Genomic DNA, 71,317 nt, shown 5'->3' with positions numbered 1-71,317 from the left:
CAGCAGAAAAATACACCAAAATGCCACGGCAGAAATAAATGGGCTGGCTGTGTGGTAGAGCGGGGACAAAATGGTGGCTGGCTTTTGTTTCAGGGAAGGGAGAAACAAGAGTTTGTGCAGCAGCTCAGGCAAAACAGATGGGAACCTGTTGAATTTCTGGCATTGGTCTCCTCCTCACAGCAGATGAAGCTGGTGGATTTTGGTGTCCTTTCTCTTGATGGTTCATCTTTTCCTGAGCTCTTGGGCTGGCTGGGGCAGCTCCTGCAGGCTCTCAGCTGATGGTCTAGGCAATTGTTTGATTGCAGACCAAAAGTAAGCCCAACAGTTCAAGAGAAAAATAAAACAGAAGCCACCAAAGGATTGATACTGCAGCCTCTGCAGGCCAGGGGAAGGAAAAAATTAAAAACTTCTTGCTAACAATAAACCAAGCTAGCTAAGCCACAAGATAATGTCCGATCCACAGCACACTGCACCCCGCACTCTCCAGAGGCAGGCTTTGAACAAAGCCAGTGCAGGAGCTCCCAGGCTCCCATCCCTCTCTCAGACCCACTTTAAACCTCCAGCAGCCACTGCTGGGCATAAAGCAGGTGATCAGGAATAGGCCATCATCATAAAATCACCCCAAGACATACCGCTATGCTCCCAGTGGCTCCCCACTGCTCCTCCCAATGCCAGGAAGGCACAGAACCCATTCAATTGGCCCAAGATGCAGCTTTTGGGTTAAACTGGCAGAAATGGGGTTTTTTGTTCAGCTGTAACAGGCTTTAGGAATGGGATTCTCCAATTCTGAGCTGCCACTAAAAACCAGGGGCCGCTGCCCCTCCCCCTCCCAGTGGAGGCACAGAAAGTGAAGATCTCAAAGGGCTGAGAGAAGAACAATTTCCTGCAAACACCAAAAAGAGAGCAAAACCAACAACAACAGCAACCAGATTCAGAATCCCAAGGGTCAGAAAAGTAACTGTCCAGGGAATGCCCCCAACAAGAGTCCCACATGGCCAGAGTGTGAGTCCAGTGGAGAGTGGACACTGACAGGGACCATAGGGGCCAGAACCAAGTGCCAGTGCCACTGAGAGATGCTGTGCAGGACATGCCAGAACTCCAGGACAAGCTGGAGTGCAAGTCAAGCAAGTGGTGCCCCCATGGAAATTGCCAACGCCTTTGTCCCCATTCCTGTGGCAGCAGAGAGCAGGACACAGCTTGCCTTGACCTGGAAGGTTGTCCAGAGCTCCTGGAACCAACTGGAAACTGAGCCCCACCCTGTGCCATGGCCTGATCCCAACTGCCCTGGAAAGGGGAAGGCTCTGGAAAACACACAGGGCCTTTGTGACAACATCATGTGGGGAACATGGCAGAGGAGGTGTTTGGGACAGGGGACCAGAGAATCCAGAGCCTCCTGAAGGCCGCTTTGGCCATCAGAGCAAGGAAGGTCCAGGGCCTGCCAGATCCTTCCTGGTGAAGGAAATGTGCTGGGCGCAACTTCTGGGGTTTGTTCCTTTGTGGGGGCCTTCCCTGGAAATTGTTCCTTTTGGGACCCTTTGAATTCTGAATCTTGAGAATTTTTAAGAAGGATTGGTTCAACAACCTGACTGGAGCCCTCCTCCTTCCTGAGCCAAACAGGGCAGAGCTGAACAAATAAAAATCATTCCTCCCAGTTTAATCAAAAAGCTGCATTTTGGGTCCAGTAAGAGGGACAAGGGAGCTGTGCCTCCTGGCACTGGGGGAGGGAATGGGGAGCCGGTGGGGGTACTGGGAGCACTGGAACTGGGAGCTCTGGGCAACCCCACAAGGAAACCCCCCACTCGTGGCCACGCCTCCAGGCCCCAGGGCCCCCAAACTCCCCCAAAAAAACCCTGACAGAACCCCCAACATCTCTGTATGATCGTGCTGGACATCCCCAAATCCCCCAGGACCCCCAGCCAAGGTCTCTGGGGGCTCAGCTTCACCCAAGTCAGGAGCTGTTGGTGCCACCCTATGGCCCCTGTACTCTGGGGGAGGGGCTTCACCCCAATTCCTGGAATCCCCATCCCCACCCATTGTCACCCACCCTGGTGGCGCCACCGGTGCCAGCCCCCGATGATACCTACAAGCAGGACCAAGAACAGCAGGGACCCGCTGAGCCCTGCAGCCACTGCTGGGGACAGAGTGGGACACATCAGGGTCACCCAGATTCCTGGGTGTCCTGCAGCCCCCGTGTGATCTCGTGTGACCCCACCTATACCCCAGTGTCGTCGTGGTGTCACAGTCAGGACCAGCTCTGGGCTGAGTGCCCAGAACACACGGTGCCCGTCCAGCTGGTTGGTGGCCGTACACTGGTAGGTGCCCGAATGTCCCACATCGATAGCTCCAAGCTCCAGGAGGGGACCCTGGGACACCTCCTGCCCGTTGTGTAGCCAGGTGAAGGTTACAGGGGCTGAGCCCACCTGCACCAAGCAGTGCAGTGTCACGGGGTCACCTGCATGCACCTGGTGTGACTGGGGATTGATGGTGATGGTGACATTGGCCACGGGCACTGCGGGGACACAGACAGGGCTGGCACTGGCTGAGCAGGATAGGGGTGCTGTGGTGGGGTCACCCCCAGCCTGAGGGTCCTGCTCACCCAGGACGGTGACATTCAGGGGGTCACTCTCGGCCACGCTCTCCCTGTTGCTGACCCAGCACTGGTACCGGTCCCTGTCATTGTCCCAAGCGTGGGGCAGCTCCAGGTGGGGGCTGGTGCCCAGTGGTGCCCCCAAGCCACCTCGGTGCAAGGAGAAGGACAGGGAACCTGTCCCCATGGCCACCCCACAGCTCAGCTCCAGGCAGTCCCCCAGTGCCACCTGTGCCCTGGGGGTTGCGCCGCCAGGGACAACCTGAGGGTGGGACCCCTGTGGGAGGGGATGACACCAGGGGACAGTTAGGTGGAGGGATGGGAGAGGGGAAGTGGGACCTCAGTGAGGAAAAGGGGGCACAGAGATAGGAGGGGGGCTTGGAATGGGACCCCAAGAAAGGATGGAATTTTTCAGAGAGGGAACATGCGGGGGTCAGGGGGGAGAAAGCTATCTCAGGAATGCCCTGGGAAAGCACCATTGTCTAAGTCAGGGAAAATTTATTCCTTTCCCAAGGTTCGAATGCTGTACTCCATTTCACATCCCACTTATCTTGTACCCTTTGTATCTTTCACTAGTTACTGCTGTGAAAACTTTTCCCCCTCCATGTAGCTGTGCACAAAATCTGTAACTTTCCCCAGAGATCTTGCACTCGCCCTGGTGTCCTGCTGGTTGTTACCCTCAGCCTACCCTCCGCCCTTTGGACCCTGCAATAAATCAGTTGAAATTATCCAGGATTCGAGCGGCCCTCCTTCTATCTGGTGAAGAAAAACGTCTAGCTGGGGTCCAGTGGGTGAAAATCCTGACCCCGGCTACAACACCTGGAGAAGAAGATAGGGCAACTCCAGGAAATGTATGTAGAGCCAGGGAGGGAACGGTGGACTGTGGGGGGGGATCAGAGAGGGCTGTGGTTGAACCAGGGACAGATGAAAGAACCCCAGTGAAGAATAGGGGGACATGGAGTGTGACCCCAGCAATAATGGGAGGGTGTAGAAAAAGATTACAGGGAATATGGGGGTACCTACATAGGGCTGGGGGATCCGGTGAGGTACCCAGGAAAGGATGGGGAACCTGGGCAGTAATGCGGATCCCCAGGCAAGGCAGGGGAACCCGAGGGGTCTCTGGGGGCTCCCCATGCCCAACCCCACACTCACTGCGCACCGTGACGCAGAGCTGAGACCTGCTCTTCTGCACGACTCCCCCCTCAGAGCACACCTCGCAGCTGTAATTCCCCAAGTGGGAGACCCTCATGGAGGGCACCAACAGCTGTGGGGACTCCTGTGGGCTCAACACCACCTGCCCATCCCGGTAGAAAATCTGCATGAGAGGGGCTCGGGGCCGCAGGGGGCTGGGGATGCCGAGACAGCTGAGAGTCAGGGGGGACCCCACAGTGCTGAAGGGACCCTCGGGAGGACCCTTCAGCACCGGCGCTGTGAAGAGTTCTGGGAAGGAGAGTGGAGGGAGATTTCTGACCCCAAGCCCCTGGGGAGAGGCTGTGGGATTGTCAGGGTTGCAGCTGTGGGGTGCTCACTGTGCACTGTCACTGGTGCCATAGCATCCACGGTGCCACCTTGGAGTGCCCCCAGCCCCTGCAGCTGCAGACACCGCTGGGAGGCAGCTGCAGAGGGTACAGGGATGGCTCGGTTTCATCGAGGGACATCCTTACCTCCTTGTCCCCATGGTAGAATCGCACCCCAGTGACAGACATGTTCTCCTGGCCCTGGCAGCGCAGTGTCACCGTATCCCCCTCCAGCAGCTCCCCTGCCGGCACCTGCAGCACCAGTCGGGCTGCAGGACACAGAACACATGGGGCATTCCATTTTCTCAAGGACCCCCAAACTAGAATGTATCCAGTGCACCACGTTTCCCCGAATCCAGAACTGGGATCCCTCCACTTTAAAATGCTCTGGGATGTCCCCGTGTGCAAGGCATGGGCTCTGGTCACACAGGAGGTGACCCATGGAGTGGAGCCCACCCAGAGCCTCCGGGGTCCCTGCAGGTGCCAGGCTGGAGATAACCAAACCCCCCTCACCATTTAAGACTCTGAAGGGGAGCCTGAGCCCAGTGCCGAGTCTGTCACAGGTGTAGGTGCCACTCTCAGCAACAGTGAAGCGGTCCTGTCTCTCCTGCCCCAGCACTGTCTGTCCTTGTACCAGGTGGTGGCACCGGTGGCCCCTGAGCCCAGGCAGGTCAGTGTCACCCGGTCCCACAGCACCGCCGGCATCCAGGGGGGCTCCATGAGGAGATGGGTGGTCTGGGTGCCTGTGGGTGGCAGGGGACACCATCCTGCCAGGGGACACCAACCTGCCAGGGCCAGAGTAGGGCTAGGGACAGGGGGTTGGGGGCATGGCATCCCCTGAGGACTCACCAGTGAGGCTGAGGGTCTGGGCTGGGAGGGAGAAGGGACAGGGTTGGATGGGGGTGACACTGCAATGACCGAGACACCTGGAGTAAAGGGTGTGGATGCTGTCCCCAAACTGCCCCCATGGGGACAGCAGTTCTTGTGAGAAAGTGTGTCTGGGTGCTCCCCAAAAGATTTGGTGAGGTGGGGAGACACGTCTGTGTCACAGCCACCCATGCACCATATCCATGTGGCAGAGACACCTTGGGAACAGGGACATCAAGGCCACCATGGGCTGAGGTGGAACACAGGGACACTGTGGACATCCCAGGCAAGAGGACACCATGGACACACTTCATGCTGGCACAGGTCACCCCCACCAGCTCATGATCCCATCCCCATGGCCACATCCTCATGGTTCTTGTCCCCTTCTGCCCCAGCATCCCAGTTCCCTCGTCTCTATCCCCAGAGCTACCTGAGCTCAAAGGTGCCAGTCCCCACACTCCTGTCCCCACATCCTCATCCCCAAATTCCTACCCCTGTGCCTGTCCCCAAAGCCTAGCTACATCCCTAGTCCCACCAAGGTCCAGTGTGGGTAACATGGACTGGCACTGCTGGCACTGGGGACAGCAGGGGACCCCGCAGCCCCCCTGTGCCCCCTCCTCACCCGTCTTTGCCTTACTAGGGCCCATTCCCAGGGTGTCAGGCCCATGCCCGGGGCACTCATCCCACAGGAGCAGCGCCACCTTCCCGGCCATCCCGGTGTCCCCAGCCATGTTCACTGGCTGTCACTCACTGCTGTGGCCACTGCTCCCCTGGCTGGCGGCTCATTGGATGAAGGGGAAGGAAGCGAGGTCACATCTCATCCCCACATATAGGTGGCCCTTGGTTGGGGCAGGGTGGCCACAGGCTGGATACAGGATGAGGACGAGGGTGGGTGGGACAAAGTGGGGCATGGTGTTCCAATGAGTGAGGGCTCAGTGGGTTTGGAGTGCCAGGGATGGGTGTCCAGGGAATGGGGATTCTGAGGAGGGGGAGTCTCTGGGAATGGGGATGCCCAGGGCTGGGGGGACTCGGGGATGGGAATCCCAGGGGAATGTTGGCTCCCGGGATTTGGGGTCAGAGGATGGGGGTCCTCAAAATGAGGTTGCCAAGGGAAAGGGGGTCCTGGAAGAATCAAGGTCCTGAGGGAAAGGGGATTTCAGGGGATGGAATGAAGAGGAGAGGGTTCCTTGGGAATGGGGTACTGGGCCATGGAGATCCTGGGGAATGTCAGTACTGGGATGGGAGTTCAGGGATGAGTGGATATAAGGAATGGGGCTCCCATGGTTGGGTTTCCAGTCAAATGGGGGTGCCGGGGATGCACAGTTGCTGGATGGACCCATGGGTCACAGCTCCTTCCCAGGGTGCCTCAGATTTGGAGGTGACCCAGGGCCCAGCATTGCCCCTCTGGGGTGCTCATTTCCTGTGCAGGCATCACATGGGGGTCACATGGGAAGCTCTGCTTCTGTGCCCTCCCCTGCCCTTGATATTTTTTTCAATTAATTTCTCTTTTTTCTTTATTTTCCTCACTTTTGTGCCTTGTCCCCTTAACCCTTGCTCCTGGCTCAGAAATCCCAGGGAGCACCTGAGCAGGGGATGGGTTGGGGGGAGCCAGGGGAGAGGGAAATGGGGAGTGGGGGTGCAGGGAAGGGTAGGGTGCGTTTGGGGGATGAAGGTGTTAGGCTGTGCCCCTTCGACACTTACATTTTCTTTTTCATGGAAAAGAAAGAAGAGGCCATTTGTAGTGAGAGTCAGATGGGAAAGTGGGGGTTCTGTCCAGGGGGACCACATCCAGGAGGTCCTGTCTAGAGGGGATCAAGTCCCAGGGGGTGACAAATGCTGGCATGGGGTGAAAAAAGCTGGCATGGGGTGTCCAGTGCCAGGTGTGGCAGTTCTGGAAATATCCCTGCACATTCCTGGTTGTGTGCCTGTCCCAGGGGTGGCACATCCTGAGGACCCCTGTCAATCCAAGTGTGAGGCCCAGCCATGGCCCAGCCCCACTGCACAGGGATGGCCATTGGCCAGCCCTGTTCTGGCCAGCCCCAGGGGGCAGCCAGGACCTGAGGGTGCCCCCCCATCCCCCTTGGCTTTGATTCTGGCAGCTTTAGAGCTGCTGCAGAGGTGAGAATTCTGGGGGGGAAAAAATGCCTGTCTGTGGTTTGCTCAGCCCTGCAAGAAGCACAAAACCCCAAAGGGAGCCCAAGCAGTGGCTCTGTGAGGGCCTTGGATGATTTTCAGAGCAGGGCTGGCTGGAAACACACCCTGCAGGGGCAGCTGTGTGGGAACCAGTCCAGAAATGCAACAACTGATCATTTGTCCCTTTGCCCAAGGGACAGAGAAAACCACAAAACTACTGCAAAGACAACAACAATCTGCTCAACAAACTGACCAGGACCTTCCTTCTTGAACAAAACGTGCAGCCTTTGGAACCTCCCGCAAAGGATGTTTGGGTTCTGGATGTACACAGCAGAAGAGAGGGAAAAGTGAGGGAATATTTAGCAGGGGATGCACACGAGGGGCTGGGGAACAAGGGTGTCACAGCAGGAGTAGGGAGTTCCCAGGTAGGGGAATTCAGGGCAGGCTGGAGTGGATTTACCAGGGAATCACACCCTGGGAGGCACACATGGGCATTTCCACAGATTCCTGTGCACTGTCCCAAGGATGGACAGAACTGCTCCCCTTCTTCCATGGGAAGCCAATCAACCTTCAGTGTGGGAATGAGAAACATGGGAAGAGTTCCTAAATATGGCCCAACAAAAGGCTTCTTTATGGGCTGGGTTGTGCCCAGCAGGCAGGGAACAATCCCATGGAGCTGCTGGACACTCAGGGAGATTCCACACTCGGTGTTATCCACAAGAAAACCCTGCTGTGGGAAGCACAAACAGGCTGCTAAAGGAAACCAAAAAGTCTCATTTCTTTGGGATTTGTTTGTGTTTTTCTTGTGAGTGACTTGTTGGGAGAGCAATGGATTCTAAAAACCAGAGCATTTTATGCCTCATCACTTTGATTTTTGATGAGTTTGTCCTTTATTAGGAAAAAAATATTTGGGAAAGATTTTTGCTTTTATTGTATGGAGGTATAATTTTGTCTGAACCCATTGGGCATCAAATGTTGCCTGGAATGGCAGAGCCAGGAAATTAGGGGGAACCTGACCCAGGGGTGTGTGGGGCAGGGACACAGAGCCTCCCAGAACAACCCTGGGGTGCCCCAGCGTTGGGGGTTGTGCTGAGGTCTGAGTCACTCAAAATGTGAGGCACCCCGAGAAGGACCTGTGACCCCCGTGCCTACCCAGCCACTGCCCATCCCTGGCACACCCATTCCCCTGGGAGCCCAACCTTAGTACCCCCATTGCCTTGGTCTCTCCTCCCTGGGGACCCCCATCCCCGGCATTCCCCATTCCCCTGGACACCCATCCCTGCTTCCCAAAACCCCCTGAGCCCCCCACGCCTGGGAACCCCAAATCTCACCTTGTCCCACCCAGCCTCATCCCCATCTGGTCCCCAGCCTGTGGCCACCCTGCCCCCACCAAGGGTCACCAACATGTGAGGGCAAGATGTGACCTTGCTTCGTTCCCCTTCATCCAAAGAGCTGCCAGCCAGGGGAGCGGTGGCCACAGCAGTGAGTGACAGCCAGTCCACATGGCTGGGGACACCGGGATGGCTGGGAAGGTGGCACTGCTCCTGTGGGGTGAGTGCCCTGGGCACGGGTCTGACACCTTGTGGATGGGGAGGGGAGGGGACACAGGGGGGCTGTGGGGTTCCCTGAGGTCCCCAAGGCCAGCAGAGGCTTTCCATGTTACTCACACTAGACCTTGGTGGGACTGTGACTGATGTTGTGTGGCTTTGGGGGTGGGAACAGGGGGCAGGAATTTGGGGATGAGGATGATGGGACAAGAATGTGGGGACTGGCACCTTTGGGCTCAGGTAGCTCTGGGGATAGGGACAAGGGAACTGGGATGCTGGGACAGAAGGGGACAAGAACCGTGATGATGTAGCTGTGGGGATGGGACCATGGGGATGGGATCATGAGCTGGTGGGAGTGACCTGGGCCAGCATGGGCTGTGTCTGTGGTGTCCTTGTGCCCGGGGTGTCCACAGTGTTCCCATGTTCTGCCTCAGCCCAGGATGACCTTGGTTTCCCTGTTCCTAAGGTGTCCGTGCAACACGGATTTGGTGCATGGGTGTCTGTGACACAGACATGTCCCCTGGCCTCTCCAAAACTTTTGGGGACCACCCCCACGCACTTTGTCACAAGAACTATGACTCCCCACAGAGACAATTTGGGGAAGACCCTCACACCCTGTAACCGGGGTGCCGCTGTCCCTGCAAGGCCACCCCCACTGAGCCCTGTCCCTTCTCCCTTCCAGCCCAGACCCTTGGCCTCACTGGCAAGCCCTTGGGGGATGCCATTGCCCCACCCCGCTGTCCCCAGCCCCGTGCTGGCCCTGACAGGCTGGTGTCCCCTGTCACCCGCAGGTGCTCAGACCACCCAGCTCCTCGTGGAGCCCCCTGGAGGCCGGCGGTGCTGTGGGACCGGGTGACACTGACCTGCCAGGGCTCGAGGAGTGCCAGTGCAACCACCTGGTACAGGGACGGGCAGCCCTGGGTCCTCCACCTCTCCTGGGTCCCCATTCCCTCCTGTGTTGCCCCGCAGGGGATCTGCCCTTGTGGGTGTCCCTGTGCGCAGAACCCGCTTGGGGGAGAGGTGGCGCTTGGGGACTGCCTGGTGCTGAGCTGTGCAGTGGCTGCAGGGACAGGTCCCCTGTCCTTCCTCTGGCGCCAGGAGGGCTCTGGGGCACTGCTGGGCACCAACCACCAGCTGGAACTGCAGGACACTGGGGACAATATCAGCGGCCAGTACCGGTGCCAGGTCAGTGACAGGGAGAGTGTAGCTGAGAGTGACCCCCTGAATGTCACCATCCTGGGTGAGTGGGAACCTTGGGCTGGGAGTGACCCCACCCACAGCACCCCCATCCCACCTTGGCAGGTGCCAACCCTGTATGTGTCCCCGCAGTGCCCGTGGACAATGCCACCATCACCCCCAGTCCCCTGGCACACCAGGTGCACACAGGTGATCCCGTGACCCTGCGCTGCTCGGTGCAGGTGGGCTCAGCCCCTGTCACATTCACCTGGCTGCACAAGGGGCAGGAGGTGGCCCGGGGTCCCCTCCTGGAGCTGGGGAACATCGATGTGGGACATTCGGGCACCTACCAATGCGTAGCCACCAACCAGCTGGGACAGGACAGGCACCGCATGTTCCAGGCACTCAGCCCAGAGCTGGCCCTGGAGGTGACACCTGGCCCACCCTGGGTCACAGGTGGGGTCACACGGGGTGACCAGGGAGTGCAAGACCCCTGGGGTGATGGGTGATCCTGATGTGTCCCCCCTGTTTCTTGCAGTGGCCGCAGGGTTCAGAGGGGCCCTTTTGTTCCTCCTCGTGCTCGTGGGTGTAATTGTGGCCTGGCACCGGTGGCATCGTGTAGGTGGGTGACAATGGGGGGACAGGGGTTCCAGGGAGTTGTTGAGGCCCCCCAAGTGGGGGATCAATAGGGTGGCACTCACAGCCCCAGAATTGTGACCTTGTCTGGGGTCCTGTAGGGATTGGGAAGGTGCTGGGCGGTGATGCAGGGAAGTTGGGGGCGCTTTCAGGGGTACTAGGAGTGTTTGGGGAGTCTCTATCCCTGCCGGGCTTTGGGTTCTTGAGGCTGAGTTGGTTGGGAGGTACTGGGGATGTTCATTAATTCTGGGATGTTTCAATGCTGCTTGGGGATTTTGAAGGGAATTGAGGGTCCTGTGGGGGTTCAGGAAATCTGAGAGAGGTCAGGGCCTTGGGACCTCACAGTCACCCCTCCCCTCTTTCCTCTGCAGCTGCCAGAAAGCACCAGGAAAGGTGAGTAGGGGACTCAAACCACACTCTCCCCTTTTACCCCAACCCCCAAGGCCTCCCATTCCCTCCCCCACATCCCCTTTATTCTCTCAGGGCCCCCCTGGATCCCCCAGACACCCCAGAGAAGGGGCAAGTGCTGTACACACGTGTTGCAGTCATCAAGAGGGCAGGGGGTGAGTACAGGGGGGACACACGCAGAGGGATACATCACCTACAGGTGTCAACCCACCCAGATCTTACAGCCCGTGTCTCTCGCCATGTTCCCCCATGCCACCACACTCCAGGAACCCCAGATGACCTACGCGGAGCTGCAGGAACACCAGGGGCGAGTATGAGAAGTCGGTGACATCGATGAGAATGTGCTGTGACAATGGGGGGAACTGGGGGGCATTAGGCATCCCCCCCACCATGGGCAGCCACACGTATATGTGCTGCCACTCAAAACTGCCCCTCTCCCTCCCCGTGGAGGCATAATGATCCCAAAGGGCTGAGAGAAGAACAATTTCTTGGAACAGCAAAAAGAGAGAATAAAACTAACAGCAACAGCAACAAGGTTCTGAGTCCAAATGGTCACAAATAAAACACTGATTTCCAGGGAAATCCCTCTAAAAGTAACAAACCCCAGACATTTCCCTCAGCACCCCCATCCCAGTACTGACATTCCCCACCAGAGGAACCTGTCAGAGACCTTCACTGCCCTGATGGCTAAAGTGGCCTTCAGGAGGCTCTGGATTCTCTTGTCCCCTGTCCCCAGCCCCTCCTCTGCCATGTTCCTCACATAGACCATGTGGAGGTTCCAGAGCCTCCCCCTTTTCCAGGGCAGTCAGGATCAGAACATGGCACAGGGTGGGGTGTCAGAGACAGGAAAAGTTTGATGTCTGGTGACATTTTGGAACACCCATGTGTGTGGCAGGGCTGAGTCAGGCCCTGCTTTTGATGAGACAGGGCCCTGTCTGTCTATCAGTGTGTCAGCCATGACACACTGGGGACAGTGTGACACTCTGCCAAAGCCAGCTCTGGAGTGGCTGGGTGACCAGAAGTGCCAGGCTGGTGGCCCAACTGCCTTAAAAGGCATAGCATGACGTGGCCAAGACCCTCACCTTGTCTTCTCTTAGGGTGTCTGTCCCATCCCCACTGGAACCCAGGAGTTGACAACTTGTTTAAAAGGGAAATATCTGCCAAGGAATGTTCCTGGAAGGGAAAGAAGACACATGCCTAAAACTTTTTTAATTTCAAAAATGTTGGGGCTTCCAGGCCAAAGTGTAGGAAAAGGACTAACAGCTCGTTACGAGGCAATTTATAAACCAGAAGAGAACAAACAACACAAACCCAGAACTTTCCCTCCCGCTCAGCGCTGTTGGTTTTTGTGGCAGTTATAACCGCGGCCAGCAGGGGGCGCTTCAGGGAGCACTCCCAGCCAGCAGGGGGCGCCCCGGTCGAGCTCGATCCCCTCAGGGGCCATGGCGGCCTCGGGCGGGAGCCAGGAGGGGAAATTGCTCCTTCTGCAAACTCACAGCCACCAATCGGTCCCGGCACCACCACTGGCAGCAGACAGAAGCAAACAAGGCAGCAGGTTGGATCCTAGTGCTCACTGGCTGTGTAGAGGTGTCCCAGTGTCAGGCACACACCTTGCACAACACCCGTGACCGCTCTCCATGACTCCGAATGGAAGGAAGGCAGCACCTGACCCCAGGCAGGTCTTAGGTCCACAACAGCACCTCTGGTGGCTTTATGCCACAATCCCTGCAAACCCTCAGCCTTTCACTCAGGTGTGGAGAGCAGGGATGGAGCAGCTTTGGGGACACTTGGAATCTACACAGGGTCACTCCCTACAGCCCCACTACGGCCATGGGGAAGAGACATTGCTCAATATTTCCACACTTTTCCCTCTTGTCTGGCAGCTGAACTAGAACACCAATATTCTTCCCATGCCATACCAAAGGGCTGCAGGCTTGAGACAGAAAGTAGAAGAGACCCAGGCAGGTTGTTGAGAAGATTGTTGTTGCCTTTCCAGGGTTTTGAGTCTCTCCCAGAACCTTGCTGCAAGGGACAAAATGATCAATTGCTGCTTTTCTGGACTGCTTCCCTCACAGCCTGCAGGAGGAGTTTCCAGCCAGCCCTGCTCTAAAAACCATCAAAGGGCCTCGCAGAGCCACTACTTGTGCACACTTTGGGTTTTGTGCTTCTTGCAGGGTTGAGCAAACCACAGGCAGGCATTTTCCCCCCACAGTAATTCTCACCTCTGCAGCAGCTCCACAGACCCAGAGCCCCTCGGAATCTGTCTGGGGTGAGCCCAGGCTGCTGGCACCATGTGGAGGCCATGTTGGGCTCCGGGTAACCCCAAAATCTGAGGCATTCAGGGAAGGAGCTGTGAACCACATGCACACCCAACCACTGCCTTCCATTCCTTGGAAATCACGCCATGGGAATCCTATTCCTTTTGTCCCGCTTTGCCTGGGACCCCCATCCCAGTACTGACATTCCCCAGGATCCCCATGGCCCAGCACCCCCATTCCCAAGAAACCCTCTCCTGTTCATTCCATCCTCTGAAATCTCCTTTCCCCAGGATCTTGATTCTCCCAGGACTCCCCATTCCCAATGGACCCCCCATTCCCCCTGCACCCCATCCTTGGCACACCCATGCCATGACCCCAAATCCCTGGAGCCCGTGCTCCCCTGGCACTCCCATCCCCCAGCCCTGGTGTCTGCCATTCCCATGGCCCCCCATCGCCAATGACTCCCCCTCCTCAGGTCCCCACATTCTCCTGGATACTCATCTCTGCCTTCCCAACCCACCAAGCCCCCCACTCCTGGGAACCCCAAATCTCACCTTGTCCCACACACCTCATCCTCATCCGGTCCCCAGCTTGTGGCCACCCTGCCCCCATCAAGGGCCACCTTCACATGAGAATGAGACCTGTCCTCACTTCCTTCCCCTTCATCCGAGAAGCCGTCGGCCAGGGCAGCAGTGGCCACAGCAGCAAGTGACAGCCAGTCCACATGGCTGGGGACACCTGGATGGCTGGGAAGGTGGTGCTGCTCTTGTGGGGTGAGTGCCCTGGGCATAATCCTGACAACCCAGGGGATGGGGAGGGGAGGGGGCACAGGGGGGCTGCTGAGCCAATTGTGACACCTGCGGTGTTTTGCACCCCAGAGATGCTCTTGTTAGCTATGTGCATGTGGGGACAAGTCCGGGCACGTCCCCAGTGCTTACGGCTGGAGCTTGCTGTTGAAGAGAGTCACTCCTCAGGCATCCCTGAGGTGGAGAAACCTTTAAGACGATGGTAAAGGAAGGAGTGAGCCCTGATGGAGAGTTTTTAATCCAGAGTTTTTATTTTGAGCTGCATGACCCCTGAGTCTTGCAACAACTCCAACAAAACTCCCCACCGCATAGTGTGCTTGCCCTTTTACTTGGGGAGAGGGGAAGGGGAGGGAACACAGGGACCACCAACCAGGTATGGGGGGAGGGGGTCTCAGGGGAGAGGGACACCTGGATAAGCCAATGGCCCCCCACGGGGCAGAGAGCATCCTTTGAACCTGTCAATCACACAACACTCCCCTTGGAATTTCTGGGTTGATAGACACTACTCATCAGGGGTCAAGGGTGGGGAAAGGAGAGGTAATTGACACATGACATGGGGAAGGAATACTCAGGGGAAGAACTGGGGAAACTGAGGCACACCATGACAACACACTGCAACAGGGACTGGCACCTTTGGGCTCAGGTCGCTCTGGGGATAGAGACAAGGGAACTGGGATGCAGGGACAAAAGGGGATGAGAAGCGTGAGGAATTGGACATAGGCATGTGATCATGAGGATAGGATCATGACCTGGTGGGGGTGACCTGGGCCAGCATGGGCTGTGTCCATGGTGTCCTTGTGCCAGAGGTGTTCACAGTGTCCCCATGTTCTCCCTCAGTGCAGGGTGGCCTCGGTGTCCCTGCTCCCAAGATGTCCGTGCCACACAGATTTGGTGCATGGGTGGCTGTGACACAGACATGTCCCCTGGCCATGCAAATCTTTTGGGGAGCACTCAGACACACTTTCCCTCAAAAGCTGCTGTCCCCACAGAGACAATTTGGGGACAGCACTCACACCCTGCCCCCATGCTGCTGTCCCCACAGTGCCACCCCCACTGAGCCCTGTCCCTTCTCCTTTCCAGCCCAGACCCTCAGCCTCGCTGGTGAGTCTTCAGGGAATGCCATGGCCCCACCCCGCTGTCCCCAACCTCAAGTGGGCCCTGACAGGCTGGTGTCCCCTGTCACCCGCAGGTGCCCAGACCACCCAGCTCCTCGTGGAGCCCCCCTGGAGGCCAGCGGTGTGGTGGGACTCGGTGACATTGACCTGCCAGGGCTCAGGGACAGCCGGTGCCACCACCTGGTACAAGGATGGGGAGCGATGGAGGCAGCAGGGACACGACAATATCACTGTCACCGAGAGTGGCACCTACACTTGTGACAGACCCGACACTGGGCGCAGCCCCCCTGTGAAAGTTTCACACGGTGAGGGGGGTTTGGGTATCCCCAACCTGGCACCCGCGAGGACCCCACAGGCTCTGACTGGGCTCCACTCCATGGGTCACCTCCTGTGTGACCAGAGCCCCTCCCCTGCTCTGGGGACATCCCAGAGCACCCAGTGTGCGGAACCCCGTGTTGGAATTGGGGACCCTTGGTGCGCTGGGTGTGACCCAGTGGGGGCATCCCAGTGCCATCAGGTGTGACAGGACCCCTCTGTCTCCCAGACCTGCTGGTGCTGCAGGTGCCAGCGCGGGCGCTGCTGGAGGGGGACACGGTGACACTGCGCTGCCGGGGCTGGGGGAACAGCCCTGTCACCTCGGTTTCCTTCTACCACGAGGAGATGGAACTGGGGGTGTTGCCCAATGGCACCGAGCTGTCTCTGTCCCCTCTGCAGCTGAGCCACAGCGGCCACTATAGCTGCGGAGGCCAGGTGGGATCCTGGGGGTGGCAGGAGTCAGTGCCGGTGACAGTGACAGTGCATGGTGAGCATCTCACTGCTGCCACCTCGACACCCCCATTGCCCCTCCCCAGGGACTGGGGCCCACAAATCCCCCTCCCCACTCCTTCCCAGAGCCCTTCTCAGTGCCAGTGGTGCAGGGTTCCCCCGAGCCCACCAAGGGGTCCCCCTTACTCTCAGTTACCTCAGCACCCCCAGACCCTGCAGCCCCGAGACCGCCTCCTGCCCATGTTCTACCAGGACAGGCAGGTGGTGGGGGACTTGCAGGGGTCCCCACAGCTGCTGGTGCCCACCGTGGAGGTCTCCCACTTGGGGAATTACAGCTGCGAGGTGTGCTTCAAGGGGGGTGCCGTGCGGAAGAGTAGCACCTAGCTCTGCGTCACGGTGTGCAGTGAGTGTGGAGTTGGGCATGGGGAGCCCCCAGAGACCCCTCTGGTCCCCTGCCTGGGTATGTCCATGTGCTTCAGACACCTCTGCTGGGTCCCCCGCATCTGCCCTGTGTCCCCTCCCCTGTACATGGTGTGACCCCGCCCCCAAAATCCCCGATCATACCCATCCCCTTGTGCCTATCCCCCCTCCCCTGGTCGGCTGCCAGCCCCTCCCTGTGGCCTCAGCCCTGTCTGTGTCCCCACAGTGCCCGTGGCCAATGCCACCATCACCCTCAGTCCCCTGTCACACCAGGTGCACACAGGTGACCCCATGACCCTGAGCTGCTCGGTGCAGGTGGGCTCAGCCCCTGTCACCTTCACCTGGCTTCACAACGGGCAGGAGGTTGCCCAGGGCCCCCTCCTGGAGCTCGGGGACATCGATGTGGGACATTCAGGCACCTACCAGTGTGTGGCCACCAACCAGCTGGGACAGGAGGGGCACCGCATGTTCCGGGCACTCAGCCCAGAGCTGGTCCTGGCTGTGACAGTGAGGGGACAGTGCAACAAAGGTATGGTCACACAGGGTCTCTGGGAGGTGCAAGGCACCTGAGGTGAGTGGTGACCCTGATGTGTCCCCCTCGGTTTCTTGCAGTGGCAGCAGGGGTCGCTGGGGCCCTTTTGTTCCTTCTGTTCGTGGGTGTCATTGTGGCCTGGAAAAGGTGGCACCATGTGGGTAAGTGACAATGAAGAGACAAGGGTCCCAGGGAGCTGTAGAGGCCCCCAGAGCCAGGGAGCAATAGGGCCACACCCACAGCCCCATGCATGCAGAGCTTGGCTGGGGGTCCCTTTAAGGTTTGGTGGAGGGTCCTGCGGGGATGCTGTGAGTTCTTTCAGGGTCCCTGGGGGTGTTTGGATGGGTCTCTGTCCCTGATAAGATTTGGTTCTTGAGGCTGAGTTGGTTGGAGGGCACTGAGGAGGTTCATGAATTCTGGGAGTCTTCAGGGATACTTGGGGGTCCTGTGGGGAATTGAGAGTTCTGAGGAGCTTCAGGAATCCTGAGAGGGGTCAGGGCCTTGGGACCAACAGTCACCCAGTCACCCCTTCCCTCTTTCCACTGCAGCTGCCAGGAAGCACCAGGAAAGGTGAGTGGGAGGCACAAACCACACTCTCCCCTTTTACCCCAACACCCAAGGCCTCCCATTCCCTCCCCCACATCCCCTTTTGTTCCCTCAGGCCCCTCCCGGAACCCCCAGCCCCCCCAGAGGAGGGGGAGGTGCTGTACACCCACGTCGTGGTCACCAAGAGGGCAGAGGGTGAGTACAGGGAGAACACACGCAGAGTGACACGTCATCCACAGGTGTCACCCCACCCAGACCCCACAGCCTGTGTCTCTTGCAGCATCCCCCCATGCCACCACACTCCAGGAACCACAGGTGACCTACGCGGAGCTGCAGGGACCCCACCAGCGACCATGTGAACCCGGTGACATCGACGGGAATGTGCTGTGACACTGGGGGAACTGGGACCACGGGGGGTCCCCACCCATGGGCACCGACTCCTGTGTGGGTGCTGTCACTAAAAACTGCCCTTCTCTCTCCCTATGGAGGAAAAAATCCCAAAGGGCTAATGGGAGAACAATTTCCTGAAACAGCAATGAGAGACAATAAAACAAATAGCAACAGCAATAAGGTCCAGAGTAAAAAGGGGCACAAAAGGAACCCCGATATCCAGAGAAATCCCCCAAAAAGTAACAAACCCCAGATATTTCCCCCAGCACCTTGCCTCTGCCAGAGGAACCTGGCAGGGCCCTGGACCTTCACTGGTTTGATGGATAAAGCGGCCTTCAGGAGGCTCTGGATTCTCTTGTCCTTTGTCCCAAACCCCTCCTCTGCCATGTTCCCCACACAAGGATGGCACAAAGGCTCTGTGGGGGTTCTGGAGCCTCCCCCTTTCCCAGGGCAGTCGGGATCAGGCCATGGCACAGGGTGGGGTGATGAAGACAGGAAACCTTTGATGTCTGGTGACATTTTGGAACACCCATGTGTGGCAGGGCTGGGTCAGGCCTTGCTTTTGGTGAGACAGGGCCCTGTCTGTCAGTCAGTCTGTCAGCCATGGAACACTGGGGACAGTGTGACACTCTGCCAAAGCCAGCAGCTCCTGAGTGGCTGTGTGACCAGAAGTGCCACCTGGGGAGAGAGCCCTTGGTGGCCCAACTGGCTTAAAAGGCATAGCATGACGTGGCCATGTCCCTGACCCCATCTTCTCTTGGTGTGTCTGTCCCATCCACACTGGAACCCAGGAGTTGGCAACTCGTTTAAATGAGAAATACCTGTCAAGGGAAATGGGAACTTTCCCGGAATGGAAAGAAGACCCATCTCTAAAACTTTCTCTAATTTCAAAAATTATGAGGCTTCCAGGCCAAAGTGTAGGAAAAGGAATAACAGCTCTTTTAGGGGAAATATATAAACCAGAAGAGAACAAACAACACAAACCCAGAACTTTCCCTCCCGCTCAGCGCTGTTGGTTTTTGTGGCAGTTATAACCGCGGCCAGCAGGGGGCGCTTCAGGGAGCACTCCCGGCCAGCAGGGGGCGCTGCAGAGAGCACTCCCGGCCAGCAGGGGGCGCCCGGTCGAGCTCGATCCCCTCAGGGGCCATGGCGGCCTCGGGCGGGAGCCAGGAGGGGAAATCGCTCCTTTTGCAAACTCACAGCCACCAATCGCTCCCGGCACCACCACTGCCAGTGGGCAGCAGCCACAAAGGCAGCAGGTTGGATCCTAGTGCCCAGTGGCAGCGTAGCAGTGTCCCAGGGTCAGGCACATGCCTTACGCAACACCCACGACCGCTCTCCATGACCCCAAATGGAAGGAAGGCAGCGCCTGACCCCAGGCAGGTCTCAGGTCCAAAACAGCACCTCTGGTGGCTTTATGCCACAATTTCTGCAAGCCCTCACTCAGGTGTGGAGGGCAGGGATGGAGCAGCTTTGGGGACACCTGGAATCCACACAGGGTCACTCTCGACAGCCCCACCATGGCCACGGGGCAGGGCCACTGCTCAGTATTTCCACACTTTTCCCTCTTGTCTGGCAGCTGAACTAGAACACCAATATTCTTCCTGGGCCATTTCAAAGGGCTGCACGTTTGAGACAGAAAGTAGGAGGGACCCAGGCAGGTTGTTGAGAAGATTGTTGTTTTCTTTGCAGGGATTTTGGGGCTCTCCCAGAACCTTGCTGCAAGGGACAAAGTGATCAGTTGTTGCATTTCTGGACTGGTTCCCTCACAGCTGACCCTGCAGGAGGGGTTTCCAGCCAACCCTGCTCTAAAAACCATCAAAGGCCCTTGCAGAGCCACTGCTTTGTGCTCCCTTTGGGTTTTGTGCTTCTTGCAGGGTTGAGCAAACCACAGACAGGCCTTTTTCCTACCACAGAATTCTCACCTCTGCAGCAGCTCCACAGACCCAGAGTCCCTCGGAATCTGTCTGGGGTGACCCCCAGGCCATTGGCACCTAGTGGGGGCTGTGCTGGGCCCTGGGTTTCCCCAAAATCTGAGGCACTCAGGGAAGGAGCTGTGACCCTTGTGCCCACTCTGCCACTGCCCATCCCTGGGACCCCCCATTCCCATGGAAATCAAATCATGGGACACCCATTCCTTTTGTTCCAATTTGCCTGGGACCCCCATCCCAGTACTGACATTTCCCAGGATTTCCATGGCCCAGCTCCCCATTCCCAAGAAACCCTCTCCTGTTCATTCCATCTCCTGCAATCTCCCTTCCCCCAGGACATTGATTCTACCATGACCCTCATGCACATGGGACCCCTCATACCCCCTGCACTCCATCCTTGGCACACGCATGCCATGACCCCAAATCCCTGGAGCCCTTGTTCCATTGGCACTCTCATCCCTGGGTCTCCCCAGCCCTGTGGTCCCCTATTCCCATGGCATCCCCATCCCGAATGACTCCCACTTCTCAGGACACCCTTTCCCAAGGACCCCATCACTTGAGACCCCCCATTTCCTTGGACACCCATCCCTGACTCTAAAAACCCCCTGAGCTCCCCACTTTTGGGAACCCCACATCTCACCTTGTCGCAGCCAACCTTGTCCCCATCTGGTCCCCAGCTTGTGGCCACCCTGCCCCCACCAACGGCCACCTCCACATGAGGGCAAGACGTGACCTCGCTTTCTTGCTCTTTGGCCAAAGAGCTGCCACCTAGGGGACAGCCACCCCTGGAAAAGAGTGACAGCCACTCCTCATGGCTGGGGACACCGGGATGGCTGGGAAGGTGGCGCTGCTCCTATGGGGTGAGTGCCCCAGCCATGGGCCTGACAGCCTGGGGATGGGGATGGGAGGGGGCACAGGGGGGCTGCGGGATTCCCTGAGGTCCCCAAGGCCAGCAGGGCATGGAGCCCAGTGTGAGCAGAGTTGTGGGGTGGCTTTGGGGACAGGAACTGGGGACAGGGAGGGGAGCTGGCACGTGGGGCAGGAACAGGTGGATGGAGATGTGGAGACAAGGATGTGACAGAAGGAACCTTGGGGCTGGGGCAGCTGTGGGGACAGTGACACAGGGATTCAGGGAGAGGGAGAAGGGGATAAGCACCCTGTGCTTGGGCCATGGGGACAGGTGCCAAAGGAATGGAATCATGGGCACAAGGTCATGGGGATGTGGCTGTGCGGCTGGCAGGGGTCACCTGAGCCAGCACAGGGTCCCCATGCCTGAGCATGGCTTGGCTGCTGTGCCCCTGTCCTCAAGAACTCTGTGCCACACACGTGTTCCCAAAGAGACCTTTCAGGAACAGCCCCCACATCCCGTGTCCCTGTGCTACTATCCCCGAAGTGCCACCCCCACTGAGTCCTGTCCCTTCTCCCTTCCAGCCCAGACCCTTGGCCGTGCTGGTAAGTCCTTGGCGGATGCCATGGCTCCACCCCACTGTCTCCAGCCCCGCGCTGGCCCTGGCAGCCTGGTGTCCCCTGTCACCCACAGGTTCCCAGACCACCCAGCTCCTCGTGGAGCCCCCCTGGAGGCCGGCGGTGCTGTGGGACTGGGTGACACTGACCCGCCAGGGCTTGGGGCCACCTGGTGCCACCACCTGGTACAAGGACGGGAGGCACTGGGGGCCAGAAGGACACAAGCCCTGGATCATTAGTAAGAGTGGCACCTACACCTACACGTGTGGCAGACCCAGCACCTGGCTCAGTCCTCCCATCCACCTTGTGAATGTTGAGAGCTCGTTGTGCCCCCACCCTGGCACCTCTGTGAATGCCACAAGCTCTGGGTGAGCTCAACTTCATGGCTCACACCCCTTGTGTGGCCAGAGCCCATCCCCTGCACATGGGAACACCCCAGAGCATCACTGGAGCGTCCCCTGTACACACCAGTCCGTCCCAGTGTGACAAAAGCACCCTATTGCAATGGGGGATCCCTGGTTCCTTCTCTTGCCATCGGGACCCTCCTGTCCCACAGCCATCCCAATGCTGCAGGTGCCAGCACAGCCGCTGCTGGAGGGGGACATGGTGACATTGCACTACCAGTTCAGGCAGAAGGAATCAGTCCTTGAAGTGCACTTCTACCACAATGGGAAGGACCTGGGGAGATACCTCCGCAGGACCGAGCTGCTAGTGCCGCCCCTGCAGCTCAGCACAGCAGCCGCCATCACTGCAATGTCCAGGGAGGCTCCTGGCTGGAATGGTGGGCACAGTCAGCACTAGTGGCAGTGACAGTGCACAGTGAGCACCTCACACCTCAGCGCCCCCACAGCCCCTTCACAGTGAACTCAAGGTCATGTGCCGTATACCCCCCATCCCCTTCCCAGAGCTCTTCATGGTGCCAGTGCTGGAGGGTCCCCTTAAGCCCACCAAGGGGTCCCCCCTGAATCTCAGCTGCCTCAGAACCCACAAGCCCCCTGTAGCCCTGAGCCCACCTCCTGCACGTGTTCTACCAGGACGGGCAGGTGGTGGAGGGCCCACAGGTGAAATAGAGATCTTTGGAGTTCACTTGAGTTAGCAAAATGAATTAAGCATTTAAATTTTAGCTTGCACAGTTATGTGTTGAAGTTTAATCTTTTACTTAAGAAACCTCTGCCATGGTACAAAGGGCATAGGAAAATGCAAACTTCTGAAGCTTCTTGCATAAAGAACAATACCGAAGGAGACCAAGAGATGCAAAGAACCCAGATAAAGCGGCTCCTCTGTCTCCAAGCTTACTCAGATAAGTACCAACGGACCAAAAGTGCACGTGCAAAGGAGAAAAGTTCAAAAGTTTGCTGCTTGTCCTGGCTAGATGGTGACCGGGAAGGCAACAAACCCCCTCTTTGAGCCCCGTTGAATCCCAGCTACCAGTGATGGTGCAGATGTGAGTGTCTGTCCAAAACTTCCCTCATTTTTTGCCTCTTGATCATCATGAAAAGCCAAGACCACTGGGGAAAGGAGAAGATCCTGTTCTGAAAATCCAGGTCTGACTGGTCCACCAAGCCAGATTATTGCCTACGCGTGTGTTTGCTTAACTCATGGAACACTGCACTCAAGAAGGGGCAGTGTGCTCTCCTTTGCCTGCATCACCTAGCAACGTTAGTGATGGAATTTCTCCACCCTTCTGACTTGGCTGGACTTTCTCTCTGGAATGACTTTCCCGGAGGTCACCACTAAAAGACCCTCCATTCACCGTACGTCAACCACCGTGACAGATGGACTGAGATGGGAGAAAGTTCTCCCATCAGGGACTGAGACATGCGACCCCTACATGGAAAAGCTCCCCTCTTCTTCCCAAAAGGACTGAGACTGAAATCTCTACCATAGGGTGAGGGAAGGTGTGCATAGGGACCAAAGCAAGTTTTGCAAGTGACCACTGGACCAAGAAGACAACGGTTCTTGCCTATGACGTCTGCTGCTGACGACGCCTGCTGCTGATGGACTACTGATGGACTCTTTGTACCCTTTATCAATAGACTATTTTGAAATGTGTCCCCTTCCCCCATTCAAAAGGACTGTAAAAGAGGCTAGAGCTGACTGATGCCCTGGAGGTCTCCCCTGATGTGAAGACAACAGGCTCTTCGTCGACCAGACTTCGAGGGACTTTGTCATCCGCACGTGTGGTAGCTATACACCTCCTTGCCTTTCCCCTCTTCTTTTTCTTTTCCTTATTCTTTCCCTTTTCTTCATTCCCCTTCTCTCTAACACATCTTTGCTGTGGCTATTCAATAAAAGTATATCTGTTTTGATTTTACTGCAAAATCCCCTTGTCGTGTCAGTTTTTGCACCCTGAGATCACTGAAAAAGAACCTTCACGAATCACGTCTTTAGGACGGATAGTGTCAGCAGCATAAACAAAAGAGCAGCACCATGGGTCCCGGGGTAACTTTATTTGATGGTCAAATTTCCCCTCTTCAGCGTCCCAGGACCCCGAACTGGGGGCAGACAGTAACTTATATACGGGGAAAGGTCCCTAGGGGAGGATACAATCTTTAACAAAAATCAGGAGAATTGGGAGTAAAAAACAAGGTGGGGAATACAATGTATAAACCAATAAAGAATTTCAAGGGAGGAGAACAGCCCCAGTGAACTAATGAAGTTTGGAGAAATACAAAACTGACAGGCAAGTTTCTTGAAAGAAGTCTGGCATTTAATGAAGGGAGGAGTACAGAAAGTTCTGGGAAAAGGGCAGAGACAAAAAAGACAGCATACAGAAATTACAAAATGACAAATCAAACAGCGAGCATAATAATAAAATAAAAAACACACTACAACAAAGTTCAGTTGTGAGGAAGACCACAATCTACAGCCCCAGAGACCACCCAAAGAAACCCATGCGACCACCACAGCAAACAATGCATGGCCAGGAGGGTGTGGACATATTTAGCATGGGATGTGAGGACAGGCAGGGCCAGTGGTTGAATATGCATGGAAAGGTTGTGTAATGTATTGCATATGGAACACCTTTGTGAATAAAGATGTGGGTCAGACCGAGGCTCTGACAACATCTTTCAAGACAAGCTTTCATGAGACCTATCTCGCTTGTCCGGCACGCTGACATATATACCCACTTCATAACTACATCAGGTTGTGGAGTCTATTCCACATATCGCTTCCCAGGGGTCCTGGCAGCTGCTGGTGCCTGCCCTGGGGGTCTCCCACTCGGGGAATTACAGCAGTCAGGTGCACTCCATGGGGGGTACCATAGGGAAGAGTAATGCCGAGCTCCACGTCACAGTGTGCTGTGAGTGTGGGGATGGGCACGGGGAGCCTCCACATCCCTCCCAGTTCCCCCATCCTTGCTCAACCCTCTGCGCGCCACCCTGCTTCCCAGGTCTCTCCCTAGCTCTTCCCATCACCTTCCCCGGACTCCACATCCCTCATCAGGTCCCACAATGCCTCCCTACGTGCACCTCTCCCTCTCTGAAGTCCCTCCATTTTCCACAGGTCCCAGCATCCCTGTCTGGGTCCCCAGAATCTTCCCTGTTGTTCCCGTCAACACTCTCCATGTGTTCCCATGCTGAAACTTCCATCCTTCTCTGGGGTCCCCTCCACCCCTTTCTGAGCGTTCCCCCCATCTCTGGACCCCCTTCTGCCTCACAAGGGATCCCCCCACCCCTCTCTGCTCCTCCCTGAGTCCTTCATTGCTCCCTGGTGTCTCCCACTCCTCCCATGTCCCCACTCCCTCTTGTGTTCCCCTACAGGGGTCCTGCCCTCGGGGGTGTCCCTGTCGGTGCAGCTCCCCAGGGAACAGGTGACACAGGGGGGACCACCTGGTGTTGAGCTCCACGGTGGCCACGGGGACAGGTCCCCTGTCCTTCTCCTGGCACCAGGAGGGCTCGGGGGCACCACTGGGCACCAACCCCCATCTGGAGAGGCACCACATTAGGGATGAAGACAGCAGCCAGTACCAGAGCTGGGTCATTCATGGGGACAGCATGGCCAAGAGCCCCACAGTGAATGTCACTGCCCTGGGCAAGCAAAACCCTTGGGCTGAGAGTGATCCCACCCACCGCATCCCCAATTCCACACATTCCCATTCCACCTCATCCCCCCCAAACCATCGCAACCCAGCCCAGGTCACAGCCCCCACCCCTGGGTGTCACAGACCAGGGTGACTGGGACCATCTGGGTCCAGGTCTTAGCGTTCAGGAACACATAATCACGGAATGATTATATGCTTTTATTGAAGAGCTCTGGGTGTCAGGGATACAGACCTAAATATGACTCCACCATGGGTTTGGGATGAACATCTTTTTATATTCTATCGTTATATAACTCACATATTAATTATTAAACTTTGTTCTATTGTATACATTGATTTCATCCAAGCATAGGTTTTTCATGATCCCCCTCAAACCCTTGAACATAGTTTCTCATTATTCTTCTTATGATTAAACAATAATTACATCTAAACAATCATCACATCTAACAATTATATCATTTATCATATACTGGTTACGCAGGTGCAATTTCACATGATCTGGCAAACACAAGGCCTAATGTTTCCCAGGGCCTATTTTCAATATGTTCCCAGGTCTTACTAAGCCTAACTTTCTTTCTAACTCCCTGAATATTCTCTGATTTTAAAATCTTTTACTATCACAGGGTTCCCCACCCAGGACATCCAAGCCATGCATCCCTAATCCCAGCTGTCACATCCCACACTCCACATCAGGTCACATTCACCAGCTGGATGGGCACCTCATGTTCCGGGCACTCAGCCCAGAGCTGGTCCTGGCTGTGACACCATAGGGTCAAAGGAACATAGCGGGGGGTCACATGGGGTCCCTTGGGGGCTGCAGCACCCCTGGGCTTCTGGGTGACCCCAGTGTGTCCCCCTCTGTCTCCAGCAGTGGCCACATGGTCAGTGGGTCTCTCTTGTTCCTGGTCCTGCTCGTAGGTGACATCGGGGGCTGGCACCAATGTCACCACCTGGGTGGGTGACAATGGATATGGATGGGGATCCTCTGGTCAAAGGGAGGTCCCCAGATTGGGGGCAGACAGTGGGACAGCATCGAGTGACTTTGGCTCAGGATTCCGGAGGGTCTTCCGGTGCTCCTGTATCATTCCAGGGGGGCGTTGAGGAATATTATGGTGGTACTGGGAGCTCCTGGTTGGGCTCAGGAGGTATTGGAGGGCCCTGCAGAGATGTTGAGGGGGCTTTGGGAATCCTGGGACAGTTTATGGGGTGCCCCTCCCTGTCTGGGAGACTCAGGTTTCTGGCGATTCAGCGGTAAAAGGGGGTTGGTGGTGCAGGGATGATTCAGGGCTTCTGTGCGGCTTCAGGGTGCTCAGGAGTGCTGGGGACAGTCAAGGGTCTGGTGGAGATTCAGGAGTCCCAGGATGGTTTGGAGGTCCTGAGGACCCTCAGGGGTTCAAGGGCTCTGGGGACTCCATTGTCACCTTCTCCACCCTTTCCTTGGCAGCTGCCAGGAAGCCCCAGGAGAGGTGAATGAGATACTCCTGCCAGGACCCTTTTTTCTCCCTCTACAGACTCCTCCCAACACCCCCTTTTCCCCACAGGGCCCCCCAGTCACTGTGGAGGAGAGGGAGGTGCTGGACACAAAAGATCTCATCACCAAGAGGGCAGGGAGTGAGTATAGGGGATGGGGAGAGGGACACATCACCCACAGGTGTCACCCCACCCTCATCCCCCAAATGGTGTCCCTTGCAGGGCCCCCCCACATCTCCCTACTCCAGCACCCCCTGGTGACCTACCCCAGGCTGCTGTGACCCCATGAGCAACCACAGGACAACAGTGACATCTATGAGAATGTGCCACGACACTGAGGCGAAGGGGGCACTGGGGGCACTGGAGGCACTGGGTTTCCTCCTCCACAGCTCCTGTGCTTTCCCATCCTGTTTGGGAGCAGATCACAACTTCTGGGGGGGATTGCACAAGCACCAAGTGCTCCCCATTCCCCACCCCAAGTACCTCGAGGGGTTCCCCTGTCCCACTCCCAGTACCCCCAGGTGCTCCCCACTCCCCCTCCCAGTGCTCCCAATATCTCCAGGGGCTCCTTACTCCTCTTCCCACTACTTCTCTATTTCTCCCAGAGAATCCAGGGGCTCCCCATTCCCCCCCTCAGTACCCCTATGATCCCAGGGGCTCCCCCATTCCTCCTCCCAGTACCCCATCTTGGTTTACAGAAAACTTTAGGAGAAAATGCTGTGGAATGAGTGTTTCCTTTAAAGAGAAGGGCTTCAGTAATCCCTTTTGCCAATGAGAAAATGAATGCCAGTGAGTGAAAGTGAAAAAAAACCCTCTTTATTTACAAACAAAGTGCCCACATAGCACAGGAAAAGAATTGAATAAATGCTAGATATTGAACTATCACAACTTTACACATGCCAACAGCAGCACAAAAATACACCAAAATCCCAGGACAAGAAATAAATGGGCTGGCTGTGTGGTAAGGATGGGACAAAATGGGGGCTGGCTTTTGTCTCAGGGAAGGGAGAAACAAGAGTTTGTGCAGCAGCTTGGGCAAAACAGGTGGGAACCTGTTCAACTTCTGGCATTGGTCTCCTCCTCACAGCAGATGAAGCTGGTGGATTTTGGTGTCCTTTCTCTTGATGGTTCATCTTTTCCTGAGCTCTTGGGCTGGCTGGGGCAGCTCCTGCAGGCTCTCAGCTGATGGTCTAGGCAATTGTTTGATCGCAGACCAAAACTAAGCCAAACAGTTCAAGAGAAAAATAAAACAGAAGCCACCAAAGGATTGATACTGCAGCCTCTGCAGGCCAGGGGAAGGAAAAAATTAAAAACTTCTTGCTAACAATAAACCAAGCTAGCTAAGCCACAAAATAATGTCTGATCCACACCACCCTGCACCCAGCACTCTCCAGAGGGAGGCTTTGAACAAAGCCAGTGCAGGAGCTCCCAGGCTCCCATCCCTCTCCCAGACCCACTTTAAACCTCCAGCAGCCATTGCTGGGCATAAAGCAGGTGATCAGGAATAGGCCATCATCATAAAATCACCCCAAGACACACCCCTATGCTCCCAGTGGCTCCCCATTCCTCCTCCCAATGCCAGGAAGGCACAGAACGCATTCTATTGGCCCAAGATGCAGCTTTTGGGTTAAACTGGCAGAAATGGGGTTTCTTTGTTCAGCTGTAACAGGCTTTAGGAATGGGATTCTCCAATTCTGAGCTGCCACTAAAAACCAGGGGCCGCTGCCCCTCCCCCTCCCAGTGGAGGCACAGAAAGTGAAACTCTCAAAGGACTGAGAGAAGAACAATTTCCTGCAAACACCAACAAGAGAACCAAACCAACAACAACAGCAACCAGATTCAGAATCCCAAGGGTCAGAAAAGGAACTGTCCAGGGAATGCCCTGACAAGAGCCCCACATGGCCAGAGTGTGAGTCCAGTGGAGAGTGGACCCTGACAGGGACCATAGGGGCCAGAACCAAGTGCCAGCGCCACTGAGAAAGGCTGTACAGGACATGCCAGAACTCCAGGACAAGCTGGAGTGCGAGGCAAGCAAGTGGTGGCCCCATGGACATCGCCAAAGCCTTTGTCTCCATTCCTGTGGCAGCAGAGGGCAGGACACAGCTTGCCTTGACCTGGAGGGTTGTCCAGAGCTCCTGGAACCAACTGGAAACTGAGCCCCACCCTGTGCCATGGTCTCATCCCCACTGCCCTGGAAAGGGGGAGGCTCTGGAAAACCCACAGGGCCTTTGTGACAACATCATGTGGGGAACACAGCAGAGGAGGTGTTTGGACAGGGGACCAGAGAATCCAGAGCCTCCTGAAGGCCGCTTTGGCCATCAGAGCAAGGAAGGTCCAGGGCCTGCCAGATCCTTCCTGGCGGAGGAAATGTGCTGGGGGAAGCTTCTGGGGTTTGTTCCTTTGTGGGGGCCTTCCCTAGAAGTCATTCCTTTTGTGACCCTTTGAATTCTGAATCTTGAGAATTAAGAAGGATTGGTTCAACAACCTGACTGGAACCCTCCTCCTTCCTGAGCCAAACAGGGCAGAGCTGAACAAACAAAAATCATTCCTCCCAGTTTAATCAAAAAGCTGCATTTTGGGTCCAGTAAGAGGGGCGAGGGTGCTGGGCCCCCTGGCACTGAGGGAGAGAATGGGGAGCCCATGGGGGTACTGGGAGCACTGGAACTGGGAGCTCTGGGAAGCCCCACATGGGAGCCCCCACTTGTGGCCTCCGCCCTGGCATGGTGGGTACCCATGGGAGCTGGGGGATGCCCTCAGGCAGGGACCCCATTGTACCCCCAGTGTCACAGCACGTTCTTGCATATGTCACTGGGGTCCCGCTGTCTCCTGTGGGGTCCTGGCAGCTCTGCGTAGGTCACTTGGGAGGATGTGGCACAGGGGGGGCCCTGTGAGAAACACCAGTTGTGGGAACCTGAGTGGCAGGGTGACACTCATGAGTGATGCGCCCCTATGTACCCCTTGAATTCACCACCTGCCTTCTTGGTGCTCACGACATCACTGTACAGCACCTCCCCCACCTCTGGGACGGCCGAGGGCTCTGGGGGGGCCCTGCAGGGATAAGGGGTGTCTGTGGGCATGGGGGTGGTTGTGGTGGGGGTAAAATGGAGCTTCAGACCTGGAGTCCCCCACTCACCCTTCTTGCTACTTCCTGAGGGCTGCAAATGAAAGGTATGAGGGGTGACTGTGGGGTCCTCAGGGCCTCTGAACACCATCAGGACCCCTGACAGTCCCCAGAAAACTCAAGCATCCCCCAAAATACCTTGAACCACCCTTTGAATCCACTGAGACCCCAGAGCGCCCAAACTCCCCCAAAAAACCCCTGACAGAACCCCCAACATCTCTGTACGATCATGCAGGACATCCCCAAATCCCCCAGGACCCCCAGCCAAGGTCTCTGGTGGCTCAGCTTCACCCAAGTCAGGAGCTGTTGGTGCCACCCTATGGCCCCTGTACTCTGGGGGAGGGGCTTCACCCCAATTCCTGGAACCCGCATCCCCACCCATTGTCACCCACCCCGGTGGTGCCATCGGTGCCAGTCCCTGATGACACCTACGAGCAGGAGCAGGAATAACAGGGACCCACTGAGCCCTGCAGCCACTGCTGGGGACAGAGAGGGACACATCGGGGTCACCCAGAATCCTGGGCATCCTGCACCTCCCGTGTGACCCTGTGTTAGCCCACCTGTACCCCAGTGTCATCGCGGTGTCACAGTCAAGAGCAGTTCCGGGCTGAGTGCCCAGAACACACAGTGCCCGTCCAGCTGGTTGGTGGCCATACACTGGTAGGTGCCCGAATGTCCCACATCGATGGCTCCAAGCTCCAGGAGGGGACCCTGGGACACCTCATGACTGTTGTGCAGCCAGGTGAATGTGACAGGAGCTGAGCCCACCTGCACTGAACAGTGCAGTGTCATGGGGTCACCTGCATGCACCTGGTGCAAAAGGGGACCGGGGTTGATGGTGGCATTGGCCACAGGTACTGCAGGAACAGAGACAAGGCTGGCACTGGCTTAGTAGGATAGGGGTGCCGTGGTTAGGGTCACCCTCATCCTGAGGGTCCTGCTTACAGGATGACAGGATGACAAATGGTGATATTCAGAGGGTCATTCTCGGCCGTGCTGTCCCTGTTGCTGACCCGGCACCGGTACCGTTCGCTGTCATTGTCCCAAGCGTGGCACAGCTCCAGGTGGGGGCTGGTGCCCAGTGCTGCCCCCGAGCCATCTCGGTGCAAGAAGGACAGGGGACCTGTCCCTGCAGCCACCGTGCAGCTCAGCACCAGGTGGTCCCCCAGTGCCACCTGTGCCCCAGGGGCTGTGCCACCAGGGACACCCCGAGGGCAGGACCCCCGCAGGAGGTTGTGACACCAGGGGACAGTTAGGTGGAGGGATGGGAGAGGGGAAGTGGGACCTCAGTGAGGAAAAGGGGGCACAGAGATAGGAGGGGGGCTTGGAGTGGGACCCCAAGAAAGGATGGAATTTTTCAGGGAGGGAACACCTGGAGAAGATGATGGGCCCACCCCAGGAAATGTATGTAGAGCCAGGGAAGGAATGGTGGACTGTTGGGGGGATCAGAGAGGGCTGTGGTTGAACCAGGGACAGATGAAAGGACCCCAGTGAGGAATAGGGGGGACACGGAGTGTGACCCCAGCAATAATGGGAGGACGTGGAAAAAGATTACAGGGAAGATCAGGGTACGCACATAGGGCTGGGGGATCCAGTGAGGTACCCAGGAAAGGATGGGGAACCTGGGCAGTAATGGGGATCCCCAGACAGGGCAGGGGAACCCGAGGAGGTTGTGGGGGCTCCTTGTGCCCCTCCCCGCACTCACTGTGCACTGTGATGCTGAACTCGGTGCTGCTCTACCGCACAGTCCCCTCCTTGGAGTGCACCTCTCCTGTGCTTCTACTTTTTACTTCTTTCTCTTGTATGACAAAATTTTTCTGATTGTTTTGTTTATCATTTGTCGCACACACTGAAGTATGCAGGGGATTACTATCAATATTATTACTAAAACACCGAATATATAGAGACTTATCTTGCAAAGTTGCTTTAGCTAAGGTGTAAAGCTCTATCCTTGGAATAGATCATCTAACTAGGATCTACTATCTTTTTTAATTTGGGCTGTCAACTCTTTCAATTTTTGTATGCTTTTGTGAATGGATTTCGAATGATCGGACAGGTTCATACAACACAGTCTTTCAAATTCTTCACAACTATGCTCTTGTGCTAGTAAAAGAAAATCAATTGCTGTTCTCTTTTGAAGGGTAGCATGTCTAATGCTATTAACATCGGTTAACATATGACTAATGGCAGAGGATGTGGTATTAGTTTGTTTGCTTAGCTAACATCTAACTTGATCTAATTGTTTCAAAGTTACTGCTGAAGCTAGTTGGGGTAAAAATATACTTGCTGAAACTCTTCTTGCAGCTTTTCAAGGTATGAAATTACTCTGACAGTTCTCATCACAATGAGGAACAGATCTTGTTTTCCTTTTTTCTTTTTCATGACCACTTTAGCTGAGGGCATGATTACAGTGAGCATCTTAATGCTACAAGGGCTACTTTTAAGGTGTGTTGGAATGTTTTGTTAAGCTCTGCCTCTACAAATGAACTAATATCTCTTAGTCAATCACCGTGGATAGAGGTCAGCTTCAGGAAGCACATCCTAACTGTTTGAAAAATTGCACCAAAAACTCAACTTTCTGTATATAAAATAATGGGGAGTAACATTAAACTTTGGAGGATTACTTTTTTGCTAAGTACTAGCTATGAAGGTAAAACAAAAATCCATTGTTAAAGAACCAAGGATTTCCAGTTCTTGGGGTTCAGAAGCTGCCCTGGGAAGGTTTTTGGCCCAAACCTTCTAATTCAGTGTGGGATTGTTTCTATTGTCAATTTCACCTGGCTTACCACTGGATTGTTTTTTGACTAAAGGCAACCCTTTTACTGGCACACCAACTAGACAGGTTGAGAAAAGTTTTTCTGCTTCTGAATTAGACAAACATATAGTATCTGAGCCGGCTGCTTTGGCTAAGGTCACTCAAACATTTGTTTTTGGTTGTTCCACAGGCAAATCTGCATGACAAAAAACAATTGAAACTCACTAATACCAACATACAACTTGCATTTGCTTCATCTTATTCATGAGCTCAGTTTTGGCAGAATTTTTACATCTATATCAATTTTTAAAATTTTGCTTTTAACAAAAACAAAAACTTAAATTTTTTGCTAAAAGTCAGCTCTTCGAAACAAACATTTGACATACAATTGACATACTTATAAATAACATTAACACAAAATTAGAGTTTGCAGGTTCCACTGATGCACAAGGAACGTCAGGCGTGACCTGGGATTTCTCTGCTCGGCTTACGTCTGCGTACTTGCTTCTTCGGTTTTGGACTTATCAACACGTTTAGGGGTGCAATATGGTTTGACGTTTTTGTTGGGATCTACTTAATTCTAGCACCTGTAGAGACAGAAGCATACCCTTTGCCTCAGGTTATTAATCGGAAAAGATCTTCAATTTGTCTAGACTTAGGGTTTCTAATTAAAACGGGTGGATTTTCTTTCAGTTTCACCTGTGTGTTATTTGAAAAATGCCTAAAAATTGGTGGATTGGGTTGTGCAAACAAACTGTTTAGGAAATTAAAAACATACAAAGCTTTGTTCAGCTTCATCTGAGGTGTGACTTCTGCTCTCTCTCTCTGTTGATCTGAAATGCGTTTTAATGTTTGATGTGCCCTTTCAATAATTGCTTGGCTTGTTGGAGAGTGAGGAATACCAAAGATGTGATGAATACCCCATTCTTTTAGAAATGTGGTGAATTTTTGAGATATGTATGCAGGGTTATTGTCAGTTTTTTCTTCTTGGGGCACGCCCAATGAAGCAAAATCTTGCAGAAAAGGATGACAGGCGTGGTTACTTGTTTCACCTGTGTGAAGAGAAGCAAACATTGCACTAAAGAACATGTCTACTGAAACATGAATGTTTTCAAATTTACTAAAGGAAAAGTTATTTAGTGATATCTGTTTGCCATAACTGCAGGCTTTGTAAACTTTGTGGGTTGACCGCTCCTGTGGAAACAGGAGGCTGCACAAGCTGACAGTCAGGGCAAGTATTGATGATAGCGTTAGCTTCACTTTTGGAAATTTGAAACATTCACACAAGTGCTTGTGCGTTTTGGTGAAAAAAGATATGTCTCAGTTTTGCTTGTTCAAAAATGTTTGGCAAAGTGTTTGAAATAACTATTGTCAGTTTGTCTACTCTTGCATTTCCTTCTACTAAAAATCTTGGAAGCGAAGAATGAGCCCCGATGTGAGAAACAAAATATGGATTAGTTCTATATTGCAAAGTTGTATAAAGACATGAAAGCTAATGATATAAAGTATCATTACTAACATCTTTTAAAATTGACCCTTCTAATCTCTTAACTACGTTAGCAACATAAGCAGAATCTGTGATCAAGTTAAGAGGCTGAGGAAAAAGCTGAAAAGCTCAAACTACAGTAGTAAGCTCAACAATCTGAGGAGACCCTCCTACTATCTGAACGTCTGACTTCTAAGTATTAGTTTCTTGGTTCAACTAAGTTACAACTGATTGGTGACTTTTGCCAGAGCTATCAGTGAAGAGAGTGACTGTATTTAAAGGTTCTTTACTTAATTTAAGTTTTTCTCTAAAACTCAATTTTGCTTGCAATAGTTTGTGAGCTGGGTAGTGAACGAACAAATACCCGGGAAGTCCAAGAATGCATACTGTAAATCATTAGAATTTTGTATTGCCCAGTTAAGATAATCTTTTTTCAATGGCAAATAGATAACTGCAAATTCTTGGCTTGCTAAAATTAACAATCTGGTTCTGGCCTTAATTACAATTTGTGTAATCATTTCTAAGACTGTGAAAATAGTTTTTGGAGACTTGTAGGGAAGAAAAATCTATTCTATTATTAACAAAGGATCTAGCTCAGAAGGGTCTCACTGAAAAATGAGACCACAAATTTGCATTTTTTCTCCTAAAACTGCAAAAAAGAAAGGTTTTTCAGGAATGCAGCGATGAGCTTGTCTTCTTTGGAGAGCTTCCGCGATCTTGTTGAGTGCTGTACGAGCTTCAAGGGTTAAGGTTCTTGGAGAAGTGATGACGCACCTTCTTCTCAGCAAATCGAGAAGTGGACTCAGGTTCATCATTGGTCATTCCTAAAACAGGTCTGACTTAATTGATTTCTCTTAAGAGTTGTTGTAAGTTTTGCAAGTTGTTGACACTGGTCCGGATCTGTATCTTCTGTGGCGTCATTGTTGTCTCAGTCATCTTCTATCTCAGATACTTCTAGGGGGAAACTTCCTGGATTTTTGTTGCAGAAATTTCAAGTCTAGCTTTTTGGATTTCAGTGACAACATAAGCATGGGTTTGCTCCATCTCTTCTTGCATTGAAGCTGTGATGAGCAAATCATCCATGTAGTGTATAACTATGGGATGTCCCCATGTGCAGGGCATGGGCTCTGGTGTCACAGCAGGTGATACATAGAGTGGAGCCTATGCAGAGCCTCCAGGGTCCCTGCAGGTGTCAGGCTGGAGACAACCAAACTCCCATCACCATTTAGGACTCTCAAGGGGAGCCTGAGCCCAGTGCCGAGTCTATCACACGTGTAGGTGCCACTCTCAGCAAAAGTGAAGAGATCCTGTCTCTCCTGCCCCCAGCGCTGCCTGTCCTTGTACCAGGTGGTGGCACCAGCGGCTCCTGACCCCTGGCAGGTCAGTGTCACCCAGTCCCACAGCACCGCAGGCATCCAGGAGGGCTCCACGAGGAGCTGGGTGGTCTGGGCACCTGGGGGTGACAGGGGACACCAGCCTGCCAGGGCCAACGCAGGGCTGGGGACAGCGGAGTGGGGACATGGCATTCCCTGAGGACTCACCAGAGAGGCCGAGGGTCTGGGCTGGAAGGGAGAAGGGACAGGGCTCAGTGGGGGTGGCACTGCAGGGACAGCCCTATAAGGGCACAGGGTGTGGGGCTCTCCCCAGAATGTCCTTCTGTGACATGGACTCCATGGATACAGGGATAATGCAGCCACACCCATGCTCTGGCAGGGTGCAGGGACATTGTGGACACCCCTGAACTGGGGACTCCATGGCCACCCCACGCTGTCACAGGTCACCACCACCAGTCCCATGGTGCCTCCCCAAATCCTTTTCCTGCCATTTGTGTCCCCTGTTTCTGTGCCCACGGCCACCCCACAACCCCAGTCACCTCATGCTCTGGCTCTGCTGACATTGCGGACCTCAGGGGTCCCCACAGCCCCCCTGTGCCCCCTCCCCTCCCCATCCCTGGGGTGTCAGGCCCGTGCCCAGGGCACTCTCCCCACAGGAGCAGCGCCATCTTCCTGGCCATCCCAGTGTCCCCAGTCATGTGGACTGGCTGTCACTCGCTGACAGGGGTGGCTGTCCCCTGGCTGGCAGCTCTTTGGCCAGGGGGAAAGGAAGCAAGGTCAGGTCTCGCCCTCATGTGGAGGTGGCCCTTGGTGGGGGCAGGGTGGCCACAAGCTGGGCACAGGCCGTGGGCAGGGTGGGGACAGGATGGGGACAAGTCTGAATGGCACACTGTGGGACATAGGGTTCCCAAGAGTGGGGGGCTAAGAGTTTTAGGAACCAGGGATGGGGTCCCTGGGAATAGGGGTCCTGAAGAGGGGGAGTCACTAAGAATGGGGGTGCAATGGGAATGGGGGTGCCCAGGGCTGGGGGGACTCAGAGATGGGAGTGCCAGGGGAACGTGGGCTCCAGGGATTTGTGGTCAGGGGATGGGGATGCTGGAAGAATGGGGTGTCCTGTGGGAATAGGAATCCTGGGCCATGGAGATCCTGGGGAATGTCAGTACTGGGATGGAGGTCCCAGGGATGGAGTGATATAAGAAATGGGGTCCCATGGTTGGGATCTCAGGGGAATGAGGTGCCAGAGTTGGGCAGTGGCTCGATGGGCCTGTGGGTCTCAGCTCCTTCCCTGGGTGCCTCAGAATTTGGGGTGACCTAAGGCTTAGTTTTGGCCCCCTGGGATGCTTGTTTCCTGTGCAGCCATCACATGGGGATCCTGGGTAGCTCTGCCTCTGTGCCCTCCCCTGCCCTTGACTTTTCCTCTCTTTATTTCTCTTTTTCCTTATTTTCCTCACTTTTCTGCCATATGCCCTCACACGTGGTTCCTGGCTCAGCAATCCCAGGGAGCACCTGAGCAGGGAAGGGGTTGGGGGAGCCATGGGGAGGGGGAAAATGAGGAGCAGGGTGCAGAGAAGGGTGGGGAGCGTTTGGGGGATGGAAGTGTTGGGCTGTGCATCCTCAACACTTTCTTTTTCCTGGACAAGAAGGAGGAGGCAATTTGTGCTGAGAGTCAGATGAGAAAGGGGAGAGGGTTCTGTCTGGGGGGGCACATCCAGGGGCTCCTGTCCTAGGGGGATCCCATCCCAGGAGGTGACACATCCTGGCATAGGAAGGACCTTTCCCAAGCAGTGGCAGTTCCAGAAATATCCCTGCATATTCCTGGTCAGGTGCCTGTCCCAGGGGTCGCACATCCTGAGGACCCCCGTCAATCCAAGGGTGGGGCCCAGCCATGGCCCAGCCCCACTGCACAGGGATGGCCATTGGCCAGCCCGGCTCTGTTCAGCCCCAGGAGGCAGCCAGGACCTGAGGGTTCCCCTTGTCCCCTTGGCTTTGATTCTGGCAGTTTTAGAGCTGCTGCAGAGGTGAGAATTCTGTGGTAAAAAAAATGCCTGCCTGTGGTTTGCTCAGCCCTGCAAGAAGCACAAAACCTCAAAGGGAGCCCAAGAAGTGGCTCTGCGAGGGCCTTTGGTGGTTTTCAGAGCAGGGCTGGCTGGAAACTCGCTCTGCAAGGGCAGCTATGAGAGAACCAGCTCAGAAGTGCAGCAACTGATCATCTGTCCCTTTGCTCAAGGGACTAAGAAAACCACAAAACTACTGCAAAGACAACAACAATCTAATCTGCTCAGCAACCTGACCTGGACCTTCCTTCTTGAACAAAACCTGCAACCTTCTGGAACCTCCCAGAAAGAATGTTTGAGTTCTGGCTGTGCACAGCAGAAGAGAGGGAAAAGTTTGGGAACATTGAGCAGGGGCTGCACACAAGGGGCTGAGGAACAGGGGTGTCACACAACGAGCAGGGAGTTCCCAGGCTGGGGAATTCAGGGCAGGCTGGAGTGGATTTACCAGGGAATCACACCCTGAGGCACACACGGGCATTTCCACCGATTCCTGTGCACTGTCCAAAGGATGGACAGAGCTTCTCCCCTTCCTCCATGGGAAGCCAATCAAGTTTCAGAGTGGGAATGAGAAAAATGGGAAGAGTTCCTAAATATGGCCCAAGAAAAGGCTTCCTTAGGGGCTGGGTTGCTGCCCAGCAGGCAGGGAACAATCCCATGGAACTGCTGGACACTCAGGGAGATTCCACACTCTGTTGTTATCCACAAACAAACCCTGCTGTGGGATGCACCAAGTGGCTGCAAAAGGGAACCAAAAAGGCTAATTTCATTGTGATTTGTTCGTATTTTTATTGTGAGTGACTTGTTGGGAGAGCAACAATTAAAAGAATTCTATGAACCAGAGCATTTTATGCCTCATTAGTTTGATTTTTGATGAGTTTGTTCATTACTGGGGGGAAAAAATGGTGTGGGAAAGATCTTTGCTTTTATTCTATGGATGTATAATTTTGCCTGAACCAATTGGACATCAAGTGTTGCCTGGGATGGCTGAGCCAAGAAATGGGGGGACCTGACCCAGGGGTGTGTCGGGCAGGGACACAGAGACTGCCAGGATAGCCATCCCAAAATCTGAGGCACCCCAGGAAGGAGCTCTGACCCCCATGCCCACCCAGCCACTGCCCACCCCTGGCACACCCATTCCCCTAGGACGCCCATTGCCTTGGTCAGTCCTCCCTGGGACCCCCACCCCAGGGCTGTCATTGCCCAGGACCACCATTGCCTTGATCCCATCTCATGAGCTGCTTCTTCCACAGAACCCCTATTCCCGAGAGTCCCCTTTATCTCCCTGCACCCTCAACCATGTCACCCACTTGCCATGACCCAAATCCCTGGTGATCATGTTCCCACAGCATCCCCATCCCTGAATCCCCCCAGGCATGGAGAACCCAATTCCCTTGGACCCCCATTTTTCTGGACACCCATCCTTGGTTCCCTACATCACCCTGAGGCCCCACTCCTGGCAACAGCATCCTCCACCATGTCTCCAGACTATCCCATCATGTCCCCATCCTGTACCCAGCTTGTGGCCACCCTGCCCCCACCAAGAGCCACCAACACTTGGGGACAAGATGTGACCTGGCTTCCTTCCCCTTCATCTGAAGAGCTGCCAGCCAGGGGAGCGGAGGCCACAGCAGCGAGTGACAGCCTGTCCACATGGCTGGGGACACCGGGATGGCCAGGAAGGTGGTGCTGCTCCTGTGGGGAGAGTGCCCCAAGTGCGGGCCTGAAACCCCAGGGAGGGGAGGGGGCACAGGGAGGTTCTCTGAGGTCCCCAAGGCCAGCAGAGCCAGTTCATGTTACCCACAGTGGACCTGGGTGGGACTGGGGATGATGTAGGGTGGCTTTGGGGACAGGAACAGGGAACAGGAATTTGGGGGTGGGGATGTGGGGACTGGCACCTTTGGGCTCAGGTAGCTCTGAGGATAGGGACAAGGCAACTGGGATGCAGGGCCAGAGGGGACAAGAACCGTGAGGATGTGGCTATGGGGATAGGATCATGGGGAGGTGATCATGAGCTGGTGGAGGTGACCTGGGCGAGCATGGGCTGTGTCTGTGGAGTCCGTGTGCCTGGGGTGTCCACAGTGTCCCCATGTTCTACCTCAGCCCAGGGTGGCTTCGGTTTCCCTGTTCCCAAGGTGTCTGTGCCACATGGATGTGGTGCATGGGTGGCTGTGACACAGACATGTCCCCCCACCTCACCAAATCTTTTGGGGAGCACCCAGACACACTTTCTCACACAAAGTGCTGTCCCCATGGGGACAATTTGGAGACACTGCGTGCTGCTGTCCCTGAGGTGCCACCCCCACTAAGCCCTGTTCCTTCTCCCTTCCAGCTCAGACCCTCGGCCTCACTGGTGAGTCCTTTGGGGATGCCATGGCCCGACCCCGCTGTCCCCAGTCCTGCACTGGCCCCGGCAGGCTGGTGTCCCCTGGCAGGCTGGTGTCCCCTGACAGGCTGGTGTCCCTTGTCACCCGCAGGCACCCAGACCACCCAGATCCTCGTGGAGCCCCCCGGAGGTCACCAGTGCTGTGGGACTGACATACCAGGGCTCGGAGAAGGTCAGTGCCACCACCTGGTACAAGAATGGGTAGTGCTGGTGGCCACAGGGATGCGACCAACTCACTTTCACCTCGAGTGGCATCTACAAGTGTGACAGACACGGCAGTGGGCTCAGCCTCACCGCGAGAGTGCTAGATGGTGAGTTGGGATCTTAAATGATCAGGGTGACCTCTGACAGGTCTGGGTGGGCTCCACTCCATGAATGGCCTCACACCCCTCCTGTGGCGAGAGCCTGTGCCCTGCACACAGGGACACCCCAGTGCACCACAGTGCATCCCAGTGCACCCCAGAGTACCCAGATGTCCTCGGGACTATAGGGACCTACCTCGGATCTGTCTCGAGGCCCTCAGTGAGATGGGACCCTCCTGTCCCACAGACTATCTGGTGCTGCAGGTGCTAGCACAGGCACTGCTAGAGGGGAACATGGTGACACTGTGCTGACGGGCTGGTGGAACAGCAGTCACTGTGGGCGCGATTTTACCAGAATATGAAGCATCTGGCTGAATCCCTCAAGGGAACCGAGCTGTCCCTGTCCCCCCTGCACCTGAACCACCGTGGCTGCTACCGCTGCAAGGGCTGGGTGATGTCCTGGCCATCACGGAGAGCACCAGTGACAGTGCACGGTGAGCACCCCATGGCTGCAACTCCAATCTCCTGACACTCCCAAAACCCCCTCCCAGCAGACTCAGAGTCACAGTCCTCACCTCCCCTCTCCTTCCCTGAGCTTTTCCCAATGCCAGTGCTGGAGGGTCCTCCCACGCTCACCGAGGGGTCCCCCCTGACTCTCAGCTGCCTCAGCACTCCCAGCCCCCTGCAGCCCCAAGCCCCTCTCCGGCATGTGTTCTACCGGGATGGGCAGGTGGTGGGGTCCCCATAGCTGCTGATGCCCACTGTAGGGGTCTCCCACTCAGGAAATTACAGCTGCCAGGTGCGCTCCAACGGGGGTGCCGTGCGGAAGAGCAGCGCCCAGCTCCACGTCATGGTGCACAGTGAGTGCAGGGATGGGCATGGGGAGCCCTCAGACACCCTTCAGTTCCCCTGGATGGGGACCTCTATCACTCTCTGGAGACCCCCATCACTCTCTAGGGAACCCCATCTATCTGGGGGCCTCCATCAGTGCCTGGAGGCCCCATCTCTCACCGGGTCCCATTACCACTCCCTAAGCCTCCTCATCCCTCTCTGAAGTCCCATCACGTTCCTCTGGTGCCACCATCCCCTCGCTGGACCCCCCTACCTTGCCTAGTTTTGCCCCCCTCCCTCTCCAGGTGTCCCCTCCTTGAACACTCCATCCTTTCTTCCAGTCCCTTTGAAGCCACTCCATCTCTGAGCTCTTTCAACCCCTGGGGTGCCCCTGCCCCTGTCTGACACCCTGGGATCCCTCAGTGTTCCCTGCTGTGCCCCCATTTGCAGGGTTCCCACCCTCAGGGGTGTCCCTATCACCGCAGTCCCCCAGGGGAAAGGTGTCACACAGGGACCGCCTGAATGTCACAGTCCTGGGTGAGTGGGACTCTTGGGCTGGGGATGACCCCACCCACAGCACCCCCATCCCACCTCTCCTGGTGCCAGCCCTGTCTGTGTCCCCACAGTGCCCGTGGCCAATGCCACCATCACCCCCGGTCCCCTGGCACACCAGGTGCATGCAGGTGATCCCGTGACCCTGCGCTGCTCGGTGCAGGTGGGCTCAGGCCCTGTCACCTTTCACCTGGCTGCACAATGGGCAGGAGCTGGCCCAGGGTCCCCTCTGCAGCTCGGAGACATCGATGTGGGACATGCGGGCACCTACCAGTGCGTGGCCACCAACCAGCTGGGACAGGACAGGCACCGTGTGTTCCGGGCACTCAGCCCAGAGCTGGTCCTGGCTGTGACAGTGAGGGGACAGTGCAGCAAAGATAGGGTCACACAGGGTCACTGGGGTTTGCATGGCACGTGTGGTGAGTGGTGACCTTGATGTGTCAACCTCTGTTTCTTGCAGTGGCTGCAGGGGTCACTGGGGCCCTTTTGTTGCTGCTCCTGCTCGTGGTTGTCATTGTGGCCTGGCACCGGTGGCACTGTGTGGCTGGGTGACAATGGGGGTATGGGCGTCCTCGAGAGCTGCAGAGGTGCCCAGAGTTGGGGAGCGATAGGACACCACCCACAGCCCCAGAAGTGGGAGTTTGGCTGGTGGTCTTCTAGGGTTTGGGGAGGTGCTGGAGGGTCCTGCAGGGATGTTGGGTGTTGTTTCAGGGTTCCTGGGGGTGTTTGGAGAGTGTCTCTGTCGATGTTGAGCTTTGGGTTCTTGAGGCTGAGATGGCCAAGGGCACTGGGGAGCCCTTGGGGGGCTTTAGAGATTCTTGGGGGTTCTGAGGGAAATTGAGGGGGGGTTCAGGAATCCTGAGAGCGATCAGGGACTTTGGGGCCCCAAAGTCACCCCTCCCCTCTTTCCTCTACAGCTGCCAGGAAGAACCAGGAAAAGTGACTGGGGGACTCAAACCACATTCTCCCCTTTTACCCCAACCCCCATGACCTCCCATTCCTTCCCCCACATTTCTTTATTCCCTCAGGACCCCCCCGGAGCCCCCAGTGCCCCCAGAGGAGGGGCAGGTGCTGTATACCCACATCATGGTCACCAAGAGGGCAAGGGGTCAGTATGGTGGGGGGACACAAACAAAGGGACACGTCACCCACGAGTGTCACCCCACCCAGATCCCACAGCCCCTGTCCTTCTCAGTGTCCCCACGTGCCACCACACTCCAGGATCCCCAGGTGACCTACGCAGAGCTGCGGTCACACCAGTGACATCTACAGGAATGTGCTGTGACACTGGAGGGAACTGGGGGCCACTGGGGGTCCTCACTCATGGACACCCACACGTGTGTGTGCTGCCACTAAAAACTGCCCCTCTCCCTCCCTGTGGTGGCACAAAGATCCCAAAGGGCTGAGAGAAGAACAATTTCCTGAAACAGCAATGAGACAGAATAAAATCAACAGCAACAGCAACAAGCTTCAGAGTCCAAATGCTTGCAAAAGGAACAATTTCCAGTGAAAGCCACAACAAGGGAAAAACCCCAGACATTTCCCCCAGCACGTTTCCTCTGCCAGAGGAACCTGGCACGGCCCAGGATCTTTCGTGCTCTGATGGGCAAAGCAGCCATCAGGAGGCTCTGGATTCTCTTGTCCCCTCTCCCAAACGCCTCATCTGCCGTGTTCCCCACACAGTGATGTCACAAAGGCCCTGTGGCAGTTCTGGAGCCTCCCCCTTTTCCAGGGCAGTCAGGATCAGGCCATGGCACAGTGTCAGAGACAGGAAAAGTTTGATGTCTGGAGACATTTTGGAACACCTGTGTGTGGTAGGGGTGGGTCAGGGCTAGCTTTTGGTGAGACAGGTCCTTGTCTGTCCATCGGTCTGTCAGCTGTGGCACACTGGAGAGTGTGACGCTCTGCCAAACCAGCTCCCGAGTGGCAGGGTGACCAGAATGCCGCCTGGGGAGAGAGCCCTTGGTGGCCTAACTGGCTAAAAAGCCAGAGCATGAGGTGGCCAAGGCCCTGACCCTGTCTTCTCTTGGAGTGTCTGTCCCATCCACGCTGGAACCCAGGAGTTGGCAACTCGTTTAAATGAGATATATCTGCTAAGAACGTTCCTGTAATAGAAACAAGACCCATACCCAAACCTTTTTTTATTTTCAAAAATGATGGGGCTTCCAGGCCAAGGTATACGAAATGGAATGACAGCTCTTTACTGGGAAATCTATAAACCAAAACCAAACAAAAAACACAAAACCAGAACTTCCCTTCCCGCTCAGCGCTGTTGGTTTGTGTGGCAGTTATAACCGCGACCAGCAGGGGGCGCTGCAGGGAGCAGTCCCGGCCAGCAGGGGGCGCTGCAGGGAGCGCTCCCTCCCGGCCAGCAGGGGGCGCCCCGGTGGAGCTCGATCCCCTCAGGGGCCATGGCGGCCTCGGGCGGGAGCCAGGAGGGGAAATCGCTCCTTTTGCAAACTCACGGCCACCAGTCGGTCCCAGAACACGCCCTGCACCATACCCATGAATGCTCTCCATGATCCCAAATGGAAGGCAGCACCTGACCCCAGGCAGCTCTTGGGTCCCCAACAGCACCTCTGGTGGCTTTATGCCAAAATCCCTGCAAACCCTCAGCCTTTCACTCAGGTGAGGAGGACAGAGATGCAGCAGCTTTGGGGACACCTGGAATCCACACAGGGTAACTCCCCACAGCCCCACCACAGCCACAGGCCAAGCCACTGCTCGGTATTTCCACACTTTTCCCTCTTGTCTGGCAGCCAAACCTGAATGCAAATATTCTTCCTTGGCCATTCCAAAGAGCTGCAGGTTTGAGACATAAAGTAGGAGGCACCCAGGCACGTTGCTGAGAAGATTGTTGTTGTCTTTGCAGAGTTTTTGGGGCATTCTCAGAACTATGCTGCAAGGGACAAAGTGATCAATTGCTGCATGTCTGGACTGGTTCCTTCGCAGCTGATCTTGCAGGGGTGGTTTCCAGCCAGCTTTTCTCTAAGCCATCAAAGGCCCTCACAGAGCCACTGCTTGTGCTCCCTTTAGGGTTTGCGCTTCTTGCAGGGCTGAGCAAACCACAGGCAGGCATTTTTCTACCACAGAATTCTCACCTCTGCAGCAGCTCCACTGACCCAGAGCCCCTCAGAATCTGTGTGATCCGCCGCCCAACAGTGTAACTATAATATTTTATGAAAAATCCTCTGCTAGGATTTTTCCCGTCCTGAGGAGCTGAGAGCCTCAGGAAAGAAATGTAAATAATAACTATCTGCTGCTGTGGAATGCAACAGGTGCATTTTGTATTGGTCTGTGTGGATTGTTTTAAATTGATGACCAATCATGGCCACCTCTGTTAAGGGAGTTAGCAGTTACAGGATTTTGCTATACATTCAATCCTATTCTTCTTTTTTGTAACTTTCTCATTGTTCTTTTCACTCTCTGTTCTTTTACTATAGTTTTAATGTAGTATTTTAGTATAATACATAACACAATAAATCAGCCTTCTGAGAAAAATGGCGTCAAGTCTCATGTCCCCACACTTGAAGCATTCACCTCAGCACAACAGCACCTTGAGGGGGCTGTGCTGGCTCTGGGTCACCCCAAAATATGAGGCACTCAGAAATGGAGCTGTGACCCACGGGCCAACCCAGCCACTGCCCATGCCTGGGACCTCCATTCCCCTGGAAATCAAATCATGGGAACCCCATTCCTTATGTCCCACCTTGCCTGGGACCCCCATCCCAGTACTGACATTCCCCAGAATCTCCATGGCCCAGCACCCCATTCCAAAGGAACCCTTTCCCGTTCATTCCATCTCCTGAAATCTACCTTCCCCCAGGACCTTGAATCTCCCAGGACCCCCATTCCCACAGGATCCCCCATTCCTTGTGCACCCCAACCTTGGCACACAAATCCCATGACCCCAAATCCCTGGAGCCCACATTCCCCTGGCACTCCCACGCCTGAATCCCCCCAGCCCTGAGGTCCCCCATTCCCATTGCACCCACATCCCTGATGACTCCCCCACCTCAGGACCCCCATTCCTAGAGACCCCATCCATGGGACACCAGATTCCCTGGTACTCTCATCTCTAGCTCCCCAACTCCCCTGAAACCCCCACTCCTGGGAACCCCAAATCTCACCTTGTCCCACTCAGCCTCATCCCCATCCGGTCCCCAGCCTGTGGCCACCCTGCCCCCACCAAGGGCCACCTTTACATGAGGGCAAGACCTGACCTCGCTTCCTTCCCCTTCATCCGAAGAGCTTACAGCCAGGGGAGCGGTGACCACAGCAGCGAGTGACAGCCAGTCCTCATGGCTGGGGACAGCGGGATGGCCGGGAAGGTGGTTCTGCTCCTGTGGGGTGAGTGCCCCGAACACGGGCCTGACACCCCGGGGATGGGGAGGGAAGGGGACACAGGGGGGCTGCGGGGTCCCCTGAGGTCCCCAAGGCCAGCAGGGCATGGAGCCCAGTGTGAGCAGAGTTGTGGGGTGGCTTTGGGGACAGGAAGTGGGGACAGGGAGGGGAATTTGGCTGGGCAGACAGGGACAGTGGGATGGAGATGTGGGGAAAAGGATGTGGCAGAAGGGACCATGGGGCTGGGGCAGCTGTAGGGACAGGGACACAGGGATGCAGGACAGGGACAAGGGGACAAGCACCCTGTGCTTGGGCCATGGGGACAGGTGCCAGAGGAGTGGGATCACGGGCACAGAGCCATGGGGATGTGGCTGTGGGGCTGGCAGGGGTGACCTGAGCCAGCACAGGGTCCCCATGCCTGAGCATGTCTTGGCTGCTGTGTCCCTGTCCTCGAGGCATCTGTGCCACACCAGTGACCCCACAGAAACCTTGTGGGGACAGCCCCCACACCCTGTGTCCCCCTGCTGCTGTCCCCACAGTGCCACCCCCACTGAGCCCTGTCCCTTCTCCCTTGCAGCCCAGACCCTCAGCCTGGCTGGTGAGTCCTTGGGGGATGCCATGGCCCCACCCCGCTGTCCCCAGCCCCGCGCTGACGCATGGAAGGCTTTTGTCCCCTGGCAGGCTGGTGTCCCCTGTCAGCCGCAGGTGCCCAGACCACCCAGCTCCTCGTGGAGCCCCCCTGGAGGCCGGCAGTGCTGTGGGACCGGGTGACACTGACCTGCCAGGGCTCGGGGACCGACAGTGCCATCACCTGGTACAAGGACGGGCAGCCCTGGTGGCAGCAGGGAGCTGAACATTTCACTGTCACCGAGAGTGGCACCTACTACTGTTACAGGTCCGGCAGCGGGCTCAGTCCCTCCGTGAGTGTCTTAGATGGTGAGTTAGAATCTTAAATGATCAGGGTGGCCCTTGAGAGGTCTGGATTGGTCTGCTCCGTGGGTGGCCTGACACCCTTTTGTGGCGAGAGCCTGTGCGCTGCACACAGGTATCTTCCAGTGCACACCAGTGCATCCCAGTGCACTCAGATGTTCCTGGGGCCACGGGGACTCAACCGCAGACCTGTCTCGAGCCCCTCAGTGAGATGGGACCCTCCTGCCCCACAGACCCGCTGGTGCTGCAGGTGCAAGCACAGGCACTGCTGGAGGGGGACACGGTGACACTGCGCTGCCGGGGCCGACAGGGTGCGAACCCGGTCACCAGGGTGCGATTTTACCAGGACGTGAAAGATATGGGGGGGTCCCTCAAGGGGACCAAGATGTCCCTGTCCCCCCTGCAGCTGCACCACAGTGGCCACTACAGCTGCAGTGGCTGGGTGGGCTCAGGAATGTCACAGTCAGCACCAGTGAGAGTGACAGTGCACGGTGAGCACCACACGGCTGGAAATCCAATCTCCTGACACCCCCAAAGCCATTTCCCAGAAGACTCAGAGTCACAGTCCTCACCACCCCTCTCCTTCCCAGAGCTCTTCACGATGCCAGTGCTGGAGGGTCCCCCCGAGCTCACTGAGGGGTCCCCCCTGACTCTCAACTGCCTCAGCACCGCCAGCTCCCTGCGGCCACAAGCCCCCCTTCTGCACGTGTTCTACCGGGACAGGCAGGTGGTGGGAGGTCCACAGGGGTCCCCGCAGCTGGTGGTGCCCGCTGTGGGGGTCTCCCACTCAGGGAATTACATCTGCAAGGTGTGGTCCAAGGGGGACGCCGTGCAGAAGAGCAGCACCCCGCTCCGCATCACGGTGCGCAGTGAGTGCGGGGATGGGCACGGGCAGCCCCCACAGCCTCCACAAGTCTCCTGCTTCGGGACCCCCATCAGTGCCTGGAGACCCCATCCGTCACCGGCTCCCTTTACCCTTCCCTAGGCCCCCTCAGCCCTCTCTGAAGTCCCATCACTCTCTTCTGGTGCCACCAGCCTCTCCCTGAGTCCCCATACTCTGCTTAGTGTCGCCCTCCCCTCCAGGTATCCACTCCCTTACCCGCCCATCCTTTCTTAGAGTCCCTTTCAAGCCCTCCCCATCTCTGCAACCCCTCTCCTTCACTGGGATCCTCCTGCCCCTCCCCGAACCCCCCAGGTCCTCAGTGTGCCCTGCTGTCCCTCTCTTGCAGGGATCCCGCCCTCAGGGGTGTCCCTGTCAGTGCAGCCCCCCAGAGGACAGGTGGCACTAGGGGACTGCCTCATGTTGAGCTGCACAGTTGCCACAGGGACAGGTGCCCTGTCCTTCTCCTGGCACCGGGAGGGCTCAGGGGCATTGCTGGGCACAGGCCCTCAACTAGAGCTGCCCCACGTTGGGGACAATGACAGTGGCCAGTACAGGTGCCGGGTCAGCGATGGGGACAGCGTGGCCGAGAGTGACCCCCTGAATGTCACCGTCCTGGGTGAGCGGGACCCTCGGGCTGGCAGTGACCCCATCCACGGCACCCCCATCCCACCTCTCCTGGTGCCAGCCCTGTCTGTGTCCCCGCAGTGCCCGTGGCCAATGCCACCATCACCCCCGGTCCCCTGGCACACCAGGTGCACGCAGGTGACAACGTGACCCTGCGCTGCTCGGTGCAGGTGGGCTCAGCCCCTGTCACCTTCACCTGGCTGCACAATGGGCAGGAGCTGGCCCGGGGTCCCCTCCTGGAGCTTGGGGACACCTATGTGGGACATTCGGGCACCTACCAGTGCGTGGCCACCAACCAGCTGGGACAGGACGGGCACCGCGTGTTCCGGGCACTCAGCCCAGAGCTGGCACTGGAGGTGACACCTGGCTCAGCCTGGCTCACAGGTAAGGTCACAGGGGGTCACCAGGGAGTGCAGGACCCTTGGGTTGATGGGTGACACTGATGTGTCCACCTCTGTTTCCTGCAGTGGCCGCAGGGGTCGGAGGGGCCCTTTTGTTCCTGCTCCTGCTCGTGGGTGTCATTGTGGCCTGGCACCGCTGGCACCATGTGGGTGGGTGACAATGGGGAGACAGCGGTCCCGGGGTCCTGCAGAGGTCCATAGAATTGGGGAATGATAGGGCAGCACCCACATCTCCACAACTGTGACCTCATCTGGGGTCCTGTAGGGTTTGGGGAGGTGCTGGGCGGTGCCGCAGGGATGTTGCGGTTCTGTAAGAGGGTCTGGGCGCATTTCAAGGGGCCTCTGTCCCTGCTGAGGTTTGGGTTCTTGAGGTTGAGTTGCTTGGGGGCACTGGGGAGGTTAATGAATTCTGGTGGGCTTCAGGGATGCTTGGAGTTCCTGGGGAAATGGAGCCTCCTTGAGGGTTCAGGAATATTGAGAGGGGTCAGGGCCTTGGAACCCTAAAGTCACCCCTCCCCTCTTTCCTCTGCAGCTGCCAGGAAGAACCAGGAAAGGTGAGTGGGGGGCTGAAACCACACTCTCCCATTTTACCCCCACCCCCATGACCTCCCATTCCCTCCCACCCACATCCCCTTTATTCCCTCAGGGCCCCCCCAGATCCCCCAGCACCCCCAGAGGAGGGGGAGGTGCTGTACACCCACATCGTGGTCACCAAGACAGCAGGGGGTGAGTACAGTGGGGACACACACAGGGGGACTCCTCACCACGAAGTGTCACCCCACCCAGATCCCACAGCCCGTGTCTCTCGCAGCGTCCCCCCATGCCACCACACTCCAGGATCCCCAGGTGACCTACGTGGAGCTGCGGGGACACCAGGGGCCACCACAGGAACCTGGTGACATCTACAAGAATGTGCTGTGACACTGGGGCAACTGGGGGCCACGGGGGGTCCTCAAACACAGGCACCCACACGTGGGTGTGCTGCCACTAAAAACTGCCCCTGTCCCTCCCTGTGGAGGCACAAAGATCCCAAAGGGCTGAGAGAACAATTTCCTGAAACAGCAATGAGACAGAATAAAATCAACAGCAACAGCAACAAGCTTCAGAGTCCAAATGGTCACAAAAGGCACGATTTCCAGTAAAAGCTAAAACAAGGAAAAAACCCCCAGACATTTCTCCCAGCACGTTTCCTCTGCCAGAGGAACCTGGCAGGGTCCTGGACCTTCACTGCTCTGATGGCCAAAGTGGCCTTCAGGAGGCTCTGGATTCTCTTGTCCCCTCTCCCAAACCCCTCCTCTGCCGTGTTCCCCACACGAGGATGTCACAAAGCCCCTGGGGGGGGGTCCAGAGTCTCCCCATTTTTCCAGAGCAATCAGGATCGGGCTATGGCACAGGGTGGGGTGTCAGAGACAGGAGAAGTTTGATGTCTGGAGACATTTTGGAACACCTGAGTGTGGCAGGGCTGGGTAAGGCCTTGCTTTTGATGAGAGAGTGTCCTGTCTGTCCATCAGTCTGTCAGCCATGGCACACTGGGGACAGTGTGACACTCTGCCAAAGCCAGCTCCTGAGTGGCTGGGTGACCAGAATGCCGCCTAGGGAGAGGGCCCTTGATGGCCCAACTGGCTTAAAAGGCAGAGCATGAGGTGGCCAAGACCCTGACCCGGTCTTCTCTTGGCGTGTTTGTCTCATCCACACTGAAAACCAGGAGTTGGCAACTCGTTTAAATGAGAAATATCTGCCAAGGAAAGTGGGAACGTTCCTGGAATGGAAAGAAGATACATTGCTAAAACTTTTTTAATTTCAAAGCATATGGGGATTCCAGGAAAAAGAGTAGGAAAAGGAATAACAGCTTTTTTATGAGGAAATTTCTAAACCAGAAGAGAACAAACAACTCAAAACCAGAACTTCCCCTCCCGCTCAGCGCTGTTGGTTTGTGTGGCAGTTATAACCACGGCCAGCAGGGGGTGCCCCGGTCGAGCTCGATCCCCTCAGGGGCCATGGCGGCCTCGGGCGGGAGCCAGGAGGGGAAATCGCTCCTTTTTCAAACTCACCGGCACCAATCAGTCCCTGCTCTACCACTGGCAGCGGGCAGAAACTGCCAAGGAAGCAGGTTGGATCCTAGTGCCCATTGGCATCGTAGCAGTGTCCCGGGACCAGGCACACATCCTGCGCAACGCCCGCGACCACTCTCCATGATCCCAAATAGAAGGAAGGCAGCGCCTGACCCCAGGCGGGTCTCGGGTCCACAACAGCACCTCTGGTGGCTTTATGCCACGATTCCTGCAAACCCTCAGCCTTTCACTTTCCATCTCAAAGAGATGGGGACACGTGGAATCCACACAGGGTCACTCCCCACAATCACACCACGGCAATGGGGCAGAGACACTGCTTCACATTCCCACCCTTTTCCTCTTGTCTGACACCTGAACCAAATATTCTTCTTGGGCTGTTCCAAAAGGCTGCAGGTTTGAAGCAGGAAGGAGGAGGTACCCAGGCAGGTTTCTGACTAGATTGTTGTTATCTTTGCAGGGGTTTTGGGGGCCTCTCAGAACCGTCCTGCAAAGGACAAAATGATCAATTGCTGCATTTCTGAACTGGTTCCCTCACAGCCGCCCCTGCGGGGGTGGTTTCCAGCCAGCCCTGCTCTGAAAACCATCAAAGGGCCTTGCAGAGCCACTGCTTGGGCTCCTTTTGGGTTTTGTGCTTCTTGCAGGGCTGAGCAAACCACAGGCAGGCATTTTTCTATCACAGAATTTGCACCTCTGCAGCAGTTCCACTGACCCAGAGCCCCTTGGAATCTCTCTGGGGAGACCCCCAGGCCATTGGCAGCTTGTGGGGGCTGTGCTGGGCCCTGGGTCACCCCAAAATATGAGGCACCCAGGGAACAAGCTGAGACCCCTGTGCCCCCCCAGCCACTGCCCATCCCTGGGACACCCATTCCCCTGGAATTCAAATCATGGGAACCTCATTACTTATGTCCCACCTTGCCTGGGACCCCCATCCCAGTACTGACATTCCCCAGGATCTCCATGGCCCAGCACCCCATTCCAAGGAACACTCTTCCATTCATTCCATCCCCTTAAATCTCCCTTTCCCCCAGGATCCTGATTCTCCCAGGACCCCCATGCCCACTGGAACCCCCACAGCACCTGCACTCCATCCTTGGCACACCCATGCCATGACCCCAAATCCCTGGAGCCCACGTTCCCCTGGCACTCCCATCCCTGAGTCCCCACAGCCCTGGGGTCCCCCATTCCCATGGCCACCCCATACCTGGTGACTCCCCCTCCTCAGGACCCCCATTCCCACGGACCCCATCCCTGGGACTCCCCATTCCCCTGGACACCCATTCCTGCCTCCCCAAACCCTCTGAGCCCCCCACGCCTGGGAACCCCAAATCTCACCTTGTCCCACCCAGCCTCATCCCCATCCAGTCCCCAGCCTGTGGCCACCCTGCCCCCACCAAGGGCCACCTACACATGAAGGTGACACCTGACCTCGCTTCCTTCTCCTTGGGCCAAAGAGTCGCCAGTGAGGGTGTAGCAGGCACAAGGCCTGCAAGGCCTTGGAGAACAGAAGCCTGAGCTAGGAAATACCAAGTCAGCATGACTAAGGGTTTAGAAGCCCCCCTCTTCCGCCTTCGGACCCTGTTATCTCTCTGTAGACTCATAGGCCACTTTTTCCCCTGACCCTTACTATTGGACAGTTTTCAATCCCCCTATAAGGTATAAAAACCCCTAGCTCTGCCCGGTTCGGCAGAGGAGAGCTGTCCCTGGAACCTTCGCGGGGACCCCAATAAAGAACCCTGCGGAACCCATACAGCGCTGCTCCTCTCTCTCTGCGTCTGCTGCGGCGATACACAGGGTGACGGCCCCAGGCATGCTAAAAGAGCTGAAATCACTAAGGAGCTGAGCTGCAAATCACTATAGCTGCCTGGACTGCCTGAACCCCCCGCTGGGCGATCCTGGACCCTCGTTGAGCTATCCTGGACAACCGGCCTCCCCGCTGGGCTTCTGCCCCTGGGGGCCATAGCTGGCGCTCCGAACAGAGCCGACGCCCGAACAGCGGGGGGCCCCTGGGCCGACATCTGAACCGCCGTGATAGCCTGGCCGCGGAACTGAATGCCGGACCTGGCATTTCAGAGGAGCAGCATTTCTTCGTGAAATCGTCACTGCCTCCGCTCGCCAGAGATCCTGGAAGGAGAAGCTCTTCGTTTTAGAAGGACTCTCCTGGACAGGACGTCAGCCGACCCGCAACAACGACACCTGGGCACGCGAGTGTTCGCGGAGGCTGATGAGCAGACGACCCCCAGCAGAACTTTGACCCACAACAGGCTGAAAAGTGTAAGTTTAACACAGCCTCTCTTGCGCGCAAAAATATTTTTCCTTGGGTCCTTTTTTTTGGGTTTTTTCTTTTTTTTTTCTCTTTTTTCTGCTGGCGGGAACTGAAAAATGGGATCAAAGCTTAGTAAGCGATCCCAGAACGAGAGAGATTTATATTCCCTAATCCTAGAAATCCTATCTTCTAACAACTTTTCTTTTTCTAAAGGTAACCTTTCAAAAACTAACCTGAAACGTTTTATAAAATGGATTCTCTGCCACTTCCCAGATACTAATACACAGACTATTACCTTAGACTCCTTTTGGGATACAATTGGGACCACGATATATAAGTTTCAAACTAACCAAGACTTTTCTGTAACTCGGTTTTTACCTATGTTCCATGCTATAACTAAAGCTGTAGAAAAAACTAACAAAAAGATTTTAGCCTCAGGGCTAACTTCTGTCGAACGAAACGAAAAGTTCTTATCTCACTTAACAGAAGCGCCTATTTCAAATGCTAATGGAGGAGATAACACCCCCTCCACCCTGGATTCCAGCACTTCGCTGGGTCCTAGTGTCCCGCCATCTGCGTCGCAACCACCCGACCCCAGGGCGCCCACGGCCCCTGCCCACCCCCTCCTCCCCCCCGCCTTCCCCTCGGGAGCCACACCCTGCGCGCCTCCCTGCTCTGCGTTATCTCCGAGAGCATCTGCGCCAGTTCCCGCCGGGACTGACCCAAACCCCACCCCTCCCCCTGCTCCCCCCGACCCTACTGGGGCCACCCCCACCCCCCTTGCCGTCCCTCCTCTCCCTGCCGCGTCCGCCCCCCCTCCCGCCCTCGCCCCCCCCGCTACCATCGCGTCTTTCCCTGCCCCCGGCACCGTCCCTGCTGCGGCACGGGACCAGCCTGCCTGCATACCCGCGCCCCCCCCCACCACCGCGCTTTTGCCTGCCGCCGGAATCGTGCCCGCCGCACCCTCCCTCAGTCCCGCCGCCTCCTCCATCCCGCACCCCCCCTGCCCCCATACCCTCGCTGCGCAACCCCATACCCACGCTCCGCAGCCCCCGGTCGGGACCCCCCAGACTTCCCTCAGTTCTGCCCCCCCTCCCCACGCCCCCCAGTCCTGTGCATGCTGTATCACGCATTGCACGGCCACCCCGCCATGTGCCACGTGTAGCCACGTCCTGCCATGTGCTGCCTTATACCCGGTCCAGCCACAGGCACCTCTGCCAAATGCAGCTCCAGCCAGCCATAAGAAACATAAGGCACTACCTGATAGCTCTCACTTCTCGTCATCTGATGACAGCAGTGACAGCGATTCTGATTTGGAAATAGAATATGTAGATCCTTGGGCAAAAATAAAAATGGAAGCCACACAGGCAGGGGACTGGCAATTAGCTCAGAGAATTACTGCCTTTCCAGTAGAATATAAGAAGGGAAAAAAAGGAGGTGCCACTAATAGAAAGACATGGGAACCTATTACAAATAAAGAACTTGTGCAATTAAGAAATACAGCCACAGAACATGGTAGAAGTTCACATATTTTTAGAAATTTCCTAGAAGCTACGTTCTCAGCACATGTTCTGGTACCCCACGATATTAAAAATATTGCCCAGTGCCTCCTTTCTCCCGCCGAGTACATGCTTTGGGAAAGGCATTGGAAAAAGCAATTAAAAACATTATCAGATAACTATGCTGCAGATGCTGATAAGCCAAATTTTACACTCGAACAGCTGGCTGGTGAAGGGGATTTGCAGAAACCCTCTGACCAAGCTGATACTTTACCTAAGGCAACATTACAAGACGTGGCTATAGCAGCAAAAACCTCTTTATTTCTCACCCCAGATGATTCTACCCCTACCCACCATTTTTCTACTATCAAACAAGGAATAGATGAAAGCTTTATCAAATTTGTGGATAGAATTAAGGATGCTCTGGAAAAACAAATAGAGAGCACAGAGGCAAGAAAAGAACTGTTGTGTAAACTTGCCATGAGTAATGCAAATGAAAAATGTAAAACAATTCTGAGAGCCTTACCCATGGACATAGAACCTACCATAGAGCAAATGCTGGAAAGCTGCACACGTCACCTGTCCACTGACGACACAGTGGCCCAAGCAGTTACTAAGGGTATTGCAGAAGGAGTTTCTAGTGCATATGCAGTAATAGCTTCTAAAGACCAGGTCCGCTGCTACCACTGCGGAGATTTTGGACATTTTATAAAGGACTGTCCAGAAAGGTCACCTCCCAGGTACCCTCGCAATTTCTACCAAAGGCCCCAGAATCAGCAGTACTATCAGCCGCGTCCGGGAAACTTCCATCGGAGCGTGGTGGGGCCCCACGCAAGGACATCAAATCAAAGGCCATCCAGACCCAGTCACGCACCATCCCAGGAGATTCCAGACCACATGAGGAGGATCCAACACACGGAGCAATACCAAAGGGAACGCGCCGTCAGCTGGTAACTGCACTGTCCATTGACTTTAAAAATAACAATGTTTATCGTGTTCCCACAGGCAAACGTGGACCAAAAGGAGGTCCTTCTAACATCCTAATTATAGGTGATTCTCTCCATAGCCCAAAGGAAATATTTGTTGTTCCAGAAGTACAAACAGTGCACCCGGGACAAGAAATCTTTGTCCAGGTGTACTGCACAGACTTACCATATTTTCTTCCAAAGGGTACCCCATTCGCACAGGCCTTTCTACTCCCTAAGAATCACAGGGAACAGCTTCCTCTCAACCCCACAGCAATGTGGATACAAGTTGTGGGACCGAGTAAGCCTGTCATCGAGTGCGGTCTTACCTGCAGAGGAGAGAAGTTCCACCTACCAGGGATGCTGGACACCGGTGCAGACGTGACCATCATCGCCCGCTCAGAATGGCCAGCACACTGGGAGCTACAACCTGTGGCAGGCATGATCACAGGGATCGGTGGAGCTACAGTTTCCATGCGGAGCAAGAACAACATCCTCGTCGAAGGGCCTGAAGGCAAGTTGGCTACCATCCGCCCATTTGTGGTAAGGGCCCCCATCACCTTGTATGGACGGGACATTTTATGTCAGTGGGGAGCCTCCCTACGTATTCCCAGTCCGGATTTCTAATTGGGGCCACTGAGGAGCGCGCACTGCCAGACACTCCTCGTCTCACCTGGAAATGCCATGACCCGATCTGGATCGAGCAGTGGCCCCTCTCTAAAGTCAAACTGCGCGCACTACATGCCCTTGTGGATGAACAGCTCGCCAAAGGCCACATCGTAGAGACCACCAGCCCTTGGAATTCTCCAGTCTTCGTACTACAAAAGCCTGGGACGGACAGGTGGAGGCTCCTCCACGATCTTCGAAAAATCAACGAGGTCATCGAGGACATGGGTCCCCTTCAGCCTGGCCTGCCCTCACCATCGATGCTGCCTAGAGACTGGACACTTGCTATCATTGATATTAAAGACTGTTTCTTCAGCATCCCGCTGCATCCCCAGGACGCTCCACGGTTTGCCTTCTCCGTTCCCTCTCTTAACAGAGAGGCTCCACTCAAGAGATATCATTGGTGTTTTCTTCCACAAGGACTAAAGTGCAGTCCGAGTATATGCCAGTGGTATGTTGCTCACATCCTGTCTCCTGTTCGGAACCTATTCCCAAATGCGATCATCCATCACTATATGGACGATATCCTGGTCTGTGCACCAGAAAAAACATACTTGGACAAAGCGGTTAAAAGGACTATTGAAACCATAGAAAAGGCAGGATTCGAGATCTGTGAGGACAAAATACAGTACACCAATCCATGGACTTACCTTGGGCTCCAGATCCGGGAACGGACCATCGTACCCCAGCAGCTCACCATCCGAGACGACCCAAAAACCCTGAGAGACTTACACAGTCTGTGCGGATCCATCAACTGGGTATGTCCACTGCTAGGAATTACAACAGAGGACCTCGCTCCACTGTTCAGCCTTCTTCGGGGCAAGGAGAATCTGGACTCTCCATGCACTCTAACACCAGAGGCCCGAGATGCCATCACCAAGGTCCAAGAAGCCCTGTCTTCACGCAAAGCCCATCGCTTCGAGCCCAGCCTGCCTTTCCAGTTCGTCATTCTGGGAAAAGCACCTAGGTTCTATGGACTGATCTTCCAATGGGACACTCAACTTCGAGACCCTCTACTAATCCTGGAGTGGATCTTTACAAATAACCAACCCACAAAAACCATTACCACCTTCCAAGAAATTATGGCACATTTAATAAAAAAGGCTAGAACTCGCCTCCGTTCCCTTGCAGGGTGTGAGTTCACATGCATATATTTGCCAATGACCACTGGGGATCTGGAACATTTGCTCCAGACCAATGAGAGTCTCCAGTATGCCTTAGATAGCTATACAGGCCAAATTTCAGTGCATATCCCAAAACATAAGCTTTTTAATCGTGATGTAACATTTCATCTGACTCCAAAATTAGTCCAAAGTAGGACACCTCTCAAAGCTCTAACCGTCTTTACAGATGGCTCAGGGTCATCCCACAAGTCGGTAATGACATGGAGGGACCCTAAGACCCAAAATTGGGAATCTGACATAAAAATAGTGGAGGGATCTCCACAGATTGCGGAGTTAGCAGCTGTTGTCAGAGCCTTTGAGAAATTCAAAGACGAACCTTTTAATCTGGTCACAGATTCAGCTTATGTTGCTGGCATAGCTATGAGAGCAGAACATGCTCTTCTCAAAGAGGTTTCCAATCCAAAGTTATACCAATTGATTTCCACATTAACACGCTTAATTTCCCACAGAAAACAACCTTACTATATAATGCATGTGAGGTCACACACTGACCTCCCAGGTTTCATTGCAGAAGGGAACAGGAAAGCAGACACCTTAGCCATGGCAATAGAGACTGCTAATGTCCCTAACATCTTTGCCCAGGCAAAGTTGTCACACTCATTTTTTCATCAAAATGTGCCTGCCCTTATCAGAATGTTCAAGCTTTCAAAAGATCAGGCAAAAGCTATTGTTGCCACATGCCCAAACTGTCAAAACTACCAAATACCATCTATGGGGACAGGAGTCAATCCCCGAGGTTTAAACAGCTGCCAGCTGTGGCAGACAGATGTAACCCACTTTGCACCTTTTGGAAGGTCAAAGTACGTGCATGTATCGGTTGATACATTCTCAGGAGCAGTATTTGCATCAACACATACAGGAGAAACTGCGCAGCACACCATAAAACATTTTCTCCTCGCGTTTGCAACCCTGGGAGTACCAAAGGAGATCAAAACAGACAATGGACCTGCCTATACCTCTCGTAAGTTAAAAGAGTTCTTCAGTGAATGGGGAATACAACACAAGACAGGTATACCTGCAAACCCCACAGGACAATCCATCGTGGAAAGGACACACCAAACTCTCAAAAGAGTCCTCAATCAGCAACAGAGAGGAACAAAAATCACTTCTCCAGTTGAAAGACTTTGCAAGGCTCTCTATGTCATCAACTTCCTGAACTGTACAACCTCAGAGCCTGATCCACCAATACTTCGCCACTTTGCAAATACCACCCAAGCAAAGCTCACAGAGAAACCACCTGTGCTGGTGAAGGACCCAGAAACACATAAAGTCTCAGGACCTTTCGAACTCATCACGTGGGGAAGAGGATACGCGTGTGTTCTGCTACCATCTGGTCCAAGATGGTACCCAGGGAAAAACATAAAACCATACCTAGGCACTGCAAATACCACTTCCACAAGCAGTGACAAGAATCCTCCTGAGTCAAACACGAGACCTCCTCAAAACCAGACCAGCTCGGCCTGGAGACGAAGACGTCGCCAAACATCCACAAGTGGAGGAGACGACTGTCCCATCACACAGCAGCAGACAAACCAGAAAGCTGAACAACATTCTGTGGCATCAAGCCCTAGGCCAGGCACAGCCTGAAAACAAAACTGTTCTTTGAATTAGATGTTATTACCCTTTGTACCCTAAAAACCCTATCGTCCCTTTTATCTACCCTTACCAAAAGCCTCTAACTTTTACCCACTCCCCCACCCTTAGCACCATAGAAAAAAAACAAAACCAAAAAACAGTAAAAAACTAAAAATAAAGGGGGGAGGTGGAAGGAACAGAGGAAAGGAACAAGAAAGGAACCCTAACTCTCCCCTCCTACCATAAAAATAACAAGTTTTGCTTATATTCCCTATCAGAAGCCCCATTCCTGCCCAAAGATGAAAAATATCTCCGTTGGCGCTGTCCTCACTGCTGCCTGGATGTTCCTCACCGTGCCATGTGCCGTCGGTTGGATCGGCCCACAGCCGAGCCATAATGTCTGGGTAACCTTAGCAAGAACATTAAAACAGGATAACATGTGCTTATCCATGGGGAGCGTTGATAACCCACTTTCCACATGTCTAGTAGGAATTCCTTTTGTAGCCGATGATTGGCCCGCCTATAATTCAGAGCTTCTCCGCACCACAGGTAAGCGACCCCACCAGGTAGAAACTTGGGACGAGTGGACAAAAATACTGCCCAATGCTCTTGAGGAACCTCAAGAATTGGATTTGTTGGGGTCCTCTAAGGCCACCTTCTGTGTCAAATTTTACTTTAGACGTCCAAAGAATAATTTGCCTGAAATTGATCTGAACAAAAACACATACCGAAAAGACATATCACCAATTAACAAAGCCTACAACACTCACGATTGGTGTAATTACACTGCTCGTGTGATCTCTGTGTCCTCTCTCCATCCCAAAATTCTACCCAAGGGAACGTTTCTCATCTGTGGTGACAGAGTATGGGCTGGGATCCCCTCCCGACTCCAGGGAGGTCCCTGTACCCTAGGAAAGCTGTCTACCCTTACTCCAAATATCACCTTGTTGCACAATTGGAAAAAAGAGAGCGAGTTAAAACGCCACAAAAGGTCCTACACAGCATTTGATGAAAATTGCGATCCCAAATTATACGATTGGAACAAACCTAAAAAGATAGCGGTCTCTATATTCCTACCATGGGTAGCTGCAGCAAAGGCCCTGGGTGACATAAATCACCTTGGGTGCTGGCTCAGTAAGCAAGCTAACGCTACTTCTGCTGCCCTGAGCGATCTCTTAAAGGAAGAAGAAACCACAAGACACGCCTCACTCCAAAATCGAGCAGCGATTGACTTCCTGCTGCTTGCCCACGGACATGGCTGCGAGGACTTCGAAGGGATGTGCTGCTTCAATCTCTCTTCACGCTCGGAATCTATCCACGCCAACATCCAGAAACTGAAGGGACTTGTGAAGGACTTAAAAGTAGAACAGACCCCAGACTGGGTCAATGACCTCTTCGGTCAATGGGGATTAACGGGATGGGCTGCATCTCTGGTTAAGGGAATCTTGTGGATTTTTCTTGTAATTGTCATCGTGTTACTTATGTTCTCATGCCTTGTCCACTGTTTTAAAAGAACCATAGGGAACGCCTTTTTTCTAAATACAGAAAGTGGAGTTGTAGCAGGCACAAGGCCTGCAAGGCCTTGGAGAACAGAAGCCTGAGCTAGGAAATACCAAGTCAGCATGACTAAGGGTTTAGAAGCCCCCCTCTTCCGCCTTCGGACCCTGTTATCTCTCTGTAGACTCATAGGCCACTTTTTCCCCTGACCCTTACTATTGGACAGTTTTCAATCCCCCTATAAGGTATAAAAACCCCTAGCTCTGCCCGGTTCGGCAGAGGAGAGCTGTCCCTGGAACCTTCGCGGGGACCCCAATAAAGAACCCTGCGGAACCCATACAGCGCTGCTCCTCTCTCTCTGCGTCTGCTGCGGCGATACACAGGGTGACGGCCCCAGGCATGCTAAAAGAGCTGAAATCACTAAGGAGCTGAGCTGCAAATCACTATAGCTGCCTGGACTGCCTGAACCCCCCGCTGGGCGATCCTGGACCCTCGTTGAGCTATCCTGGACAACCGGCCTCCCCGCTGGGCTTCTGCCCCTGGGGGCCATATGAGGGGACAGCCACCCCTGGCAGCGAGTGACAGCCAGTTCTCATGGCTGGGGACACTGGGATGGCTGGGAAGGTGGTTCTGCTCCTGTGGGGTGAGTGCCCTGGGCACGGGCCTGACAGCCCAGGGATGGGAAGGGGAGGGGACACAGGGGGTCTGCGGTGTCCCCTGAGGTCCCCAAGGCCAGCAGGGCATGGAGCCCAGTGTGAGCAGCGATGTAGGGTGGCTGTGGGGTCAGGAAGTGGGGACAGGGAGGGGAACTGGGATGTGGGGACAGGAAGAGGAGGATGGAGATGTGGGGACAAGGATGTGAGAGAAAGAGCCTTGGGGCTGGGGCAGCTGTGGGGACAGGGACAGCGGGATGCAGGACAGGGACAAGGGGACAAGCACCCTGTGCTTGGGCCATGGGGACAGGTGCCAGAGGAGTGGGACCACGGGCACAGGGTCATGGGGTTTTGGCTGTGGGGCTGGCAGGGGTGACCTGAGGCAGCATGGAGTCCCCATGCCTGAGCATGGCTTGGCTGCTGTGTCCCTGTCCTTTGTGGGGACACGGGTGCCACAGCCATGTCCCCACAGAGACCTTTTGGGGACAGCCTCCACACCCCGTGTCCCTGTGCTGCTGTTCCCACAGTGCCACCCCCACTGAGCGCTGTCCCTTCTCCCTTCCAGCCCAGACCCTCAGCCTCGCTGGTGAGTCCTCGGGGGATGCCATGGCCCCACCCCACTGTCCCCAGCCCTGCGCTGGCCCTGGCAGCCTGGTGTCCCCTGTCACCCGCAGGTGCCCAGACCACCCAGCTCCTGGTGGAGCCCCCCTGGAGGCCGGCGGTGCTGTAGGACTGGGTGACACTGACCTGCCAGGGCTCGGGGACCGACAGTGCCACCACCTATTACAAGGCTGGTCAGCATTGGTGGCAGAAGGGACCCGACCACTTCACTGTAACCGAGAAAAGCACCTACACCTGTGACAGACCCGACACCGGGCACAGCCCCAAAGTGACAGTCTCAAACAGTGAGGGGGGTTTGGGTGTCCCCAGCCTGGCACCCACAGGGACCCCGAGGGCTCTGGGTGGGCTCTGCACCATGGGTCACCTCCTGTGTGACCAGAGCCTGTCCCCTGCTCTCATCACAGAGTGAGGAGATATCTCTCTCACACTGGGTGGTCCCTGGTGCCTCCCGGTGCCATCATCACCCTCCTGATGCCCCTGGTGTGACAGGTCCCCTCTGTCCCCCAGACTGGCTGGTGCTGCAGGTGCCAGCGCAGGCACTGCTGGAAGGGGGACACGGTGACACTGTGATGCCGGGGCTGGTGGAACAAACCGTTCACATATCTGTACTTCTACCATGAAGAGAAGCAACCGAGAGGACCGCGGGACGGGAGCGAGCTGTCTCTGTCCCCCCTGCAGCTGAACCACAGCGGCCACTTCCTCTGCGAGGGCTATGTGCGCTATGAGGTGTCACAGTGGAAGAGGTCAGAGCTGGTGACAGTGACATTGTGCAGTGAGTGCAGGGATGGGGACAGAGAAGCCTGACATCCTCCAAGGGTTTCCCCAGCACTGCCTGAATCCTTCATCCCTCCCTTTACTCCTCCCTGGCTCACCCACAATTTCCCAAGTCCCTCTTGCTTTCCCACAGGACTGCCCAGCTCCCCCTGCAGATCCCACATCCCTCTCTGTGTCCTCCTTAGCCCTCCCTGGATTCCCCACCCCTTCCAAGGTCCCTGCTCCACCCTCTGCTCTACCTTCCTTCTCTGCCTCCACCTGCCCATCTCTACACCCCAAATCATTCCCTGAGTCTCCTCAGTCTCTCCTGTGATTCCCCATCCCTGCCTGGCTTTCTCCCCCTTTCCATGGGTTCTCGCCATTTTCTCCATGACCCAACATGCCTCCCAGGGTCCCTTTCTGCTCACTGGGATCCTCTCTGCTACCCTCCAATCCCCCCTCTTTCCCCTCCTCTGTCCCCCACCCTTCCTGGGTCCCCAATCCCTCCTGTGTCCCTCTGTAGGTGTCCTGCTCTCGGGAGTGTCCCTGTCGATGCAGCCCCCCGGGGGACAGGTGGCAGTTGGGGACCGCCTGCTGCTGAGCTGCACGGTGGCCATGGGGACAGGTCCCCTGTCCTTCTCCTGGCACCGGGAGGGCACAGAGGCACTGCTGGGCACTGACTCCCAACTGGAGCTGACCCATGTTGGTGACAATGACACTGCTGCTGCCGGGTCAGCGACGGGGACAGCGTGGCCGAGAGTGACCCCCTGAATGTCACCGTCCTGGGTGAGCAGGACCCTCGGGCTGGGGGTGACCCCACCCACGGCACCCCCATCCCACCTCGCCTGTGCCAGCCCTGTCTGTGTCCCCGCAGTGCCCGTGGCCAATGCCACCATCACCCCCAGTCCCCTGGCACACCAGGTGCGTGCAGGTGACAACGTGACCCTGCGCTGCTCAGTGCAGGTGGGCTCAGCCCCTGTCACCTTCACCTGGCTGCACAACAGGCAGGAGGTGGCCCGGGGTCCCCTCCTGGAGCTTGGGGACATCAATGTGGGACATTCGGGCACCTACCAGTGCGTGGCCACCAACCAACTGGGACAGGACGGGCACCGCGTGTTCCGGGCACTCAGCCCAGAGCTGGCACTGGAAGTGACACCTGACACAGCCTGGGTCACAGGTGGGGTCACACGGGGTCACTGGGGGGTACAAGGCACCTGAGGTGAGTAGTGGCACTGATGTGTCCCCTCTGTCCCCAGCAGTGGCTGTGAATGTCGGCAGGACCCTCCTGTTCCTGCTCCTGGCTGTCATCAGGGGCAGTCACTGCTGGCACTGCTGGGGTGGGTGACAGTGGGGGAAGATGGGGGTCCTACAGGAATGGGGGGAAGCCCCACACACTGGTGGGGCTGTTGGGGCATCACCCAAAGGCCCTCACCTGGAGGAAGCTGAGCCCCCACTGACCTTTGCTTGGGGAGCTCACAGGTTTGGGGGCATTTGGAGGGTCCTGGGCTGTCCCAGGAAGAGCCTTGAGGAATATTGGGGTGTAACTGGGATCTCCTGGGGGCTTTTAGGGAGGTTTTGGAGAGTTGTGCAGGGATGTTGAGAGCTCTTCCGGGATTGTGGAACAATTTGGAGGCTTCCCTGCATTCCATTCTTGGGGTTCTTGGGGGTTTGAGGGGTGCTCAGGGTGGGAAGAATCAGGGTCCTGTGGCAGTCCAGTGGTCCTGGGGAGGGGGTGGGAGTACCTGGCTGGCTCAGGTGTTCTGGGGCTCCTCGGGTGTGCTTTGGGGTGTAGGGGCAGTAGTCCAGTAGAAATCAGTGTCTGCTGGGGGCTCAAGGTTCCAGTGGGCATTGAAAGGTCCCAGGTGGTGTTGGGGCCCAGGGCACCCCATGGTCACCCCATCCTCTTTGTCTTGCAGCTGCCAGGAAATCCCAGGACAGGTGAGTGGGGAGCTCCAGCCATGACTCTCCTTGAACCCTCCCCACACACCCCTCAGACACCCCCCTTATCCTGCAGGACCCCCCCAGAACCCCCTTATCCCCCGGGGGAGGGGGAGGAGCTGGACTCTGAGCGGACAGGGGGTGAGTATGGGGGATGGGTGGGGACACGCACATGTCACCCATGTGTGTCACCCCAAGCCAAGTGTCTCTTACATGCCCCCCCACGACCCCGAGGTGACCCACGCAGAGCTGCCAGGACCACATGGGCGACTGCAGGACACCAGTGACATCTCTGGGAATGTGCTGAGACTCTGGGGGACACTGAGAGTCCCCATCCTATGGCTCCCTTGGCTTTTGCATTTATGTATTACCTTTTGCATGTTGTTATTGATCATAAGGATTTAGATGTGGTATCAATTATAATTCTTTTTAGCAATATAATATAATAATATATTATATTATGTAATAGATAAGCATATTATAATACATTATATATAATACAATCTCTACTATATGTAATATATATTATATTATATTATATTATATTATATTATATTATATTATATTATATTATATTATATATATTATATAATGTATATCTATACATAATATAACATTATATATTTACATAATATAACATTATATATTATATGCTGAATAATATATATTATAAGTAATATTACAATATATATTATATAGAACATAAAATGTCAAAAGTCTTTTTTGTAACTAAAAAAACCTAATGTGAGGCCATCCACTGATGGTCTGTAATCCCAGCAATATTACTCTATATAGAGAAAATTATTTTAAGCTTTTTGGGTGCTCTTTGGCTGTTCATCAAAAGCACGGCAAAAATGGAAATATTGCCTTTTTTTTTCCTATTATTAAACTTTTAAAAATTCTAAGGAGTAATCTGTGTTTTTCTCTGTCACTCAGAATTTCTTGTAATTTTTTTTTTTGTCCTTTATGTTTTCCATGGAGTAGCATTGCCACCCGCTGTTCGATATTCTGAACTACAGTGCTTATTTTGGGTGTTTTACCTCGATTTTATACAGTTCCATCTTCATCATCATCACGTCCTTTAGCAATGGCATTTTTTGGGTTTGAATTTAGCGTAACCCTCGCTTTTCATCATCTTAAGGTTTAAAGTGAGGGTGAAACCCTCTTGCCTTTCCTTATTAAGGGTTTAAATTGAGAAAATTCCCCCTTTCCCCATCATTTCAGAGATTGAAATTAAAGGAAATGCCTCTTTCCCCCATATTTTAGGGGATTAGATTAGTTAGGAAAACCTATTTATTTGTCATTTTATTGGTTTGAGGTCAACACCCAGACTCTGATTCATCCTTTGGCCAAACCTTCAAGCTGGTGGGTTTGACCTCCTGCATGATCCAACTGTGCTGACTTTGTCCTGGCACCAGAGGCGACACCCAGGAATTTTTCTTCTTTCATATTTATTTAATTTTCTGAAGGTTTTAGGTCAGTGTAATAAAGCCACAGCTGGCGAGTTTTGCTCATTTGCCCAGTCCCTTGTTAGCAATAACAAACATCCGAGGATTCCTCCCAGACAAAATGGCTTTGGCTGCCCTTGGACTCCCCGGGGCCACCTCTCAGCTGCACCCAAGAAATGGGTGTGGAATACTGTGCTTCCTCTGTGTCTTGCTTTGAAAGACAAATGCCTGCCTAGGACGCCAGGAATGGAAAAGAAGACCTCACTGTCCAAATTATAATAATTTCAGAAATATGGGGCTTTCAGGAAAAAATGTAGAAAAGGCAATAGCAGCTCTTTAGCAGAAAATAAACATAACAAACAACACAAAACCAGAACTTCCCCACTCACTCAGGGGGAAAAGTCTGATTTTTAATGTTTGGTGCAGTTCAGACCATGGCCAGCAGAGAGCGCTGCAGAGAGCACTCCCGGCCAGCAGGGGGCGCCCCGGTCGAGCTCGACCCCCTCAGGGGCCATGGCGGCCTTGGGCGGGAGCCAGGAGGGGAAATCGCTCCTTTTGCAAACTCACCGGCACCAATCAGTCCCTGCTCTACCACTGGCAGCGGGCAGAAACTGCCAAGGCAGCAGGTTGGATCCCAGTGCCCAGTGGCAGTGTAGCACTGTCTCGGGGCCAGGCACACGTCCTGGGCAATGCCCTCGACCACTCTCCATGATCTTGAATGGAAGGAAGGCAGCACCTGACTCCAGGCACGCCTCAGGTCCACAGCAGCACCTCTGGTGGCTTTATGCCAAAATTCCTTCAAACCCTCAGCCTTTCACTCCATTTTCCTCCTTCAGCCCTGGCACAGCAGCTCTGGGAATCTTGAATTGCCCTGAGATGTTGAGGAAACCTGCAGCTCCCTGCTGATTCTGCCAGGGCTCCAGAGCACCTTTGGAGTTCCTGCTCTTCTTGGGCCACTGCTGCTCCTGACACAGCAGCCGCAGGGGGAGGAGGAGGAGAGCAGAGCCACAGCCCCGAGGGCTCTGCAGCTGTAGCTGGAGCACAGGAACAGCCCAGGCTGTGAGCACTGCCTTGGGAGGGTAAAATGGTGCAAAATTGGAGGTGGCTGGGCCAATGTCCCTGTTCTGCTCTGGGAGCTGCAGACCCTTAAGGAGGTGTTTTGATTTGGAATGGAGTTGCTAAAGTTCAGTTGTGCTCCTAACACATCCCTGTGCACAAACACACAGCTCCGCTCCCTCTCCTGGGGATTTTGGGATCCTGAGGTTGAGGTGGGAGCAGCTGGAGCAGATGGCCCATGGGAACAGTACTGGGCCATGCAGGTAGAGCAGGAGGACGTGGAATTCCACAGGCTGCTCAGGTAAAGCCCATGGGGCCAGGCCATGGTGGGGCACCTCTTGCCATTCCTGATCCCCCCCAGATTTTGGGACACAGCAGTGACACCCATCGACCTCCCAAACCTTTCAGGTCTCGGGCACAGCCTCACAGGAGGTCCCAGCCCAGGCCTTGGAGATGATTCGGGTGCTCCTGGGCTCATTCCCAATAAAAGGCAGCACTTCGGGAGCGATCGGCACATCCCGAAGGAGCAGTCCGGGGCGGCTGGAGCCTGAGTGCTGTGGGCAAGGATGGCGTGAGGCAGCCGGGTCCCGCTCACCGGTGCTGCCTGAGGAATGTCTCATCCTGCAGGAGCTCGGCAGCCTCTGCTGCTGCTGGTGCCACGGGTTGGCGCGGGGCGCTGCCAGAGGGGCATGGGGGCAGTGGTGGGAGGGGCTGGGATGGAGGGACCAGGACCCCACTGGGGAGCCCCGAGCGTGGAGGGAGCAAAACGGCGGAGGGGAGACGCTGTGGCAGTGGGGGAGCAGAGACCCTGCAGTGGGTCTGTGGAAAGGAGGGACCGCAATGGTGGTCCCAGAGCACCGGGAAGGGGCCCAGCTGCCATTGCACTGCGAGCACTGGGACGGTCACTGGGTGTCCGAACGGACTGTGGCAGCGTGTCTGAAGCCACTGTCGGGCTGTGTCGGGACTGAGCATTGCCAGGGCAAGGCCTCCACAGCTCTGGGAAGTGGAGAGGTACCCTGGAATGGGCAGGGCAGGGCAGGGGCAGAGCCCTGTCTACTCCCCATGCCCTGTGCAGGTGAGGAGGGCAGGGATGGAGCAACTTTCGGGACACCTGGAATCCAGACAGGGTCATTCCCCACAGCCCCGTCATGGCCACAGGGCAGAGACACTGATCAATAATCCCAGACTTTTCCCTCTTCTCTGGCAGCTGAGCCAGAACCCAAACATTCTTTCCATGGGGTTCCAGAAAGCTGCAGGTTTTGTTCCAAGAGGGTGCAGGTCAGGTTGTTCAGCAGATTGCTGTGGCATTTGCAGTAGGTCTGGGGCTCTCTCAGTCCCTTACCAAGAGGAACAAATGATCAATTGCTGTATTTCCGGACTGGTTCCCACACAGCTGCCAATGCAGCAGTGGTTTCCAGCCAGCCCTGCTTTGAAAACCACCAAAGACCCACGCAGAGCCATTGCTTGGGCTCCCTTTGTGTTTTGTGCTTCTTGCAGAGCTGAGCAAACCACACGCCTTTTTCCCCCACAGAATTTTCACGTCTGCAGCAGCTCTAAAGCTGCCAGAATCAAAGCCAAGAGGGCAGGGGGGACCCTCAGGACTTGGCTGCCACCTGGGGCTGGCCAGAGCAGGCCTGGGCAATGGCAATCCCTGTGCAGTGGGGCTGGGCCATAGCAGGGCTCACCCTTGGATGGCCACTGGCTTCAAGGAAGAGGAGTTTGGGAGCTCTTTCCTGCCCTGGGCTCCATTCCCAAGCTGCTCTTGCTGGGTCAGATCCTGTACTGGATGAGCAAGAATGGAGAAGTCTGGAACAGGATTTCTCCCAAAACCCAATAAACCCAAATCATCCCAAGCCCCAGGACAGAAACCCCATGGGCAGAATTATGGGGAGCAGGAGAGGGATGGGGCAGCCCCAAATACCTCCAGCCACACACCACCCCCCCCAGTGTCTCAGTCCTGTAGCAGGTATTTTGGGGCCAAGTCAGCCACTTTTCCAGGGAGAAAAACTGCAGTTTTCCATCCCAGTACTGGGGGGCAGTGGGATGGATGGTCCTTGGGGTTGCGGACAGAGCGAGGCACATTCGGGGGGGTGCTCTCAGGGGGTCTGTGCTCTCCCCAGCTAACACCCACTCCATGTTTCCTCCCACTATCATCAACTTCGGGGCTTCTCACACATGGAAGAGTCTTGGAGGGCTGTGGGATGGAGGGGTGGGTTGCACCTAAAAATCTAAAAGGGGACTTGCGGGCTCCCAAACTAGGTGAGGGTGGCAAGGGTGGTTGGAGATGGGACAGGGCATGTCCCAAGTTGCAACACCCCAGAGGTCACTATGTCCCACTAGGGAGAGTGGGGGTGGGCAAGGCCCCACCCCAGGAAAAGGGTTCACAGGATGTCCCACCCTGGGACAGTGACACACCCTGCTGGAATGTGTCACCCTGGGACAGGGTCCCCCCAGAACATGTCATCCCCAGAACAGCGACTCCAACAAGAAAGGAACTCCCTGGATGTGCCCCCCCCCCGAACAGAACCACCACAACCACCCCCTCCCCCCCGCCTCCCCCCCTCTGACCCTAAGCACAAAGGGCCTTTTCCTTCTGCTGCAGGAAAGATTAAGTGAAAGCACTAGGGGGGCACAGCTGGGCACCTGCATCCCCCACAGCAGAGATCTGGAACATTCTGAGAGCCTCCTGTGGTGCCCACCCCCCCCAACCACAGCCACTTCAGGAGCTTGCGCTGGACCCTGTGTGTCCCCCAAATCTGAGGCACCCAGTGAAGGTGCTGTGAACTCCGTGCGCACCCAGCCACTGCCCATCCCTGGCAATCCCCATTCCACTGGGAACACAACCATGGGACCCCAATTCTTTAGGGTCCCCCTCCCTGGGAACCCCATCCTGGCACTGCCATTCCTCAGGATCTCCATGGCCCAAGATCCACCTTCCCTTCATCCCATCCCATGGGCCCCCATTACCCCAGGACCCCAACTCCCACAGGCCCCAGCCCAACTGGCACCCCCATCCCTGGGACCTGCATCCCACGAAACAAAGTCCCTGGGAACCCCATTCCTGGGCCTCCCCACCCATAGGGACCCCATTCCCAGACACCCCGATCCCCTGGGCCCCCTCCTCAGGATCCCCCATACTCTGAACCCTCATTCCCTTGGGACAACCCACCCAGGACCCCATTCCTGGGTTACCCCTTTCCCTGGTACACCCATCCTTCACTCCCCACATTTCCTGATTGCCCCAATCCTGGCAACACCCTGTCCCCACCCTGCCCCCACAACGTGCCACCAACACATGGGGATGAGATGTGACCTCGCTTCCTTCCCCTTTGGCCAAAGAGCCACCACCCAGGGGACAGGTGGCCCAGGCAGCAACTGACAGCCAGCCTGGATGGCCGGGGACACCAGGATGGCTGAGAAGGTGGCACTGCTCCTGTGGGGTGAGTACCTTGGGCATGGACCTGACACCACAGGGATGGACCCTGGTGAGGGAGAGACAAGTGGGGAGGGGGCACAAGGGGGCTGCGGTCCTCAATGCCAGCAGAACCAGTGCATGGGCATGGATCCCAGGTGACCAGGGTTGTAGTTTAGCTGTGAGGACCAGAAGAGGAGACAGGAATGTGGCAGCTGGGATGTGGGAATGGGATGCAGGGAGAGGAATGGAGGGAAAGGGATGTTAGGAATGGGATATGGGGAAAAGGATATAGTGTCAGGCACCTTGGAGCTGGGTCACCTCTGCGGACAGGGACAGACCGACCCGTGCCATTCAGATGGGCCATGGGGACCGCTACCATCGGAATGGGATCATGGGCACAGGTCCATGGGGACGTGGCCATGGGGACAGGTGCCATGAGGCTGGTGGTGATGACATGTGCCAGCATCAGGTGTCTGTGGTGTCACCACATCCTGCCTCCACCTGGGGTAGCCACACTGGCCCCCATGCCCAGGGAACCCATTCCCAACAGATGTGGCTGTGACCAGCTATGACACAGACATGTCCCCTGGCCTTCGACCTGTTGGGGACCATTCCTGAGCACTTTCTCATGAGAATGAGTGTCCCAAAGGGGACAATCTGGGGACAACCTCCATACCCTGCATCCCATGTGTCGCTGTTCCTGCAGGTCCACCCTCACCCAGCGCTGTTCCTTCTCCCGTCCAGCCCAGACCCTCGGCCTCAGTGGTGAGTCCTCGGGGGATGCCATGTCCCCATCCTGCTGTCCCCAGCCCCGCGCTGGCCCTGGCAGCCTGGTGTCCCCTGTCACCCGCAGGTGCCCAGACCACCCAGCTCCTCGTGGAACCCTCCTGGATGCTGGTGGTGCTGTGAGACTGGGTGACACTGACCTGCCAGGGCTTGGGGCCACCTGGTGCCACCACCTGGTACAAGGACAGGCAGCGCTGGTGGCCAGAAGGACACAAGCCCTGGCTCATTAGCAAGAGTGGCACCTACACGTGTGACAGACCTGGTACCTGGCTCAGCCTCTCTGTGCACGTTGTAAATGGTGAGAGCTCTTTGT

The 71,317-nt window shown here is 55.5% G+C and overlaps 2 long non-coding RNA genes across 2 annotated transcripts; both read left to right on the top strand.

The window, feature by feature from the left end:
• The first annotated feature begins 39,327 nt into the window (after positions 1–39,327).
• LOC135288265 (uncharacterized) lies at positions 39,328–40,364 on the top strand. Its single transcript, XR_010351469.1, has 3 exons — positions 39,328–39,713; positions 39,838–40,057; positions 40,296–40,364. It is a non-coding gene; the product is annotated as an uncharacterized LOC135288265 (long non-coding RNA).
• An 11,792-nt stretch (positions 40,365–52,156) lies between these two features.
• LOC135288284 (uncharacterized) lies at positions 52,157–60,671 on the top strand. The gene is made up of 2 exons (XR_010351485.1): positions 52,157–52,956; positions 59,116–60,671. It is a non-coding gene; the product is annotated as an uncharacterized LOC135288284 (long non-coding RNA).
• The last annotated feature ends 10,646 nt before the right edge of the window (positions 60,672–71,317 follow it).

This window comes from Passer domesticus, chromosome 32 (genome assembly GCF_036417665.1).
Source record: "Passer domesticus isolate bPasDom1 chromosome 32, bPasDom1.hap1, whole genome shotgun sequence".
NCBI lineage: Eukaryota > Metazoa > Chordata > Aves > Passeriformes > Passeridae > Passer > Passer domesticus.
This window is presented reverse-complemented; position numbering and strand designations above follow the sequence as displayed.